General features: G+C 39.8%; 2 protein-coding genes across 5 annotated transcripts in view; both read right to left on the reverse strand.

The window, feature by feature from the left end:
- Positions 1-7,043: 7,043 nt before the first annotated feature.
- EFNB2 (ephrin B2) lies at positions 7,044-53,084 on the reverse strand. Of its 3 annotated transcripts, XM_077807061.1 has the most exons (5): positions 52,957-53,084; positions 28,577-28,860; positions 9,816-9,908; positions 8,959-9,072; positions 7,044-7,426 (listed from the first exon to the last, which is right to left on the reverse strand). In XM_077807061.1, the coding sequence occupies exons 1-5, from the start codon at positions 53,082-53,084 to the stop codon at positions 7,044-7,046; spliced, it is 1,002 nt and encodes a 333-aa protein (XP_077663187.1). The 3 variants fall into 3 exon arrangements, with proteins under 3 accessions (XP_077663187.1, XP_077663188.1, XP_077663189.1); XM_077807062.1 differs by lacking the exon at positions 9,816-9,908; XM_077807063.1 differs by lacking the exon at positions 8,959-9,072.
- An 8,434-nt stretch (positions 53,085-61,518) lies between these two features.
- ARGLU1 (arginine and glutamate rich 1) overlaps positions 61,519-72,089 on the reverse strand; it is an 11,289-nt gene continuing 718 nt past the window's right edge. The window contains exons 2-4 of one of the 2 annotated variants that reach the window (XM_077813252.1): positions 67,229-67,454; positions 64,838-64,921; positions 61,519-63,495 (exon numbers count right to left, since the gene is read on the reverse strand). In XM_077813252.1, coding sequence (XP_077669378.1) covers positions 63,331-63,495; positions 64,838-64,921; positions 67,229-67,454 — 475 coding nt within the window. In that variant the 3' untranslated portion in view covers positions 61,519-63,330. Of the gene's footprint in view, positions 63,496-64,837; positions 64,922-65,345; positions 67,455-72,089 lie in introns of both variants that reach the window. The other variant, XR_013345665.1, reaches the window with a different exon arrangement.

Here is a 72,089-nt window from a genome sequence, read left to right on the forward strand (position 1 = left end):
TAGTGTCAACCCCACAAATTCAAAATTCGTGAATCAGGCTCCCCAAAATCCCTAGATTGGCTTCAGAATCGCAAGATTTTATAAAATACTAAATTTGGAGTTCCTTTTATTTGCCTCCTGGCTTTTCAGGCTTCAACATTTGTGTTCTCTTGTGTTTCTTCATTGTCAGGAAAGCTACAAACTTATATTTAAAAAAAAAAAATAACCAAGAGTTGAGATTCTCATGTGACCACATGACTCCAGAAGGAAAGGCTTTAAAACAATACCAGGTGTCATGAGACTCATAATAAAATTGCAATAGCTGGCAACCCTGCGAGCTCAGGATGTGTGAGTGAACAGATATTGTAAAATTAACTAAGGGGGCACAGACCATTTGGGTTAGTGCATTGGCTGCAGGGAGCAGAGGGGACAGACTATTTGGTGGTGGATAGTGTGCCCTGTGCAGAGTGGGGCATAATAATTGAGTTTAAATATTCTATTGAGAGGATGAAAAGAGACATTTGAATTAAAACTATTTTATTATACATTTGCTAGTAATCCAGCCTACAATAGCTATTTTTAATAAAAGTAAGTAGCAAACTACTGTCTGTGTCCAATGAAATACAAATTACAATTATTATGGAAATTAAACACATTGTTATTAATACAGTTCTCAGTCCACTAATTGTAGTGCTAAGTATAGTGACACTTCTGTAAAGCATTCTCTCCCCATTTATGGGCTTGGGGTGCCATAAGACAATCAAATCCACATCAGCATTGTAGATGAGTGTAGAATTCAGGACTGTGCGAATATTGAACCAGATGCTAAACCGAGCAACATTAATTTACACCAGCTGAGGATCTGGCCCAGAGAATATAACACAATCACTTTTCCCACGTTGATACCCAAAGACCAGAGAGATGAGGCAGGCCCTCCCTACTTATTGTTTAATTAGTTGTATTCCAGCAGCACACACATAGACACTGTCCATACATGTATGAAAACAAAGACCATGCCCCACGGGGCTCAGTATCTAAGTGGCAAGGGGGCTTGTGCTTGTGGATCTCTTGTAACTCCAGTTGAGTCCAGTTCCTAGCTACCCTCTCTCTTCCACTGCTTCCACTCTGTTCCTATCTGTGGCATATTTGGATGTTGGTTCTCACTCTCCTCTCAATTGCATGTTCCTTCTCTCCTCTCAGTATCCATTGGCAGAACTGCCTAGAGTCTGGCTTCCCCCCTGCTCACAGTACAGTCCATCACCTGGCAGTCCTGATTTCCCTTTCCAATGTCAGCACTTTTCTCCATGTCCTGTTCAGCTTTGCAACATCTTTTCCAAAATCTGTACCAAGCCATTATCATCAGCAATGACACTTCCTGTCTCTAGCTACCCCCAGAACTGGGTTTGACATCTAGGTGCAGTTTGGCTCCCCACTGCTTTCACAATTACTGATTCTTCTCTGCACCTGTCCCTGCCATTCCCAGCACTGCTCAAGCAGATTCTTCTCCCCTCAGCTCCACCCCATCCTTCTTCAGGACCTGTTCTCCATCTCCACCATGTGTGGGTAGAACCTTGCCTATGTTTGGCAAGGCTGTTAGGCTCTGTTCCCACTTTTAGCATAGGCAGAAGTTCCATGCACAAATAGGAAAATGCCATGTGAACGCCACGCCTCCTATCATTCTTCTTTCCATCATCACCATTACCTGTCTGACAACTACTAAGAGGAACATGAAGCCCTGATTAATTAAGCCTCAGAGCATGCCTGTGAGTTAAATTGCATGTAGATAATATCTCATTTTACAAACTACAGAAGAGTCAACAACCAAGGCCATGCAGTCCATCCGTGGCAAAAGAACCAAGGAGTTCTAACTCCCAGTTCCCTTCTTTTTCCAAAAAGTCATCACCCTACCTGTAATCTGATGCTTCAGATATTGAAGTAGCAACTGTGTCACTGGTGTGTTTTGTATTTTACCACACCAGGGTTTGTTCCTGCCCCACTCCCGATTTTATCTTTGGTGGCTACAAAGACCAAGATCATCCTTCAAAAGTCATTTTCCATATTTTATTGACTTTTCTCATTTCTGTTGCTAACCATTACACCAGTTTTTGAATGAGTAAATTTTCTGCAGAAAGGGAATTTACAGTGTTCATAGAATCAAAGTGTGTCACTCACTGCGTGAGCATTTGATTGATGCAACATTGCAACGTTCATAAAAAGAGAGAACACTTCAGACATAGGTAGTAACATTTTGCTACACTTACTCTGTGAGACAATATTTTATGTAATAGGTTCTTACTCTACTTTAGATGGATAACAACTGTACATTATAATTTTATTTTCCACTTAGCAGAGCCTATTGACTCAGAGAGACTCCTGCTGCGGAACCAGGCTTCATAATGAGGGCAGTAAATTTTGATTTTGTGCTTGTTTGATAATTAATAGTGCAGTGTCAGCAGCAGTGCAAAAGCGCAAGTACATTTTTTTCTCCGCATGTTCTAAAAGATGAGCTGTAAGTCAGTAGCTTGATGTTGGGTGTACTTCTATAAGGCACATACCGTTCGCTAAAGAAATGTAACAGGCTGAATGTAGTGTCTATCTGTTTATTTATATGCCTCCCACCCTATCAGCAGAGTATCTCAGCACCTCATGATGGGGAATGTATGCTCTCATGATACCCTAGTAAGATAGTGAAATATTGTTACCCCATATACAGCTAGGAAGTGGAGACAGGGAGACTAAAGTCCTGGCCCAGCAAAGCATCCCGGTAACTTTAAGCACAAATAGTCCCAAGTAAAGTCATCTACATGCCTAAGATTTTATAGGATCAGGCCCAAGTGACTGGCCTGAGAAGTCAATGGGACTGCTCACATGCTTAGTTATACATATGCTTAAGTGCTTTGCTGGAGGAGGGCCCAAGTGACTGGCTCAAGGTCATACAGGGAGTCTATAGCACAGCAAATTAAAGTCACTGACATTCTCTAGGCTTCCCTTAAGTCCAATATAAAAAAAGTGTCACTGCATTTCATGCTTCACCTATAAGTTTACTTTTCACCTGTCAACCGTTCTTTCCTTGATTATTCAGCAAAGACAAATAATTTGACAAATGGGAATTACACGACCAAAAGCTATGAATAACTAGCTGCCTTTCTCAAATGGAAACTCGTAAGACAACTTGGCATCAATTGTTAAAGTGACAAAGGCATCTTTCCCCTCCTCAGGCCTCCCCATATATTACTCTACAGATGATTGTTCAAATTATGTGCTCTCATGGCGACTGGGCTTTGTGAAAAAAATGACAGTATTTGTTAAATGTGGGTGTCAGTTGTTTAAGTGAAAATTATAGAGCAGCACACACACATATTCTGTATTAAGGCTTGTGTTAGTTTGTATGTCATAGGACCCAATCCTGGAAAATCTTATGCACTTTAACTTTATCGACGTGAATAGTCCCACTGATTTCACTAGGACTACTCACAGATAGTAAAGTTAAACATGTACGTAAGTATTGGGAGCACTGGGACCCTGAGAAATCCCACTGACTTCAAGTTAAGTGTCTGCAGGTCAGACACCAGACTCCGTGTTCTGCAAGCTGATCCATGTTAGTAGGCCCCTATGTCTTAATGGCACCCACTGACTTCAGTGGGGCTCCATGTGGGCATAATGATCAGCCTATACGAATCAGGTTGCAGGATCAGGGCCCTAATTTGAAACGAAAATAGACTTAAGTTCACCCTATAGATCACTAGTAGCTGTGGAGAGTTTTTAAAAAGAAAAAGAAAAAGAAAACTAAGGAAAAAGGAAAAAAATAAATAATCAAAAACTAAAGAAAATACTTAGAAGGCAAGATTTCCATAGGAAAAAAATATTTTATTTTTTTAAGAACAAATTCAGTTTGAAACAGACGTGGAATGTGATTTTCATAATTTTCATTTTCTGGGGGCTAATTGCAACGTGGAACTAAAGCAGATTTCAAACCTATGACAGGCTAGTTAAAAAAAAGAAAAGAAAGAAAGAAAGAAATTATTTATAACTCAAGCGTAATACTGTGTTACTTACAAACTGGACAAAGAAATCCTTAAATAAATATTCATGGTACACACTTACAGCACAAATATGCAGCAATTTGGCAACCTTTTATACCATTTTTTCCTCAATACAGTGCAAAGGGGAATGACACTGCCTTTAAACAAGCTGTAGCTAAATACATTGCAAAAATCAAATTTTATACAAAACATCTTGTTTAGACTTTATAAAAAACCAACGTTGCTCTATATACACAATCTGGTTAAGAAAAGCCATTTCTATCTTGTTTTCATGTGTATTTTTTTATTTAAAAAGGTGAATAAGGCTACTGTAACACCCCAAATCCATATACAGTAAATCTGAACCTATTTACAGCATCTTCACTTCGACATGATGGTGCAAATTCCAAGTCGGGAGACTAGGGATGATAATACAAGCAAGGCATTTACAGTAACTTTTCAAAGCTGAACCAACGTCAAATAAAGGAACAGTTGGTAGATTGTCATAATGCTGCACCAAACACAAAACAGAAGCACGGTACATTGTTTTCAATTGGTTGCAGGTTGCTCTTCATCCATTCATCTGATTTTTTTTTTCCCCCACAGTTTAGTACATAACCAGAATGTAGCCAACTGATGAAACATACACTTGATTTAATTAAAATCAGACTCACGATGCCTATCTTTCCCCTTTCTCCCCCTCCTGCAAAATAAAATCTTAATGACTTACAAGAAAATCTTGTATGGATGGATTCACAGAAAGGAGGGGTTGTTGGAAAGAATTACATATGTACTGTAGTTAGTCACCATGGTAACCTTCCACAGAACCATGCATTTTTCTTTTCTCTTTTTTCCTCCTTTTTGACCAACATCATTTTCAGGTTCAGGAAATAGAGAGAGTAATCGTTTCTATGACAGTTCATTTTTTTTTTTTTTTTGCAGGTGCTCGCTGGAGGTTTGAGAACCTTAAAATGCTGTTGCTACGTTTTCTTTCCCGTTCGGAAAGCCAAGTGTTACCATAGTAACATGACTATGTTAAAGATGTCTATTTTGCATAGCACATAAAAAGTAGGATTCTTTTTTTTTTGTTCAGCGTGGGGGGTAGAGGGGGAAAAAACATGCTAAAGCAGACAAACTTTAACCTGAAACTCCCCTTCTCTGTGACCTGCTGAAATCTACAGAACGCTTCAGTCCATAAGGCAAGGGAAAACACAACACAGAAAATAAATGCCAGAACATCTTGTCATTGTTAAATATATGATTCGGTGACATTGATTTCCTGGATTTCTGGGCTTGTGTTTCCTCGTCTACTGTTATGTGAGATGCCTTAATAGGGCTTTGTTATTTTTGTATTTGCTCTCATTATTGTTATTTTTGGAATGAAGTTGTTTTTTCCCACAAGCAGTCATCCAAATTTTATTTTTTAATGCTGAGAAATTAAGATCATTTAATTGCCACAAATTAATTTCACATCTTCTGGTGTAGATTCTGTGCAATCTCAAAATATATATTAGAAAAACAATCTTTCACTTTATATTCCTTGTGTTCTATACACCTATTATAAATAAGTCATATCGTCCTTCTCCCTCTCAGTGTCATAATTTATTTTATCCTTATGGTAAGAGGTTTTCCATATGTGCTTTAACTTTGAAACAGAGCACCAATGAACTGCTGTGTCAGTCACCGTACCTACACTGCACTGTGCAGGGACAGCCCTACCATAAACCAAAGAGTCAAAAGGCTCAATCAGAAACAAAATCCTGATCTATTTGGAGAGATGCGAATGTATTTAATAACTCCATTGGTGATGAAATTACTGCTCTTTTGAACCTTTGGCTTATAATCATCTAGGTCAGATTTGGCTCTCCGCTATTTTCTTAAATGCTTTCCCTGTGTTTAGTAAAATGTGATAAGTATAGCAGCTGAGTCTGCTTAAAAAGTCATCCAAAGCAGACTACGATTTTGCAACAGCGTCCAAGCTGTATATCTTATTGCCAGTACCACAACAGTTCTGCCCTAATACATCATCAGGGACCTGCTATTGTCTTGTCCTCTAGGCTTGTTCATTCATTTACTAACAATACCCCTTTGTCCTACTGTATTGAAGGTACTATTTTTTTTCTGCACATTGCTATTTGATAACTGTGAACTCCTTCAAATGCGGCCCTAATCCACTGCGCGTGTTGTGTCTCCTACTTGCCTCTTAAAACTTAGCACACCAAAGTGCTGTGCTACCTATATTATGTTTCTTTCCAGCTTCTAGTTCAGAGGCAGCAGCATTCAACTGCAATTGCAGTCAGCCCTTCCTTGCCACCGTCCAATCCTGGTCTTGACTTCATTGACAGCCTAACTTTTGGCTGGAAGGCTCCTTATTAGCAAACACAGTTTCTATAAATGTATTACCCATTCGAGAGAGGCTGCTGTAGCAGATGGATGGAGCATGGCACTCCAAATGTTAATGTTCCATTAGTGATGCAGGAGGTGGAGTGAAAGGAAATCTTATGTGAAGGATGGCAGAACCCTGGACTACAGAAATAAATGTAACAGTGATGGACTAAAAGCAAGAGAATTTAAAAGTCTTACTTAGATGCCGAGGTCTGTGTGACAAATCCAGTCTGCACTGAGAGAGAGACACAAAAAGTCGTAAGATTGCATTTCAAGCCTGATATCCTAAAGGACCTTCCCAGAATGCCTAGAACTATTAAACGTCCACAAATCACTCCATCTTCCCTTGGCTTTTGTACATGCCTGGATGCCTGCAGCACATGGCTTCGAGGATGATGAATGTAACAAGAATACAGCAATCAGAGAATGGGTATCTTCTACGGAAAGTCTTCCAGCTTTTAGTGAATGTTTGTTCACTGAGACAGGAATTCTACAGACTAGATAAGCTGTCCAGCTCAAGAAGGCTCTCTGAGAAAAGGGTGTTGCCTTTCCCCCCTGTGCCTGAGTCAATACTAGCACACAGAGGGTCATCACAAACCCCAACAGAAAGCATCTGACCAGTAAGTTTCCTCTATAACTCAAAGGTACCACAGTTTGTCAGACTTTGTAATAAATGTTTGCTGGACTCTGAGGAGGCATCTCTTGAACTATATACACTGGATGTCCATAGTCTCCGCTAACCTTTTCATAGTGAGGGCAAAAAACACTGTCTGCAGTCCTTAGAGGAATGATAATGTCACTGGGCTCAGAACCATTGTTGTTGCCACTACGTTTTGGGGTGGCTAACGTACTAAGTGACAGGGTTGTAGTGTGCTGGGGTGAATGCTTCCTGTGTCTTCTCCGGTACTTCAATAAAAGAACCACCAAAGTGATTATGATGACGATGAAAATGATGCACCCTGATGCAATCCCTGCAAATAAGGCCACCTCTGAACCAAGTATACTGGAATGTCCAGCCTTGCTGCCATCTGTGCTGGATCCTAGAAAGAGAGGAAAACACAAAGAAAAGTTATCGCTGGCCTGTGACCATTTTACGGTGCTTAAAAATGTGAAGACTCAGCAGGACTGGAAGAATTAACTGGCAGCTAAACTTTGACAAACCAATTACCCTGTTAGGTAGCTAAATGCAAACAGCTGAAGTCAGCAATCAATATTAAACAAGACTTTGTGTCTGTTGGTCTTACTTTTATGCTGCTCCCAAACCGCATTGTTTTCTTTTCATATATCATCATCCATCAGCAGCAAGGCCTGGGACTGACAAGGCAGCCTTTGATACATTCTGCATCTTTTAACAGATGCTGGCCAGCTCAAGGCAGCAAACAGGGAAAAACAGGGAAATGACAAGTCTCAGGACAGCTGACACTTTGGTATCATAATCTTGCTACTTTCTCTTTCAGACACTAGTTTAAATTAAACCACTGACTGCGTCTACGTATTTTGCTTACTAATGAAACAAGGAAGCTTGAGGCAGCAGGGGAGATAGGTAAAATGTTTATCATGCAACTAGCTTTTATTATTTAAATTACATTTATTTAAAAAAAATACATTTGGAAGGCAGAAAAAAGCTCTCACTCTGAACAGCCTGCTGAGTGCGTGGCATCATCGCATTTTGTCACAAGAATTCAATGAATTCTTACTTAGAAAGTTGGAAATAACTTCCCTCTCTTCATGCTCAGTTCCAGATGGAAAAATGCTGTGGATGCTAAATTCACATAACTATCAACTCTGGCTACAATAACCTTAGCACAGAATTGCTGACGCCCGCTCAACAACTGCCACCTCAAAGATTCATTAGCAGGGTAGCAAATAATGTAGCCAGTGAGGACAGACTTCAAGCCATTGGTGAGAACCCAGAGTCGACTGATAACCAGTTTGGCTTTGTAATATTCTAAATTTGCTATCTTTCACAGTGACCTTGTTTATTTTTTTTGTTCACTTAAAGCGTGAAAAGCAGTTTGAAGATATTGGTCTGAAAACTATGAGATCCTCATGTTAAAAAGATACATTTTTTAAAAACCTTTAAATTTAGTGAAGGATCAATCAGTCATTTGTAGACTTTATAAGATCAGATAAGAGATTAGAGCATTAATTATACATGCATTAAAATAAACCTTACAAATGGCTGTTGACAACCTCTTAATAATGTATCGGATGGGAAGAGAAAGATAGAAATATTCTCTCATCTGCCAGGGTACTAAACATGAAGCGGCACTTACCACTGTAAAGCTATTCAGAGAAACTACTACCCAAAAACTTTCCTGGAAATGAATGATTTTCTTAGAAGATGTAATTTACTCCAACTGCAAAATGAGATGGGGCAATATGTGCTGTGCACTGGCCAAAATGCACAGCTTCTAGCTACCATCCACTGGTGCATCAGAACACATTTTTGTTTGACCTCACTATGCAAATATTTGCTTTTAACAAATTCCAGTGCTAAAATAATGATGTAAGGAATGGAAAAAATCGCTTAAAATGGCACTTCCCAAGACCAAAAAATCCCGATGTGTACCTGAATTATCCTTTACAAATGGACTTGTTGTGGAGCTTTTTCCGTTGGTACCAGCTTCTTGTTCGGGACGTTTAGTTGGATCAGTATTACGGGGTGATCCAGCAGAATTGGGATCTGTAAGAAAGAAAAATGATTGATTTCAATTTAGACAACTGAAGAGATTAAGCTTTATAAGGCTGCTATATACCATGAGATAGGACTAGCTTTGAATAGAAGACTCTTTATGAAAAGGGCTATGAGATAGAAGAATATAATTTTCCTTTTAAAGCAAAATTGATTTTTTTCAGAGGTTTAGATTGTGAGGCCATCTGCAGAAACTATAGGGATTCCTGTAATTGGCAAGAAAAGCTTTGCAGATGACATTTCAGTTTAACTGAGCAAGTTGAGTGAGTCCTAAACCAACTTCTAATTAGAAGAATAATTCTTTCTTTCTGCACAATAGGTTATCTATATATAAAAAGGGACAATGAACAAAAACCTCTTCTGTAGTTAGAATTCATAATAAGAAAACTACAGAAACATTAGCTTTTCTCCTTTCATTTATTCCAAATAATTATGAACTGTGAAGTTGTGGTTTTGTTTTTAAAATAAAAATGACTGAAACGCATTATTACTGGCTGTCCTTCCCTTCTAGAGAGCTCTACAATAAAGAGATCTTATTACACTAGCGCTCCTCTTGTAGAAATCTGTCAGTAGCTTAGGTACAGAAAATAGGCTTTGCTCTCAAAATCTAAGGGAAGAATGACCAAACTAGACTCAGTTGGCACTCTGTTCTATGCTATTAAAAGAAGCCTGCACACTAAGTGGGGTACTGAGACTGATCAAAGTGATTTCATGAAACAGCAGATGGTCTTTACCTTGTCCAACTTTCATGAGGATCTTCATGGCTTTTGTCTGGCACACCCCTCCCTCCTGGTTATCCAGGCCCTCTAAAGACCCATTTGATGTTGCTGATCAAAGAAAAACAAAAACAAACAAAAAGAGATTTCAGGAAATCAGTAGGCAAAGTGATGTGAATATGAGTGCCTGAAAACAGGGATTCCTTTAATCTACTGGAATCTGTTCTTGTTGCTCAGGTTGACCTATGAAAAGCTGTGAAATGTTGAAAGCCAAAAGAATGAATACATTGGTAAGTCATACATTATATACAAACGCTGGAATGACTTATCAGGTTTCAAATTTACTCAGCCACTTTTTCTTCTATGCACAATTGAGTGACTTTCTATTATGCCCCTGGATAAAATGGCATCACCTTCCAAATAAAGGTAATGGGGTCAGCTGAAAAAGAAGCCCTGCCAGGCTCAAAGGAGCAAAGTACTTAATTCACTCTTCTTCTTTTTTTAAAGCAACATCATAATAATCACCACAGTACACCTGCTTCCTCTGTAACAGATCTCCTGTTTAAGGAAATGCGCACATACAAAAGACAAAGTGAAATCCGAGATTCCACACTGGTTGGAAAACAGTATTTTATTTTTTTTAAATACAATCTTATTTTTCTTAGGGCTTTAAAAAAATGTTCTACTTTAACAGAAACCTTTCAGCTTCTACAAACAAACGAGTGTCTCCCCCATGTTTAAATTGTTTTCTTATCAGTATGCTTGCTTAAACTCCACATACCCACTTGCAGCCCACTGCTAGCTGGTATTGCAATCTGATTTGTGTATGAAGTACAACTCACTTTGGGAACTCATACATATCAAGTCAGAGTCTACATGATTGTACTCCATCACCAAATATTCTGGGGGGAGAGGGGAGCATCAGTTTTCTTTCATGCTACACTAATACTTTACTGTATTGTATTCTTAGGACTACAACGTATTGCATCCCTTACTAGCTCCTGACAGACAACGCTGCAGATTAACCAGATACATTAACAATAATGCAGTATTAAATAGTGGGGGATGATTCTAAATCTACTTCATTTCATGATTTGTATGAGTGTTTTGTCCATTTCCCTTCATTTCCCAAAACACACACACACACACACACACACACACACACACACAGATCCCGACCACCTAGTGCAAAAAAATAAATAATAGATACCAATTGTATTACTTGTTGGGATTCCCATGGACTGCTTAAATTAAACAGCACTTTCCTTTCTCTAGACTCAGTCTTTTCATCTGAGGACCTAATTCAGCAAGGGCCTCACACTGTCCAGCTCTTTGTTTTCAGTTCTCCTTCCCTCTCCTTTCAACTTCCTCTGGGATTTGCTTTTAATATAGCTTATTTGTATTTCCTACTTGCTTCACAGTGTCTTCCCAGCCCCATGTTAATATTTTTTCTGCTTTCATCTTCTCCTTAGCTGTATACCCTTTACACTGAACCTACCTTCCTATCCTGTGATCCACTTCTTGTTTTTCTTCCACTTCTGCCTCTTTTGTGTGTAACCTGTTTTCCCCCCATCATATAAAATTTCCAACTCGTTACTCCTTCTTCTATACTTTCCTTTCCTTATATTTGGGCCACCCTGGGTTTTCCCCCCCTGTACAACTAATCTTGTTTTCCCCTTCCTCACTGCACAATCATCACAAAGAAAGTTACTAAAACTTCAGTTTGTTTTTATTTCTAATCTTTTCTTTAAAAAAGTTTTCAAAATGAAAAAAATAAAACCCAGCAACCCACACCACAATAAGTAATTTAAGATAAAAGCAGATCTGAAATGTGCCATTGCATTGCCAGACTCAGAAAATAATGGAGACATATAGTTTGGGGTTTTTTTGTTTTGTTTTCCAGAGAGAAAAAAAATCAATACTAAGAACTAGTTCTGGACATAAATCAAATGTGTCTTCGCTGAAAGTGTTTTTTATGACCTATTTGCCAATGTAGAGACACAAGGACGGGGAAAAAGTAGTAAATAGAAATATCAAAACTGAGCATCAGCTGAGAGTACAGCTAATAAACACTGACTTTATTTTGGTTTTTTTTTTGTTCGTGAGTTTTCATTTTTGTTTTTTATATCTAGGTTACAGGGATTCACAATCACTTTAAACTCCACTTTCTCAGATTTTAATTGAATAGAGTACAGCCCCTTCTCATATCAGCACCCTTTAAAAATTTGTCTGATTTAACCTACACTGTCAGAGACCACAATAAAATTAGAAGACCCACAGTCTAACCTCAGTCTAATACAAGGAAAGTAAGGAATGCAAAACTATTACAATGCCCAGCCTCCATCAAGATAACCCAATATTACAGTGAAGCTGGTGTGTGCTTTTCAGAGTTCAAACTGCCTTGCTTCCTTACTAAAAGAATGCTTTCATAGCTTTGATGCTGGATGAATGAATTTACAGGAGTATTCACTTTTTCCACAGTCCTTCAAGGGGTTTTCTGAAAGCTGATGTTACAGTTTAGGGGAGATAACACCATATCCTGTGGAAGGAGGAGTATTCAGTGAAGTATATTCCAGTGGCAAAGTAACTTCTCCCCTTAATTAAACTAACAATTAGCCAAGACTGCTGGAGGAAATTATTTGAAAAATTTCATTATGGATTTCAAGATATCACCTCACATATCCCAGTATGTGGGGAGGAAGAAGGGGCAGTTTTAAACAGTTTTAAGATTCAAGAAGATGAAGGATTTTCACTGAGAGAGAAAAATAACATGGGATATCAGAGAAAACACTGTTTCCTGTCAAAAGCTCAGTATGCAGAAGTCAAACAAGGGAACAAGTGCAAAATATTCCTAAAACACTTGCAGCTGTCTTTATATTTGATCTCTGAGTGAAAATTACACCTCCGGTGATCTAAACCTCCTCCATTACACACACACACACACACACTTCAGGTGGGTAACCCTGTCCCTGGAGTTCTAATTACATTAATGTTGCATCCTGATTCCTAAGAATTTTTTAAAATAATTAATAAATTTGCAATGAATGTTTAATTTATTAGGCTCGAGTTAAATGTTGACCATGATGCTGTATGCTTGAAGATGACCATTTGTATCGTTGTTCCTACCACTGCTATACAATTGCAACAAATCTTGTACAAAGTGTATCATGTAAGGTGTCAATGGAAAAGTTACAAACTGTCAAGTATGATTACCCTGGTTAAATCCATGTATCATCACTGTATCTGAAGTGATGAATATTTGCTATGTATTTGTATCTCAGATGTTTGTTCTTGGGGTGACACCCACAAGGTAGGCTATGTCTTCACTAGCACTTTTGTCAGTAAAACTTAAGTCGCTCAGAGGTATGAAAAAATGCAACCCTTGACCAACATAAGTTACACTCACAGAAATGCCACTGTGGACAGCGCTATGTCGGCGGGATTTTCTGCAGTGTGGGGGAGTTTCTTGCAGTCTGTCCTGAGTGTGGCATTCTCAGTGTGGTCTATCCCAGGCAACCAGACACATTCATCATCAGAAAAACTATATAATCCTGCAAACATTTACATACTTAAACAAAGTTGCTCACAGGTGTGTTTCCGGGATTGGGCTCTAAGTTTGTTATATCATATGGCCAGCATCTTCCAGTAAACTGAAAATAAGCACAACAGTGCTAACTGGATAAAATAAGATTCATTACTCCTCTCTTCCTCCCCTCTGCCCCCCACCCTTGGATGACACAGGTGCATCTGAGTTTCTGAAGTCCAGTTGAGCTCCACTGAAGTCAACGGCAAAAGTTCTGTTGACTACAGTCAGAAGCAGAGTGAAGCAGTTGGTCAGCAAGAGCCTGTACACAACCTTTAAACAAACAAACAAACAAATGCCTTAAATCTCTATGAATCCCAACTGTTCCTGTCCAAAGTTTAAGACTAACACATTTTCAACAATAAACTGAAATTGATGTTTGATCACTATACTAGTGACCTGAGCCAAAATTACTTGAAGTTCATAGGAATTGTCAGAGTGCAAGGAATACAGGGTTGGGCTCAAAGTGCTGTTGATTTGTGGATGATTTGTGTCACTGGATTTTTAAGAAATGGCAGTTAAAGAGACCTGACTAATTCTTGCTTTTGGGACGTGAACTGTGTCTATTCAGTAATTGTAAAATAGATTCTCAATATATCCCCTGATTTGACATGGGAGGTGATGAAATTATTCAGACCAAAGCATCCAGTTCTAGTTCTGCCTTCTGTGGTTTAAAATATATAAAAAGCCACTGGAAGTCATAAATCAATGTTTGATCTTTCATATTTATTTGCTTTTAAAACTTCACAATCCCTGTTTATTGTGTGAAATGCATTAGCCATAAATGCAGAGGCAGAGAATCAGAGACTGAAACCGAGTCAGCAGACAGGAGTAGTTCCTGGCTATGATTTTTATACAGTCCCCATGGAGAGGAAGTAATATTACATTTTAATATGTCTTCATTTGATTATTATTACTCGGCCTCCCAGGAGGCTAAGCTGCTCCATGGAACTTTGGTTGTTTTCAACCAATCAGGTTGGTGACTTTGCTCTAATCAGATGGAGAATTAAGCTTCTGGATTTGTGCCTCTGTATAGCTAGCTTTTCATTCACAAAGAGATTAGAAATGAAGGCAAAGTCACAAAAATCAAGGCTCATTCACTTTTAAAGATATACAGTACAAAATTAAAAACTCCATCACCATTACTTCTAGGAAAATGCTATTACAACAAAGTCTTAGGCCTTTGTATCTGTCACAATTACCTTTCTATCTGTCACAGTTACAAATACTTCCATGCTTTTAAAGCTACAAAATAGGCCACATTAGTGACATATCCCTTGGTCTAAAAAAGTTTGTAACCAATTTAATTCAGGGCTGGATTGTGACATGGACTACACTCACCCACCGACGGAAGTAAAATCACACCCATTCCCAACATGCCAGTGCCGCTTTCTCAGGCCTTGTGTCTGGGCACGCAGAGATGAGCAAGCGCTTGCCGCAGAGTGCCTGCTTCCTCCCTTTGAGAAGATGGGTGGGGGAATGGGTGGAGCCTGGGCTCTGCAGCCACCTAGTGTGAAGAACAGCACAAGGGAACCATTGTAGATGCAGAGGTTGTTGTAACTTGCTACTGGTGTAGGCCAGAGGAAGAGCAAAGCAGGAAAGGAATTGTGACTTAGAAAGGTCTATTTGAGGTACAAGCCTCCCAGGGATACTCCTGGGGTAGTGAGTTCTGTGTGCCACCTCTTGCTCAGAACTGTACCTTAAGTCACTCTCTAGGCCTTTGAAATTTGGGTTTTTACAATTAGAGTTAAATAATATCAAAACCCCATAAATCTCTTATCCAATGCTATTTTTGAAGATCGAAAAAGGAACACAAAAACCCAAGAGCAGCAATAAGAAAATATCCAACTGTAGATCCAACAGTAATAAGAAGTTATTCTTAGTGCAACGGTATACTTGATCTAATATATGCTCACAGGATCACTAAGTACATAGTTTTTTTTAATGAAAGAAAATTCCTTTGCCACATCATCCTGTATGTGCGCTCTAGCTGCTTTCATTCACTTTTGTCTTTTTAAAGACTTTCTCAGCAAAGCACCAAATAAGTAATTCTTTCCCATAAATTATCTACATTTACGAGACAAGTTTAAGAACACCAAGAACCACAAAACAAAATAAGCACAAATCAAGAAAGTTGTTTCTAGAACAGCCAGGATGATGGACAAGGCAGCTGACGAGATATAAAGAGTGTTTTAATTAAAAGAATTATATTTGCCTTTTTTGCCCAGCAGCAATGCCAGATCTTCATGAGTCTGGAACAACTAAAGAAACTCGTTTAGATCTGTTAACCACAGAACCGGTAAGTCAGCGGGCACCCTGCTTGATGGGCCGCAAGAAATTTTACAGTGGGGATGAAATCTGTTTATTTTAATTACCTACAGATTGCTGATCGTTTACTTTTGCGTGTAGTTACAATCATCATCAGATTAATATTAACATACGTTTAAAAAAATCTACTGAATCTAAGCTTTGTTTAAACAAGGAATCAGCTTTCAAACTGTATTCATAAAAGGTACCAAAGTTAGGTTCTGACACTGGAAATACTGACACCCACTCAGAATTTTAAGCATATGAGTAGCCCCACTGAGTCAAGTTAGCACGTATGTATATCCCTGCAGATTGGGGAATAAATTACATGCCAATTTTGCAACCCTTATTCACATTCCCTGCTGCCTTAGTCAGTGAATAATTACACTTATTCCAATGGTATACACTATTACACAACTTGAGTAACAGTGGCAGACTTGGGCCCTTTATTATTAATTATTATTACTATTAAACTTAAGTCTTTCCTTTTAAGGGAAGTGGCATTCAATGAGGCTGAGCCCGATGCCGCTTGTGAGCTCTAAATTTATTTGCGTCAATCTTGAAGAGAAAGGCAGTATCACTTTCATCTCCAGATTAGTGGATACCATGGGTGAAGTGCCGTAACCATGTGAAAGGCCAAGAGATCCAGAACTACATCTTGATCTAATGAGCAGGCATTTCAGGGACCACACTTGTCTTTGTAAAACACAGGCCCTGCCTGTTATTGTCCACAGCAATGCAACAGAGAATGACAAAACTACAAGTACCTACCCATGCTCAACCCAAAATATCTGCTCTTTCTTATGAAGTTCACTTAGTGATGTCAGTAATGCATGATCTTGGTCACATTTAAGTTAATGGCAAAACCCCCTTTGACTACAATTGACGCAAGATCAGGTCTAAATTGCTTCCCTTCCTATTTACAGATATTGGACAAATGTATGAGGTGATATGGAGTAATTTGCTTGGGTCCTTCTACTCACTACCTCCTCCTCCCCACCAAAAATTTTTATTGTTTCAATTGTCTTAAAATGAGTTGTAAAGGTTCAGAGCCAAATAAAGAGAATGACCCTCAAGACTTTATTGCTAAAAATTATTATTTATACTTCTAAGATCTTTCATTAGAGTTAAATTTTTTCCAACATTATTTCCGTTAAATGGTTCTCATGAAGAACAGTCTCGGAAATGTTCTCTTTTTGCCATAGTGATCCAGCTATGCATGTCTACCACATAAACACACATAGTTTCCTACAGTTTACACAAACAAATTATGTGTATGTGAGTGGTGAACTAAACTGTATAGCAGATGAAAACCTGCTAATTAAAATGTATTCACTTTATAATTTTTTCTAAAGCACATTACTGGATAGTTAACTTCACCAGACAGGAAGAGATATTTTGCACAGTTTGCCCCTCTTACAAGCCTGCTGCTGGGCAAAAACCCACATGGATAGAAAGAAATGCCTCCCTACTGCCACAATCAGCTTTGCTTAACAGTTCAGCTGAACAGAACTAATAGAATTAGTTAGTATTCAGGTTACATTGATTGTCCCTAATGACAAACAGGCTGGCTAGAAACAAGACCATGAGCTTTAATATTATACAGAAAATATTTTCTATAGCACGCAAACTCAACAGCTTCCTTTACGAATCTGCATCTGCCGTTAAAATCTCTCTGGTTTATGACTGAAGCCCTTGGATGAGAAAAGGTTATAGTAAAATGTTTATATTAAACAAACAAAAAACAAAATAAAAAGCCCACTCTTGCTCATTCTACTGTCACTAATTGCATGCAATGATATTAATGACCCAGTAATTGCTATACAAGTGGCAGTGAAGTGGAAAACATCATTTTGAGCCAGAGTTCATCTCTAGGTGGTAGGACTTCACCAGTGACTGAGTTAATGCCTAGTGACAGTTTAGAATATAACACTACAGATTAGAAAATGTGCCACTCTCATGCTTATAATAGTTTAGATGGACATGACATTATTTGCTTTGACCGTGTGGAGTCTAGCAGTAACCCCAATAAAGTGACATAGTTAGAGTTTGCCCTACAGATGAACCTCATTCCTTTCAGGGGAGATGCTCTATACTATAACAATCTAGAGCAATTTTCCACATGTTTGCTTCAATAAAAGAATACCTTCATCTCCTGCTTTTACATCAAGCACAACAAAAGCGTGCTTTATTGCAAAACACAAAAAGCTATTTACATCATCTAACTATCCTTCAGAAACACACAGTTTGGCACTTTAGTACTTAGATCAGTTATGATACTATTCAATGGCTTTGCACTTGGCAAAGCTAATCAGAAGTTAAATACTGTTGTGATTGTTGTATGTATGTGTCTGTGTCTAGAACAATAAACCATCATCGTACAGATCAGGGCCCAAGTTTTCAAACTTCGGTGCACCACTTAAATCAAAGTGGCCTGACCTTCAAAGGTACTGAGTGCCCGTTATTCTCATGAACTTCAGCAGGAACTGTGGGTTCTCAGCCCTTCTGGAGCTCAGACCACTTTTACTTAGGCTACATCTACACTATGGACCTTACAGCGGCACGGCTATACCACTAAAGCTGTGCTGCTGTAAGGTCTCCCGTGTAGCCGCTCTATGCCAGTGAGAGAGAGCTCTCCCGCCAGCATAATTAAACTACCCCCAATGAGCGGTGGTAGCTATGTCAGTGGGGGAGCGTCTCCCACCAATATAGTGCTGTCCACACCAGTGCTTTTGTCGGTGAAACTTATGTCAGCCGGGGGGTGAGGGGGAGTTTTTTTCACACCCTGACCAACAAAATTTTTATCGACATAAGTTCTAATGTAGACAAACCCTTAGGAGTCAAACTATGGATTTAAGTATCAACTGCCTAATTCTGAACACCCAAGTCTGAAAATTTTGACACATACCTATGACTGGATAGGAGGACAGATATTTTAAATAAAAACGATATTAGTCAAATTTTAAAGCAACAGTTATTCCTAAAAAATAATTTTCAATTCATCTTTGAACTTCATTTGTTCTAAGGTCACAAATCAGTAAGAGTCTGGCCCTGATTCTGCAATCAGAGCTACTAGGGCAGATCCCAGTACCCATGTAGATCTCCACTCAAGTCAATGGGGTTTCAGTGAGCTCCACTGCACCAATGGGTCTGATTGCTGGATTGTGGCCTACAAATGCATTTGCATGCTAACACAAAATATTTGAAAATCAATTCCTTTTCAACTTACCTTCCAGGACCTGAGTTCAGAGCTCTTTAGTTTCTCTGCAGCAGTTAAAACATCACAAGCATATAAAGATGAGTATTTTCCCGCATTTTAGCTGCTTATGATGTCATCAACTAGTGCATCAGAAACATATAATCCTATTAGCAATTAAAGCTCTAACCAAGTTTTTAAAACAGTTTTTGCAAAAAGGATTCTAGTATAATTTCTGTGAACACTGTGAGAAGGAACCACTGAACCACTCCAAAGAACCACTGTTACAGACTACCTAAGGCAAATCCCGCTCATCTTACTCAGATTAGTATTTGTATTGATTTCTTTTGGACTGAAAACAGAAACTAGGTGTGACCCTAGTTTATAGCAGAGCTGGTCAGAAATCAAAACATTGATCATTTTTTCATCAAAATTTCCAATGTTGACTAAAACCAGAGATGGAATTTCGCAAACAATTTCACTCAAATTTCACCCTGTTTTTCAGCCATTTCTATTTTATAATATACTTAGTGCAATTCTCAGACAAAAAATTCTACACTAGCCAAGGAAAGTATATTCTGGAAAAATGCATTTCTGACCCCAGGCTGGGCAGGGTATAAGTAAGTAGGGAAATGACTTTTGAATGTTATATTAATATATTGTTTATTTATTTTTTAGATTCATAAAAATTTCTGTAGATGCCTTTGCAATTCTCTGGGGTCCCATTCCATTAATTAGAAATACATAATATGCAATAAAAATAATGTAATACAAACAACAACACAATATAAAAGACTGCTCATCCCACTTGACAGATAAATATGCATCAACAGAAATATAGAATAAATTAATGTAAGTGTGTTTCTGGTACATAAGTTTGTTTCTTGTTTTAGGTTAATAAATATACTGGAACTTAATTAAGGGACCTATTCTTTCACCTTGCGATACAAGTTAAGTCCCATTGATTTTAGTGAGAGTTACTCAGATCCGGCAGTACGAGAATACGCCCTAAGGCCCTGATCCTGCAAAGACTTACGCAAATGCTTAATTTTACACGTGAGTAATCCTACCTAAATCAATGGTACTGCTCATGCACCTAAAGCTAAGCATGTACATAAGTCTTGGAAGGATCTGATCTTAAGTTGTTTTTTTTTAAAGCATTTCAATTCTCTCTTAATGCTAATCTGCATGATGAATAAATAAAGGCTCCTTAGCAAGGAAATTGTTTTCCTTTGTGCATATACTACATCTCGAGTATTGTTAAATCATTTATAAAGCTAAGTGAACTACAAAAAATTGCTATAAATAAATAGTGGCTGAAAATACTAAACTGTATCCTATGAAATATTAAAAGCAGTTTCATTTTGAGCAATTCTTAAATAATTCTTTCTTCCCTTCTAAGCAGTCATTCTTCATTTCCTGTCTGCTTACATACCCACTTTGCATAAATTTTTTTTTTCTCACCAGCTCCCATCCTACTAACAATCAGAGCAATCTTGTTCTTTCATTTACTGCCCTTGGGAACAGAGAAGTGGTACTTACATATTTCCTGCTGTAGTACCTCTGTCTAGCTTTAAATGAGATAAACTGTCAGTATTGCCTAGGTAATGGCACTGAATATGAACAAAGACCATCAATCTAAAATAATCTTATTCTCTTACAAACCCTGTGTGGTCTGGGACAAAAATCCCAATGGACCGTGACTACATTAGTTCTTCAGGTCTTAGACTCTGTCAGGAATTTGAAGTTGGACAGACACCGATTTTTTTCACTCTCTCCAAAAATATTATTTATATGAATTGTATTTATATTTAGTTTAACGAAAGTTAAGTGGTGTTGCTGATATAACCCTTAGAAAACTCACAACAAACTCAAAGACTGACCTTTGGATATCATTTTATAGAGTTGGAGGTAATTCATTTAATTGTCTGAGGAACAGGAGAAGTAGGACGAGGAAGAAAGAGAGAATGTACTTCATGTATAGCCAGAGTCAAGGTGGCTTTTAATACATGGGCTTTCCCTCCTGGAAAAAGTACAAATTACATTAAATTGCTACAAATGTATGATCTGCAATAACATTATGAATGACTTTGTATAATGGGAGAAGGAATGAAAGTCTATAGGTTTTGTGCAGCTTTGTGCCATTTAAACCAAAAACATTTAATAACGGCACCTGTGCTAGTCTCTTTTGGGTATGTGAAAGTGCTCTTGTGAGCTCTTTGGCAGGTTCCAAGTATTACAGACTGAGAACACTGTGTAAGAGGCATTATAATCTTTAGCCACTCTGACTAGCTGAAGATTAAAAATCATTTTGTCAGAATACACAAATAAAATCAAATGTTCATATAAATCTGCTTGATCACACAAAAAGATTTCCTCCTCCTAACCAGGCCATATTTCAGGGCACAATCTGTACAGCCTTTTTATGTGTTTTTTTCTTGGACAGTTATTGTCTTTTAATTGTAACAGAATGACAAACTGATAGCATAAAAGCCTTATAGTTTTATTAAAAATCCACTTAATGATAAAGATTCAGAATGAATGTTTAGAACTCAAAAGCCACCTTGCTATTAAAAGACTTCTCTGAGCACTAGTACTGCTAGCCAGTCCAATCTTTTAGATCAGTGAGGGATTCAAGATTTTTTAATAATTTAAGCCAGAGGCCAATTACATAAATGGGTCACTTGAAAAAGTTGACAAAAACATTTAAGGAAAGCCGCATATTCCATTTTGCTAGTGTCAAAGCAAATGATCATCTAATAGTAAACTGAGCTAATGAGGTTGGAGGCAGACCTGGAGGTTCAGAGGAACTTTTCCTAGGGGCATTCTGTAGTCACCCCTTGGGTTTCAAGCATTCTCTATTGAGGAATAAAATTTATTTTTCAAATGTCTAAAATGCAGTGATTACACTGAATAGGGCTATTTAGTGCTTCATATTCAGTTTCTTGAAGACTTTGGACCATATCATTCCCTTTGCTTTATGCACAGAACGGAGGAGATTAACAGAAAACGTGCTCCCTTCGCTTCAATTCTACCATGTGGGTGGTGGTGATTTGAACAAAAATGACACTGTCTCTTCCTCCAACTCCATGGAAGCCCCTCTAAGCTAAATCAGTACATTTGGGGCTCTGCGGTTTCTGGGGCTGAAGACATGGCTGGCTGGAAAAGGGACAGAGCCAGAGAAAAGTCACTATATAAAATCATAATCCTCCTGAAATCAATGGGAGTTTTGTCATTGACTTCAGCAGAGCCTAGTGGTTTTGGCATCAATTCCTTTAAATTCATAATAACTTCCCTAACTAAGATGATTTTGCATTTTATTTTATGTAATCTTGCTCCACCTTACAAAATCTCCCCTTCCACCTAGGGAAGGTTGAGCCCGCTAGAGGTACTGGGCTTCTGCATGAAGACCCAGCCTTTTGTGGATATCCTACTAACACAGAGCTTTCCTGTGCATATTGGTATATACAAGGGGTAGAGGGTCAAACTTCCTGCCTACAAAGAGTGGCAAACACATGATGAGATGGTTTAGTGGAAACTCCACAGCTTCAAATCTACGGTTTTCTGCCTATCTTTGTCCTTCCCATGGATATTTACACTGAAGGGCACAGTTTAGCTCCATGCATTTAATTACAGATTTCCTTAGGGAATTATGGTATGCCAGTTAAATAGCTATATATTTTAGGTTTCAGAGTAACAGCCATGTTAGTCTGTATTCGCAAAAAGAAAAGGAATACTTGCGGCACCTTAGCGACTAACCAATTTATTTGAGCATAAGCTTTCGTGAGCTACAGCTCACTTCATCGGATGCATTGACTTAATACAGCTTTGAAACTTTACTATGCAGAAGAAAAATGCTGCTTTCCCTTTTTTTTAGTAGTTTATGTTTAATATAGTCCTGTACTGTATTTGCTTCCCGCCCTCCCTCCCACCCCCGGTCTCTGATGCTGTCGCATTGCATACTTCTGGTTTCAAATGAGGTGTGTTGACTGGTCAGTTTGTAACTCTGGTGTTCATAACTCTGAGGTTCTACTGTAATTTACAACGAACCAAAAATTGATGATAGCAAAGGAAAAGAAAGGACATTATTCTATCGCAGTTTGTTTATTTTCACAATAGCATGCCACATCATCTTTCCAGTACTGCCATGAGCAGCATTAACTCTTCAGACCAGATTCTGATGCTCTTACTTACACTGACTTGTACCTCACTCTATCAGTAGTCCGCTGAAATGCACTGGATTAATTGCAGATTAATGTACAACTAATGTGAGAATGGCTAGCTTCCAATGCCCTTTCTTTTCTAATGCATTTTAAAGAATCCTTTTGTTTGTGAGGTCATTTTTTTTACATATAATTATTTAATGGAGAAAAACTACTTCCCTACCTTTATATAGGGCTTGTCTACATGGTACTTTAGTCCAAACTAGAGGGTGTAAATGCTAGTGTGCACTAGCGTGTTGCAAACTAACTGACCCTGGTGGCACGCACTAGCAGTTTCCTAGTGCGCATTAATGTAGTCCAGTTTCAAACAGCACTACATTAATGCATATTAGGGAACTTTTTGTGTACACTAGCGGGGTCCACACAGGCCCTGACATGCCAGTGTGCACTAGAATTTGTACCCCTCTGGTGCAGACTAAAGCACTGTGTGGACAAGCCCATAGTCAGACTTTTGGGGGGAATTGTGGGTATGAAGATCTCTCTCTGTATTTCCATCACCAAAATGTCTAAGTGCCATGGGAAAGCATGGATTTAACCTCACCTTTCCCTTATGGCATGTGGTACAATGGTTTCTCTACCCACTTCACTATTAGCAGTGCCATCACCATCATGGCCAGGATTCTATTCTATGGATCAAGCCACTGTCAATTCTCAAGAGAGGTTGTTCTCCATAAACCTCCCTCCCAAGATCATGATTCCCATGATTCATCTGGTCACGCTTAGTCTAGAGCAGGGGTCGGCAACCTTTCAGAAGTGGTGTGCCGAGTCTTATTTATTCACTTTAATTTAAGGTTTCGCGTGCCAGTAATACATTTTAACATTTTTTTAGAAGGTCTCTCTCTATAAGTCTATATATTATATAACTAAACTATCGTCATATGTAAAGTAAACAAGGTTTTCAAAATGTTTAGGAAGCTTCATTTAAAATTAAATTAAAATGCTGATCTTATGCTGCCGGCCCGCTCAGCCCGCTGCCAGCCTGGGGTTCCGTTCACCTAGACCGGCAGCGGGCTGAGCGGGGCCTGCGGCCAGGACCCTGGCTGGCAAGGGGCTGGCAGCCAGAACCCCAGACCGGAAGCGGCCGGGACCCCAGATCGGCAGTGGGCTGAGGGGCCCTGCCCACATAGAGTGGGTACCTACCTTCTCCCTGGTTCTAGCCCATTCTTTTCCTCTCTCTCTGCACTGAGCTGAGGGTGGGAGTGCACTGAGCACAGGGCTGGGGGTGAAGGAGTAGGCTGGGGGTTGGGGTGTTGGGCCTGGTCAAGAGCTAGAATGAGGGGGGGGGCTCAGGGTTGGGGCAGGAGGTTTTGGTGCAGAGTGCTTACCTGGGCAGCTCCCATTTGGTGCAAGGGGTGCAGGTGGGAATGTGGGGGGGAGGGTGTGCAGGAGCTCCCATTTGGTGCTCAGGGTGGGGGTAGGAATGTGGGGGGTGCAAGAGTCAGGGCATGGGGTGTGGCAGGTGCAGGAGTCAGGGCAGAGGGCTGGGGGCATGTGAGGGAGGTGCAGGAGTCAGGGCATGCGGTATGGGGGGGCTGTTATGTGTGGGGAGGGCTGGAGTCAGGGCTGGGGTTGTGGGGGGCCGCAGGGGTCAGGGCAGAGGCCTGGAAGTGTGTGAGGGGGATGCAGGGGTCAGGGCAGAGGGCTGGGGGTGCGGGCTAGGGTCATGGGGATGCTCCCAGCCCCTGCCCAGAGCGGCTCACAGCAGGGGGCTGGACGGGATATGCCCTGATTCCACACCCCTTCCCCAAAGCCCCGTCCCCACCTCTTCTCCGCCTCCTCCCTGGAGCATAGAACAACGCGCTGCGGCTCCGCTTCTCCCCATCCCTCACAAGGCCCATCAGCTGATCAGCGGCAGGGAGGGAGAGGAGGAGGGGCATGAACCCAGCACGCTGGGGGAAGAGGCGGGCGAGGGAGGAGCTTGCCTGCCCTGCAGCAGTAGCCGGCAGGACCAAGCTTCTTCACCCTGCCCCCGCGGCGGGGGGAGCGGAGGAGAAAAGCAGGCCAGAGCGGGCAGGATTTTTAATGGCCTGCTGCTGCTTGCCGGGGTCCCAGCCTGGGTTCGGCAGCTGGCTGAGCGGGGCCGGCAGCTGGGGCCAGGCAGGCTGCAGCATGCCATTAAAAATCAGCTCGCGTGCCATGTTTGGCACACGTGCCATAGGTTGCCGACCCCTGGTCTAGAGAATGCAGGATCTTACAGTGCTTCCAAACCAGACTATGTCAGATGGGAACATACTGTCAAAAATGCAATGCAAAAAACACACACCGAAGGGGAAATGTTACAACAACATATTTGTGTCTCTCATACAATAGATAACTTAATCCATTTTTTTCAGGGGAACTGAGCACTTGTTAAACTGAAGATTCAGGAATCTGGATTTTATGCAAATGATTTGTATTTTAATTTGCATAGATAATAAATATGTATTATGTTATTTACATAATTGGCAGAAAATATCCTGATTACCAGTACTTACTTCTGACAGGGCTATATCAGGGAATAAGCTTTATGGACTTGGGAATTGCTGGGCTCTTAGCTGGCTCTGGCATATCTCTGGACTGGTGTTTAAGTAACTGGCTTCTCTTTGAGGTACTTTCTATGACTGCTCCTTGTCCTAGCCCAGGAAGGGGCTGTGGTTGGGTTGCTTGCCCTGATCTGGCTACTTCTTACCATCAGATGGTAATTCTCTGCCTTGCCGGCTACCACTAGTTGGATACCCCTTATCTTTTGTGCACTAACTGGGATGGTGAGTGGCCTCTGCCTGCTATTCCCTAGTTACGGTCCAGCATTGCTCTAGCCATAGATCTAGGTCTCTGGCCATGGGTGGGTTGGAGAACTATGCTCTCTGTGGTGAGAGTCTTCCAAGCTGGCTCTCTATGTTTAGAGGCCTGGAATATTCTAACTTTTGAGATCCCACCTGGAGCAGCCCTGACTATAACAGCCTAGAGCATTTCCTCAGCTCTCCTCAAGTTTCTGGCCAGGGGGAACCTCTTGGACAGAGTAGCCTGACTAGGGCAGGCTAAGGGTGGGGTAAGGCATGGGACAGAAAGGCCAAGTCCTTCCTCCTGCCCAGCTGGGGATGACCATGCCCTTTCCAATCTCTGCCTTTGCCCTGAGCAGTGAGGCTAGCTTGGTGCAGCAGTGCCAACTCGCACCATATGTGGTATTTTGCTCAGCTCCCATGGGCATGTTAGAATATGTGAGAATTTCAGGTTTCATAAAAGAAGCCCTCATGATTGAGGGAAAAAGCTTGAAAACATGACCCCCGAAGCCTCAAAAAATAGAAGTCCAAGAAAAAATGCATTTATTATTTTCAAAATCTGATGATTTAAGTAATTTTGGGGTCTGACTTGTGATTTCTGAACAATTGGGATTGGCAGTACTGTTCAGGGCAACATTGTCATTGATTCCCCCATTCTTAGCTAGGTATCACCTCCTCTCCAAGGAATGCAGAAGCTGTGGAGCAGAAGTTAACACTGCTCCAAGTAGCATTAATGAAAACAGCATTTTACAGCCAAATTGCAAAGGATTTTCCTAGCTCTGCTCTCCTCGGTTCACTCATCTGCTGAATATTCAACCTGATTCTGGTTTTGCTTAACTGGTGTAAATCAAATTCAGTGGAGTTAACCTGGTGTGAAACTGGCATAACTAAGATCTGACTCAGGCCCATTGCCTACCTCTGAACCACAGAAAAGAAGGGAGTTTCAGCTCCACGATACCTGATTTTCAGAGCTACTGAGTGCTCACAGGCCCACTGCTTCACCTGCGGGCACTTCTGAAAATCAGACCCACGGGTCCAGATCCTCAAAGATATTTAATTGCCTAACTAGTTAGGTGACTATATATCTTTGAGAATCTGGGCCGTGGTGCTAAAGGGCACTGCCAGCATAATATCAGGTAGGCCTTTTATTGATACCACAATAATCAGGAAGTGTGGCAGGCCATGTTGTTAGGCAGTAAGGTATTATTGAAAATCTAGTATGATTTCTGAGGAACAAGGCTGTAGGCCAAGCGACTTATACCAACCAAAGAATCCTCCAGGAAAACAATATCTATTATGTCTTATTGCTATAATGAAATAATTATAGAAAAATAAAGAAAATGAATCTTACTCATGGATTTACCCAGAGAATTGTTGACACACAAATGACAGACCTGACAGCCTATAAGAAGGTTTCATTTGTGCCCATAATTCTCAAGATATAATTATAACGGTGACATTTATTCCATTATATCTGGTTTACTGTGGGTGTTTCCCTAAACTAGCATTAAATAACTGATATATTTCATCCTTAAAGCCAGCTATTTGCATATAAATGGACATGTTTATGTTCCACATTTTCATTAGGATTACATGCAACTGTCACAGCATCTGATCCTGCTGTTCTTACACAGGCAAAGTTCAATGGGCACTTCGCCTGAGTTAAAGACTACAGCATCAGGCTCTTTTGCACCTACTTTAGTAGACTGATGGGGGGGGGGGGGGGAGGTTGGTTGGTTAGCAGAGCCTGACACCATCAACAAACTGCATTTTAAAACTCCCACATTTGTCATTTAATCAATTCTGTGATTATTTCACATTTTAATTACACTGACTGGTTTCCCTGTGATTTATTACATATTTTTACGTATAATGAAATTACCAGAAACGGTCCATATGAATATGTATGTAATAGAGGAGTACGTATCCACTTTATTTTTATTATTTGTTTCCCTTTAACACTCAATTTCCTTGTTTTTGTGTATGTTTTTTAAATGATCTATGTTTATTACAAATGAAAAAATATCAAGAGCAGTTTTCAAAGATAAACACACAAAGAAAAAGATGGGAAGAACCAAGGTCCACCAATGCCCAACCTACCTGTAATTGCAGGAAATGGACTTTCCGGAGTATGCCCAACTCCTACTAGCAGATGATCTCTGCTCAGTTCTCCAGAAAAGATGGAATGCCTCCAAGGCTTTGAATGAGATACTTTGACCTTAATGTTAGAGGGCCAAATTCTTGGCTAGTGTAAATTGGCATAGTGTCTCTGAAGTCGAGGGAGCTGTGTCATTTTACATTTGCTGAGAGTCTAGGTCATAATCTTTAATAAGATTTGGCTGAGGCCAGGTTTGGATACCTAAACTCACAATTGGTAGAATATTACCTAGCAAGGAGCCCCACTGACTTCAGTGGGATTCCTCATGTTGTAAGGTACTATGTGAACAAGGATATAGCCATCTGGCACTTAATAAGTACCCAAAGCTATTGTGAGAAGCCCTTATAGGCATAATCTATAGGGACTGTATACAAGCCTGAAAAAGAGACAGAGGCCCTACAGATGCAGCAGGGAATGTTAGCTTGTTGAAAACAAGCTGCCAAGAAAATATTTTAAAAGAAAGAACAGTACAAACCCAGGCAACTTCTTTACTTGCAGACAATGTACATACATAAAAAAGAAAAAGAATAAACAAATGCCAATTTGTACTTACATATAATGTAATAATCTTTTTTCCTCTGAAATTCCAGGCCCCAGAGGTTAGGGCTGAACTCTTGAAACTTGATGGTAAATTTAACATCTTGATCTGGTTTAGCACAGTTGAGTAGAGGTGTGTTGTCCTTTTTAATAGTACAGCTATCTGCTTGGTCTTTATCAACCATGTAGACCTTATAATACTCATACTGGCCAACAGTTTTAGAGTCCACCTTTGGGCATATAATATCCAGTTTGTCTCCTATTTGTGGGTATAGTACCAGTCCTTGTCCAGGAAGGAATCTATAAGAACCAGGAGAAAAGGGGAAATGTGAGACATCTGATAAAGACTGATTCAAACAAATGGCATGTGAAACGAGCAGACAGGAATACAACGTTTCCAAACCATACATGATACAGATGAACGAAGCAGCCATTGATAGTTTGTGCCTGACAATTTAAAATCAACAAGGTACGAATTTAGTTCTTGAAAATTAGAGCCAGAGTATGTCTTATAAGCACTGTCCCACTTTTGGGGAGTTGAAAAGGCTTTGTGTCCCAGACAAGCACAATGATTACCAAAGCTTCCTTCTAGAGCTAACCAACTCCACAAGCCAGTGCAGGAAGGGCAGGGTCATGACACATTTTCTCCTTCCTGTTTTAGGTGGCTAGCATCTCTAGCCTCACACTGCCTTGCATTTATTTTGTTCGATACCTGCACGGGAGACCAAGGGGTGAGAGATTACTTGCACCTCCTGTTCCAGGGCACGGCAAAATCTAGCCCTTAGGATTTACTAACATATCAGTTACTATTATGTGTATCGCACAGCACCTAGGAGCCTCAGTTACCGACTAGGACTCCATTGTGCAAGGTGCTGTACAAACACAGAACATAAAGGCATTCTCTGCTCCAAAGAGCTTACATTCTACTGCCAACGTACAGTAATGTGACCAGCTTTAATGATCTCCTCTTCGCCCTTTCGCTGCCCAGTCCCATCGAGACCATGGTTGTGGTCTTTGTAACTTCAGAAAGGCTTTATTTCTTGTACTGCAATCCAAACCTCCACTATTTCTCTAGCAGTCCCTTTGGAAACTCTCAGACACAGATTTCAAAATTCTTAGGGAATCACAAGTGTGCAAGCATTTTGTTTCCATCCTGCTATGATATATTTGCTGTTGAAGTTCATTAACAGGCAAGCTTCATCAAGAACATGTTGAGTTACTTATCATAATTAGTCACTCATCGATCAAACAACAGGACTTATTTTAAATTGTGCCTTAAAAGAAATGTTTTACAAACCCATAAAGGAAAACTAAAAATAATTAATTGCAGTATTGATTCAGCCACAAAACGAAGAGCCCTATTCTCGCAAGGACAAAAGCCATTGCACTTTTCTGCTAATCTTTTTTCTGAAGATGTATTTGGTCCAATTAATGCCTCGAAGCAAGTCTTTAGAGCTGGAACTACTGATACAATATCCACTAATGCCTACAGCTAAAAGCCTCTCTCTTCCCTTTTTCTCCTACCTCCCAGCCATATTGCTGCAAAGATCTTCCTTAATGAAGAATTGCTCAGAAAAACTGAAACAATGGCTTCCTAATGAACATTCTTTGTTTAGTGTTAGCATGAACATGCTAACACTAAACAACACACTTGGAAAACCCACCTCATTCATAGGCAGTCATCCTGCAGGCTCATTAAAACATTAGAGACAGAGAACAAAGCTGTAAGCCTAAAGTATCCCCATCCTTTAGGTAGCTAAAGGAGCCCACCAGCTATAGCATAATTAATAGATCAGAAGCCGCTAACTCAAAACCAGCAATGAGGCCCCCCAAGTTTCTGGTCTGTAAATTGCGATTACTTGGTCCTGCACAACATGAGTTTAGGATTTATGATTTGTACTAATGAATGGGATTATTTCACTCACAAAGCCTTTGGAAGAATTATATTTGTTGTGAAGCAGTATGTAGCAGGAGAAAGGCAATCGTAATTACAAATGCATTAAAAAAAACAAGACAGTGTTATGGCAAGAAAAGTACATGTTGCTGTAATTCACTCGTGCTATTTAATTTCTGTGTTACAAATATTGGGCTCAGCCTTGCCTACCAGGCACAGGCCTACACTGGGGCCAGCATGAAGCTGCATGCCTCCCAGAGCTCATCGGCATGCAAGAAGAATGCATCTAGTGCTGCATCCCTAAAGGGAGCTGCATATGCTCTCTCCATGGCAGAGGTGGCCAGAATGGAGAAGCCTCACCCCTTGCTTTCTTCTCCCTGTCGCCTTTGGAGAGGCCAGCACCTTCGGGGGCACAAGCAGAGTAGCAGGGAGTGGCCAACCCTGCACAGGGAGCGTAAAGAGAAGGGGCAGGAGAAGAAGTTACGGTACTTCTCTCCCATATACTAGCACAGGGACTGGCCACAATCTTGGGGCAGAGTAAAGATTACTTGTGCTCCTCCCCACGTTGTGCCAGGATAAAGGCCAGCTGCTGTTTGGTCCCAGGCCTGCAAACATTTACTCGTGTATTTCCATTGCAGATGATGGAAATACTTAATGCAATTTGCAGAAGTGCTTGCAGAATCGGGCCCTTTGTTTTCAATAAACCAGCTTACATTTGCATGTAACATGGACATAATTATTGCATTAATTGGGTTAGAATTTGTACCTGCTTACCATAAATCTTGCCGATATAATTTAGAAGCCTTTCTGAAAAATAACAAAAAGGACCTTTAAAGCTGATCCTAAATTTTGGGAGCAACAGGTCAATAGGGATGACTGAAGTGAATGGAAGTTTGGAGTGCAAAAGGAATGCAGGCCAGGGCCCAAAGTCAGTATGGGAGAACAGTTTTCAATTCGAAACAGACACATAGTGGGAAACATGCTTTTGGTTGTTGTTCTTGTTTGGGTTTTTTTTAAGGAAATAAATAAATGCAAAAGAATAGAAAAACGGACAGGGAAATAAAAGGTTAAAGAGCTTTAAAAGCCACTTAAAAGCCAGGAATCGGAATATAAAGGGTAAAGGACAGAACAGTCCCATTATACTGCTTAAACACATTTTACAAGAGCTTTAACTGATGCACTGGTTGAGACATTACAGCAGATGGAATATTCTGGCTATGTGTCTGAACTCAGCATATTCTGAAAACTGAACCTGACAAAGCTTCTTCCACTCCAATTTTCAGACTTCTAGCATTTAACACTGATGAGGTAAAGGGAGGGAAAAAAGGAGGCCTGAAAATGAAAGGTGGTGCTAGGAGCCTGATTGAGTTGAAACCTTCTCCACAGTTTGTGGCTTTGGCTGTGACCTTTTCATTGAGCAGAGTTCATGCAGTTTACTTTCCTTGTGATAGTAACTTATAAATATGGGTGGAGACTGTAAAGATCAAGAGCTTCACCTGATTCATTTATGTGGCATTCAGAAATGTAGTGACCCATAACTGGGAACAGTTATTATACAATAGCATACGAGTAAGGCTGAGATTTGCAAAAATATGAGACTAAAATTAGGCTCTCAAACTTCATTGCACCCCCTTCTGACAACAAAATTACTACATACCTCTGGGGGGCAGGGCCCAAGTCCTGCCGCCCTGGGTGGGGAAGAGAGACGACCTAAGTCCAAGCCCTGCCACCAAAGGTGGGGTGAAGCTCGGGCTTCAGCCCTAGGTCCCAGCAAGTCTAATGCTGGTTCTGGCAACCCCATTAAAATGGAGTCACAACCCACTTCGGGGTTCCAATTCATAGTTTGAGAACCACTGCAAAGACTCCCTAAGGCTGTGAGTCTCAGATCCCGGGTCAACTGGCTTGGGCTCCCAGGGCTCATGCTTTTGGGATAAAATATTAGTGTAAATGTTCCCGCTCGGGCTGCCACCTGGATTCTGAGTGAGACCCTCTCACCTCATCGAGTTTCAGAGGCCAGGCTCCAGCCTGAGTAGGAATGTCTACACTGCTATTTTTAGCCCCACATCATGAACCCCACAAGCCCGAATCAGTTGACCCAGGGTCTGAGACTCGCTGCTGTGCGGGGAGAAGGGGAAGAGTTACAATGTAGATGTCCCCCTATATTTTTTCATTTAGGTTCCTAAATAAATAAACTGATTTTCAAAAGTGCTGAGTAAGGCCACTTACCTAGGTGCCTACATATGGAATTAGGAGCAGAAATCTAGGACCGCATTTTTGAAAAAATCTTGGACTAAACCTTTACATCTGCAAATGGAGGACTATGTTCAGCCTTGGTGTAAGTTAACAAAACTTCATCAGGGCTGAAAATAGCTTGTAATATTTATATCATTGCATCTACTGTTTACAAGTTTTAAGCGTAGTGAGCCAAACACCTCTCTGTTGAAATGGTTGAAGGGCTGCATAATAAAGTCAATAAATTGCTCCCATCCTACAGTCCTAACAAAAAAGTCAGTGTTTGAAGCCAACTAAGGTAGCAGCAGGCTGACTGCAGTGTTAAGACATTCACACATCCAAAATCCATCCAAGTACGCTGGAAGTGATTTGAAAGGTGTTCATGAGAAGGTGCCTTCAACTAATTAAAAGCTTATGTCAAATAGAAGTGTAACTAATACGGAGGATCAAAAAGTCTTCTGAATCCCACGAACGATGCCAAAGCAGCGGTGCCAGTGTCATGTGTTACACTAAAGATCACACTCTGGATTGAGTCTCACAGCAAGGATACATTAATTATTTCTGAAACAGTCGGGGCAAATTCTGCAGCAAAGATACCCACTATGAGGCTTAAAGGCTACATGCAGACCCCATAGTCTAAAATGCTACCCTCCAACTGCCTGCTTGCAGTGCAGATTTCCATTGCTGGAGAATTCAAACAGGCTATTTCTGTTAATCTATCAAGGAGGTATAAAAGAACAAACAAATACTAATGGGTAAATAGACACACACACACACATGCAAAGTAAGGAACAGATCCTGCTTCCATTGAAATCAATGGACATGCAGCATATTTTCCAAGAATGGGAGTTTTAGGCCAGGAGTGCAAGACTGGAGGAGACTGAGGGACAAAGGTGACTTTAATCTACCTTCATCCCTCCCCAATGCCAGGAATTGGATGGCAGCCACAGCGATGTTCTAATTTGCACTTGGTAGCTGTCTCAGGTCCCAAAGGATCATTCCAACAGCCAGAGTTTGCCTGGCCATAGGGACACTCCTTTTTGCCCATGAACATCCCTTATGCTGGCAGCCCCACACCAACAATGAAGTTTCACATTCCAACGCAATCCTCGGGGGAAGGATCTACTGGTTTATGGCTCCTTTATGCAGAGAGGCAAAAGGAGCCTGCTGTGTGATCAAATATCCAGCCCACAGAAATTTGTCATTGCAATGATTACTCTGGGAAAGTGTGCAGAAAATATTTTAGGTATAATGAACGCTGTGCATTGAAATTAATGTACTTTCTCTGTAGGCATGTTCATACCAACAGTGCACTTTCACTGAGGGTCCAATATTTGTTGACACTGTTCAAAATCCCATGAACACAAGTCCCATCCATTATTTAAACTATTCACTCATCTTGGCCTAACAAACAGTAACATGCCAAGTATCACATTCAATTTTCCCAGAAAACATTACAAAAGACATTTTCTTTAAAAATTGTAGATCAAATATTCATATGCTTCAAAACAAAAAAAGTTGGGGGGCTGGACAGGGAAGAGAACTGGAACAAACAAAGTCTGACCCTCCACTCCCATTAATATTACTGTAATTTTCTACACTACACTTTGTGCTTCTACCGTAAGCCCCAACCATTTCCTGGCATTAATATACTATCCTGGTCAAAGTACTATAGAATTTAAATTTAAGAATCCTATAGAAAGGATCTCATTCTCTATTAAATTTGATAAGAGTTTTAAGACCAATTTCTTAAGAATGTAATTAAATTTTATAAAAACCTATTACATTCACCCCTATTAAATTATATAGGACTTTTCCATAGGAGTAACCTGTCAAACCTGCCCTACTTCCTGATATTAGACTCTACCAAAATTAGGAGTACATCTGTAAGTGGAACTTTTCATTGAGAATATGTGCTATCCTTACTACATAGCTACTTCTGAAAACTGTAAAATAGTCAAGAGAGACAAATTCTTAGACTACATTAATTAATCCTGATGCCAAAAATCTGCACTGCTGTGCTTTTCCCAATCTGGGAACCTGTAGATACTCTCAGCTTTGGAAATGAAGTTTGAACCTAGACATTTCCCAATAATGTTTAAATGAATGCAGTTATAAGAAGTATGTTAGTACCTATTAACCTCGAGTATGTAACTAGGGAAAGAGTGCCAAATTTGCATGCTCTAATATCTTATCTGAAATAATTGGTATCAACATTTAGTCTTAAATTAACATGACAAAAATAACCCTAAAAATTAAAACAATCAAGTTGCTTCTTAAAAATGAAAAATGAAACCTTCTGTTAAGGAACCCCAGCTACTTACCTCTATGAAGTTTAACTACCAATCTGACTATAAAGTTACTCATTGAAAAGTTTCATTAAGGAAATGTCATGAATACTAATAGCCTAATATGTTAGATGTGGCCATGTTGCTTGTAAAAGTACAAATTGCAGCAGACTAAAGAATATTGTGCCAAGTATATCTCCCTATTTAAAAAAAAAAACTAAAGAAAACAATGGCCATTAAATAATACATATATTCATGATCTTGCTTTTAAAACAATGACAAAATTAGTATTTTGCATATCAAACCCCATATCTGCAAACCCCATTTTGCATATCAAACCCCAAATGACTGGAAACCAGTTGTAAGTGAATGAGTTCTCTGTTCGATACAGAAATACAACTTTTATATCAATCACTTTCTTATTCTATTTCAAGTTACGACAATAATTTGGAGGTACTGCATACCTTATTAGAAATTATATCTATGCATTTTCAGAAGCAGTAACTTTATGGACCTGATCCCACTGAAGAGTAAATTGCCACTGAGCTCAATGGGAGCAGGGCATGTACTTAGCTCCCCAGTAGCTGAGGTAGTAGAAATATCAAAATGAGCTGCATCAAAAAAGATGAAGGTGAATCTCATCTTTCAAAAATCTTATAGATATTTTTTTTAAAGCCATTAGTCTTGCACATGTCCCCTAAGAGAAAAATTACCTCTGACTGTGGGATTGACACCAAAAATATAATGTGATGATTGAATCAATTTAACACACAAATTAGAAGAGTAAACTTTGAAAATTTAAATGAATTTCATTCCATTTCATTCTGTTTCATTTCAATTGACTTAAACATGGTTTGGAATCTATTTTCCTTGCCAGTGTTATATGATTAGGCTATCAGAAGCATGTAACAAGGTGTGACACCAAATTTTAAATGATGCACTTGTTTAAAAAAAGTCAACCTCTCATCTAGCATCTAATCCACCAAACTCTTACTCAACCAGCAGTCTTTGATCATGCAAGAACTCTCTCTTACTTTAATGGGACTACTCATATGAGGAAAGATTATTTGCATTAATAAAGGATGATAGGATCAGGCCCAAAAAGAGATTTAATAACAAAAAAAAAATCACAGTTATAACTTAAGATCATTGAAAGTCAAATTAACAAACTATAAAATATCACAATGCAATTTTCTAAAACTGGGGCTCTTTTACACTCCCTTTCGTGAAGGAAAAAATAATGGAAAAAGCCACCTCAATAAAGGTACTTTTTTGGCTTGGAAACATTCTACTTATTCCCTTTGGCAAGCCATTTGAATACAAAAGCTTCAAAATAGTATCCATTGAAATAGTCACTATTCTCCATACTTTATTATTGGATTGTGCAGGGCCTGCTCACCCCTTCCTATATCCAACGTACTCCACCCTGCTTCTGCCTAGATAGGAGGAAGTACAGGCAGTGTATTGGAAAAGGGGTGTGTCAGGGGTTCAATTCACTTAGAGCTTGTCTACATAAACATTTAGTTTGCAGCAAGCTGGGATGTAAATCTATTCCACTTTGAAACAAGAGTAGATCCAAGTGCACTGAGGAACTGTTAGTACAAGTCCACACAGACACTTGGCATGCAGCAGGCTAGTGCTGGGCAGATATACCCACCCAGCTAGCAGTGAACTAAATGTTCATGTAGACAAGTCCTCAGTCGCCATTATGGACACAAAATAGCAGCATTGCCACCAGTTAGTGTGACAGAAGTCTTCACAGCCCCAGCTACTCAGCCCTGAGCGACATTGGGAGGCGTAGCATCCCCTGTAGCTCTTGGGGAGCAAAGCCACTAAAGCTACCCTTTAGAAAGGTCCAGCATGCTCTTGCTTACGTGGCCAGCCAGCTCGAGAGGCCATTGCCAGGGAGGAGGATGGGGGGTGAAAGCATGGTCACATTTCTTCTGAACCCTTTACAGAAGCACCTCTAGGGGGTCACAAATCAGGTACAGTCTTGCACTTGAAGGAGCACAAAGCCTCCAGTTGTGACCAGCTCCTGGGTGGGGAAAGTCACACACACCATCTTTTGTGTACGTGCAAGGGGCCAGCCACAATCCTGCACTGAATCTGCTTTCCTGGAGATACCATTAAATTAGATACCTTATCTTCTCATGAAAAGATCTGATTTTCAAAGGCTATGACTTCAGCTTAAAAATTAGCTCTCATTCAATGGAAACAATGCATGGTGCAATGTAGTGCAGCCCAGACCTTCTAGAGCTGCCACCTCAAGCCCTGAGCTGAAATAGTGGCCATTGATCCACTGCACCTCCAACCCACGAAGCCCAGCAACTGGAGCCATGTAACTGAGTAGTCAGCAGCTTCTTCCCCAGCATTTCCCTCTGTACTGGCCTATTCAGAATTAGCCTCTCCAGGACATGGAGTGCAGAAGTCCTGATGAATGGCTGCTCTGCCTTCAACTGCCTCATGCAGGGCTACCACAAGATTTTTGGAATACATCACGTCTTCCATGCGTGCTCAACCATGGGGGTGAATTTCAACCACACTGCATAAAGGCAAGATTTTACTTTGCTGGGGAACCTCCTTTTCCCTCACTGTTCGACTGTTGACTAGGAAAAACACTAACACACCCACCAACCTCATTAAAATTGAGACAGGCTCGTGCTTTACACCCCTCACTACCAGACATAAATCTGGGCTGAGCGATTGGTGAAAAATATGACCGCACAGATGGGGAAAACTGCATTTCCTCCTGCCTGAAAAGAAAATGCCTATCTGGCTTTTTTTTACATCAGTATGGGGAGTAAAGTCTGGCTTTTTTCACACCAGAATGCAAACCAGGTAGTAAGGCCTGAGATTATGAAAATGTGTAGGATCTAGCCCTTTTAACTGGACTGATATTAGACTTCTGTTCAAAACTACAGCTTTTATATTCAGCTTTCTTACGTGACGTCCACATAAAGTACTATTAATAGCAATTAGCTTTTTTGTATTATTGTGTAGAAAGCAGTTACTGCAGTGGCATAAGAATATAAAGCACTAGAGAATTCAGATCCATTTACTAAATCAATTCTGGTTACCACAAAAGAGAAGCTAATGTGCTGTAGGCTTGGTCTCCAAACTGAAGACTGTTATTATGAATATTACCAATATTCTATTTTTAAAACTGTGTTTGATTATATTACCAATATTTTATTTTAAAATGGTATTAGATTATCAGTTTGGTAACACTTACACACACACAAACACACACACTTCAGTAGAAGAGGTTCAAAAAAAAAAAAAAAAAAACGCAAGTGGCTGCAGTGGAGAGTGGAAGCCGGTCTGTATAAATGGGTTATTCTGTGGAATTTCTGAAGAGAAAACACTCAGTAGGTGCATTGTAATTAGTTGCTCTTTCTAGTTACCTCTTGATAAATGATGCATGCAGCTCTGGATGAGAGCCCAACTCTTGACCCATGACACCACTACACACGTTAGTACTTCAACCAGGAATCCCAAGCCTCAGAGCTCTTTTTGTTTTGTTTTTTACACAGATGTACTTCTGGTAACACACAAAATGAGCCCTAGATGTTAGACTTCTTTCAGAAGTGCTTTATGTAGTTATGTTCTAAATACACTTGAGGAAGGATTTCTGACTCAATCGTTCCAAATGGGCAGCATGTTTCATGCTGGGGTTAAAGGACAGAGTACAGAAAGACACACATCTCACATTTACGGCCACAATGCTTAATGTTAAATGTCCTCCACTATTTTTTAAGTCTCTACATGCAGAAATTATTCATAAATACTGGTTATTTCAAAAACAGAAGATCAGAAGCCTAGAGAGAAATGCAACCTCTATCATGAAAAAATACCCTTAAAAAAATCAACATTTTTTGGATAGCACTTTACTGCCCCCTTTTGCACTTTAACATTAGAACAGGTTTCAGCATGAACTTACTTATGTGAAATCCTGTGTGATAATGGGGTACAACAATAGGGCACTAGGTTTACATAGGATTATGTTATCACACACTGCTTTTGGAGCATCTTGCAATTACCTAAAATGTAAACAAGTGAGGTGTTGATCCTCCATGGCGTTCAGTCTGCAGGGAACCAATCAGTAATTGGAGGCTTGAATGGACATTTTCTACTTTAATCTGCTTGCATGTGTGTGCTTGGGGTGATTGTTTGTTATCGCAGGTGGCCCTTCTTTCATACTTTTCTAAAGCAAAGATCATCTGCAACTTGAACCTGGTTTATTCATTGGAAAGAAAAGAGTGACAAAGGGTCATCCAGTTTGGGAGCCATTAAGGTGTTAGCAATCCTTGTGCTAAAAGTATAGGTGTGTGTTTCAAACCAGAACTTCACAAACTGGCAGGCAAAATATTTTCATGAAAGGTAAAGACAAGAAGCCTCTAGACATTCAAATGCCCTGCCAGCCCAAGGGCCACAAACCTGTTCTGCAACTCTGCACTGCAGTTACGGTAGTTACAGCATTCTTGTGTGTGTCTATGTCTGTGTATACCTATAGTACGAAAAGTAATAAATCTATAGTCTAGTGGCTAGTTATTTACAAAATACTAATTCATGATGATAGAGCCAGAGGGGGCTCTCCCTGCCCCAATAACGTTGGCTTTCATTTGACAAAGTCCATGTGCTGTTGTGTACACTTATATTTAAACTTAATCCATTTCTCTCTGTCATCCTACAATTACTATACAAGTCACAGTAATATTAAATTTCACTGCCTACAGCACACACAACTGAACCTCTACTGTAATGAAAACCTATTGCCTTTGATATTAATGCTGGTGTTCTTTTCTCCATTCGCTAGTCACAAAATACAGGAAGAGCCTGATGTTGACTTAATTAAAGAGTTTGTGTTTAAAATATGATGTTGGAAACATTAAACTAGTCTTTGCTCTCCCTGCAAAGATAATCAAGTTATTTATTTATTTATTTGTTTCTTTAAAATCCGGGCCATGAATTCAGTGTAACACAAACCTGCTGCTCCCGCTCGAAGTGCTCAAAAATACTCTGAACCGAAAATGAGAAGCATTTCCTTGAAAAGATGCAGAGCTGTGTGTAGTGCGTATGGAGAAGAAAATCAAATCAAACCATGTGTATTTCTGACAGAAATCACTAAAGTCTCTGCTTTTAGTGAGCTAACAGAGACCAGCTGGCATCTGCCAAAGAACTGTTTTCTAAAGGACACTGTAGATCACAAATTTCAGAGTAGCAGCAGTGTTAGTCTGTATCCACAAAAAGAAAAGGAGTACTTGTGGCACCTTAGAGACTAACAAATTTATTTGAGCATAAGCTTTCGTGAGCTAGTCTGTGCTCTACTCTGTTACTGTTACAGAACCAAATCCGGTGTCAGCCACATGCAAGGAGGTGAAATAAAGTTTTCAGTCTCCTTTCTCTTAAGTATAATTTGTTTGTACCTGTACAGTCTTGTTCCAAGCAATGCTCTCAGCAGCAGTCTATAAAAAAGGGTGGGGACTGCCTTGTTATTTGGTGAGACATTCATAATCACTGACTATCACTTATTAAATACATTCAGATAGTATTTTCAGCTGGTTCACAGTTGTTCTAAAATAAATTATTCCATACTATTTGTCTACATAAGGAAACTGTAGAGTTGGAACAAGTTCCTATCTCATGCCAGTTCAGTCTGGGATATGCCATTCTAGTGGTTTGTCACATTAAAGGACGGAATGAACAAACAACTCTTTGATAATACACTGGCATGTTACAATCTAGAATTTATACGTGAATATTTTCAGAAAACCCATCCACAAATTTCATTTCACTTTTTTGGTTCATCCTACATGCTCTTCCTTTCACATGCAAAAAAAGAAGAAAAAAAAAAAGCTTCAAGAACAGAAGTAATACAAGGAAGTTTCATTTAAAGCAGAGATAGGCCCAAAGCAAAACTCACGATACAAACTCGGGGTCTAAATCAGAACTACATTCTCTTTGTAAACCACAGATTCAATCACTCCTGAACTTGGAGATCTGAAATCCAGATTTAAACCAAAACTTTCCTAAAAAATTCAGATCCACCTTTCAGACTCAGCCCATTTTAGAGCTAGGCTCGAGGTGTGAGCAAGAATCCCAGCCTGGATTCTGTCTCAGATCTAAGATCTTGACTTTGCTCTGGAATAGCCTGGATTCAGCACTGGTGGCCAGCAATCAGGGTAAAGACACTGGCCTTACTCCTAGCAGCAGGAAATAACATGCAAAGATTTGCGTCAGCTGAGCTATTCATGTAGGGCTAGAGCTTGATTAGCAAAATTGATGTACTCCTAGGGTGACAAGATAGAACATGAAAAATCAGAACACATTTTTTTTCGAGGGGTGGGGGAAGGTGTACAGTTGCATGTATAAGACAAAGCCCCTAATATTGAGAAGGTCACAATAATATTGGGATGTCTAGTCATTCTATGTACCCCCCTCGACTTGTCCTTACCTATATTAGGGATCTGCACCGGTAGCCAAACTTTTTCCATCATGCCTCCTCCCTTACCCATAATGGAACCTGTCTGCATCCTCCCCGCCCACGAACCACGGTCGGGAGCCGCAGCCAGGAGTGGGGCTGGAGTGGAGCTGCGGCCAGGAGCAGAGCCAGGGCCGGTGCCCGCAGTTGATACCGAGGCCAAGAGCTGTGGACAAAAGCAGAGGCTAGGGGCCGGGAGCCGAGGCAGGGGACACAGCCGGGAACAGATCTGCGGCCAGCAGCCGATCTGCAGCTGAGGCTGGGCCAGAGTGAAGCTGGGGCAGAGCAGGGATGGGTGGCACTCCCACCCCGCCCTCCTTGGGGGCTGGCATGGGTCCCGCTGTGCCCCTCCCTGCCCCCAAATGTTCCTCCATGCACCCCACAGTTTGGGGACCACTGAGCTACATCAATTACTTGCCACCAATAGGTGAATTGGGGCTATTCCACAGTGCATAGAAGGCCTTGGGGTTTGATTCAGGACCATTGCTAACATAAAGGATTTTACAACACTAAAATCTAATAAGAAATTTATATTTTTTATTATCAAAAGCCTTCTCACTCTAGTTTGAATTCAGGAAAGCACATAAATACATGCCTAAATCCCTCCCTCGTTAGCACAGCAGTTAAACACATGGTTAAGATTTCTGTTGAAGAGGGATGCTTTCCTGAATCAGGGTCTCTCAGAACATACATACTTAGGGACAAATCCTGCTTGTCTACCCTTGCACACAGACCCACTGAATTCAATGGACTATGCATGTGAGTAAGTTGTGCAGGATTTAGCCTTTATCTTTCATGAAAAATCACTGGAATCAGATTGATTTCTGTAAATTCACAGAGATACAGACTCCACAAAAAATTCATGTCTTTACAAACATGCCTAGCAATCTTGGCTGCCAACATGATTTTCCCTGCTCAACTAACCTATACAGTCTGGAATTACCTTGAAAAAACCCCAAAGGTTAAACATTGCACAGTGATTAAAGCAGGCTGCTCCTGAACTAAACTGAAATTAATTAAACATAAAGAAAGCAACTGAAGTGTGGACAGTGAATGCAATGTGACTGTCGAGCACCAAAAGGAATCACGATGTTCCTAACTCCAAATTTGCACTTTTATCCAGTCAGGTATAGAAACCAACTGCTGTTCAGGCAATAAGAAAACAGATGGCAACCACCAGTGAAAATGGAAATGCAAAATGACGCACCACTCGGGAGTCAAAACTGCAGCTATGTATGGATTCACCAGTATTCCCTGCATAGGTTCCTTAAGCAACCTGCTTCAAACTTGCAGAACATCAAAAGCCAAATGGGTCTTACTGAATGACCCACAGGCAAGAAGCCAGGATTCCAGTCTGCTGTAGAAATAGGCTTGTACTTGATTTGAGTCTTAGCTCTGACAGGCTGGAATCTGGCAGAATTCCCAAATCCAAAATAATATGGCATTCGATTGTGACTTGACTTTTATTTTCTTTTATTTTTTTTTAAGTCATACTTTCTCATTAGCTTTAACACATACTTTCCCTTAATCCAGCCCACTACCCATTGCCAATCTTGCCCCCCTGCTCTTTTCAAAGGGTATCTAATAATATAGTAAACAGAAATCTTCTAACAAAGACACAATAAAACATTAAGAAATAATTTGTAAAGTGATAGCTTACAAGGCTAAAAGGGGTCATTGTGAGCCTAGCCTCCTGCATAGCACAGGCCATCACTTTATTTTGCAATATGTATATTTTGGTTATCCTTTAATATGTGCAAAGGTCTGGTCCTGGTGAACAAAATCTGGGAAATGTAAATTTAGTCTTTAGACATGCACCATTTTGAAATTTCTATAGATTAAAAAATTCTACAATGATATGTATATGTCATGCACCAGGAATGATTTACCTAGCAATACAATCTCCTATCAGTCTCCGTAAATCATTCTTGGCTGGGGAACTGTGTTTAAAACCAGAAGAAAGCCTAGACTATTACATCAAAGTTTAAATCAGCTGCATTATAATTATCATGCTGATACTGCAATGAAACACTGGGTGTTGGCTCCTCAGGGTTGCCAAAAAAAGAAAGACAGAGGTCCTTCGCTTCTCACTTATATCTAAAATACATATAATGACAACATCAACACAGAGTCCTACGAATAACGCAACTGATAGAAAAAAAAGAGAATGTTCTCTTATGCCAAATAAAACTACATACTTTCAACACTGCTAGAAAATAAAAACCTGTACTGTGATTCAGATAAACTGAAAGAAAACAACCTTGAAATCCTAAAATATAAAAAAAGGTGCTATATAGCAGAAGGTTGCTCCCTTAAAACCCCATCTATCTCCCATTGAAGTAACTGGGAGTCTTTCCATTTAACTTTATTCGGAGCTGGACTGGGGCCTTAAACATGTCTGTCTTCTTGAAAACGAAGTAATAAAATAGACAAGGTCAAGATTTGCCTAAATGAATACCTAAATTTGAAAATAACATCATGTATCTAAAAAGAAAAGGAGTACTTGTGGCACCTTAGAGACTAACCAGTTTATTTGAGCATGAGCTTTCGTGAGCTACAGCTCACTTCATCAGATACATACCGTGGAAACCGTCAGCATTGAAGTATTTGGGGGCCTGATCCTGAATGACTGGAATCAAAGGGTATTTTGCCATTGACTTCAGTGGGAGATGGAGCAGGCTCTTCTTGAGACAGAATTAATATGCAAAGGCTGTGGTACTGGAATACAGTTCCATGCATTCTAAATGGTGCTGGTAGTCCTCTATCCATTCACAGAATTTGTACACATACCTTACACTCTCCATTTTGAAAATCTACCTAGTCATGTCCTGGAGAATGGAGATAACAAACCAAACAGTGCTCTTATACTGCCAATTTGTTTTCATAGTTTGTTTAGAGAAATAGGATGAGGGCAATGGGGCTTGTTTTCTTTCTTAGGAGTTTCTCCTACTATTTATTTTCTTTTGGAATCAGAGAACACAATCACCAACTGCAAGGTCCTCTTTGCAGGACTACTTGCAGATGTCTGTAAGAACATCTTTAAATTAATGTATACAAGTGAAGAGTATTTTAAGAGAATAGGGCCTGCTGATTATTCTCAACAGGAACAACATAAATAGGCATACCTGACTTTTGCTGCATGGGAAACATTACATAAATGATCACCTACTCTTTCCTATGCCTCGCCAAATGTACACAGCATTATCTACTACATTTCTGAAATGTGACATGACAGGTAGGTTCGAAAGCTAAATGTTGGATAATGGTTAGCAAACAAAGGACATCGGTTTTTGCATTATTTCTTTAATCACTTTAACCCTTGTTCTAACAGAAAGCATAAGGCCAGGGTAATTCAGCTTCCTCTTTTGTCATTTGCCTGCCATAAATATGCACCAGTCTGCATTTCAAAAGCTGAAGGAGGCCGCAAGCTTGCTGGACATTTATCATGCTCTGTTCCCTGTTAACAAGCAAATACTTTAGTTGAATGGCCCATTAGCAATCATTGTCAAATGCAGAATGCAAGGTGCTTGGATGTGACCAGCCTGTAAATTAGAGGAGGGTGCCCCCCGTACTTTGCAGAATTTCAGCAAATGAAATGGATCTTTTTATAGAGATTTCTTAAGATTAAACTGGAACCGAAGAAATGTTTTGAGTGCTTCAGATTCCATATATTACACAAATCTACTCAGTCCCCCTCTATGTGGTGGTGTATGTGCATATAAATATAAATACTTGTTAAACCACGTTAGCTTCAGCAGCATGTCGATTTTGGTTTTGGACTCTGGTTTTCTGTCGAAAATTTGTTACGCCTATCAGCTAGGACACAAACTGCAAATTTGAAAATGCAATTTTCAGAATTCCCCGTATCACAGAAAGTGCAGAAACCTAGAAAGTGACAAAGCCACTGTCAGCAAACAGAACTGAGTTCCATTTTCTCAAACTCACACAAGGCCCACTTAATCAAAAGAGACAATAGTTATGGTATCAGAGGTTTTTTTCTGTGTCTAGACTCCTGCTTTTTTCCCCTTGCACACAAATGAACAGGCAATAAAGCAAATATTCCTTTCTGGACTGCACCTGTAGTTTGCAGCACAACAAATAACCTAACAGGCCGGTCTATGGCCTTTTTCTGTTTTTCAGATGTTTATAATGGTAAACACAATGCAAAAACAAAAGTCTTACGCTATTTACAAGGCTGTTTGGGACAAGAGGCAATGAAGGATCAGTGTAGCAGCAACAAGCAAAATCTTTTCTTACTTTTACAGCTAAATAGCACTTAAAATAAATGACAACACAAAGAGCCAAATTCTTTGCTGTCCTACCTCCACTGCAGTCAATAGAGTTAGGCCAACAGAGAATTTAAACCAATGATTTTAAATTGCAGGGGGCTTATCTCATTCAACTGTGGATTTCAGATTGCCTTTCAGGAGTAAATACCACCTGGACTAAGCCATATCAACTTGGCTATCAGCAGCTTTATTAGCTAATTTGAATTAAAGTTGGATTTTTTTCTCTTATATGTTTGCAGGGTGGGAAACACAAAAATTGTACAAGAATCATCTCACTAAGGGAAAAGGACAATGTGGAATGTTTACCTTTGCTTCTCCCATGCAGTGTGAGATTGAGACCACAGTCTGAAAGATGGCTGAAATCAAAAGGTCTCTGTTTTCTTTTCAGATAACCCCAGTCTTACCTATACCCTCTGCTCTCTATTCCTTGCCAGCAGGTCGCTGCCTGAAGCCCAAATAGATTAAGGAAACAAACTCAAAGTGCTGCTAATCCTACAGAATGGCTGCGGCTGCTAGACCAGGAGTTAAAAAGGAAAATCTTCCACATCCTAACAACTGCAGTGATCTGAAGTTTTAATCAGTCCAAATCTTAATAAAAAGCAGTAAATGAAATCTACCTTTACCATATTATACACTACCAATGAGCAAGAACTGAGCAGCTTTTCTTTACTGCTTTAACCATCCCAAGCCACAAGTAGGCCTTTCATACTTTCTAATCCTGGCCTCCAAGTTTTGTGCAGTTCTCACATAATACCTTACAGCCCGGAGCAAGTCCCTTAGTTTCTAACACCCCTTTCAGAGACGTGTCATTTCTAACATCAAGCTAATCTATATGTTGCCATGGCATCACCCTTTATCTGCTTTTACATCTTATGAACTGCATGGATTTACCACATTATTTTTATCTGAAAGACAGAAAATGGTGGTTTTATTGCCATACAATCAGATTACTGCTGCTAGTTTCTCTATGCCTTTTTACCATACTTCAATCAAAAGGGATCAGTTTCTTTATACTCTGCCCTTGATTTACATTACATCTGTAAAGACCTAGTCTGAGTTGTAATCCCCTTATTAACTATGACCAGGGTTGATTTGCCTAAAAATAAAAGCAAATTGTGTCAGACCTTTTCACTTTGTTTTTGATTCGGAACTACAAAATGGATTACTAAAGAAATCTTCAGAGTTCACACGGCTGGTATAGTACTGAATTTAAAATGAGAATTAAACAAGTTAAACATGGGAGCCGTGTCAACGGTTTACATTTTCCATCATGGGAGAAGGGCTGAATTGCGTATGTCTTTGTATTCTCTGGCTTTAAAGAGACAATGAAGCCACAGGAGTTTTTCCAAGCTGTTCTAACACTGTCCATTTGCCATCCTCCCTTCCTTTGCTTTTCATATACCAAAATAATTTTTACATTTTTTAAAATCACCCAAAGACTTAAGTCTTGGCTAGAAGTTTATAGTTCTGTGGACCTGCGTATTTTAATGAAAATATTTTAGACAGTGGAACACTCCTACTTAAGGCTCCACAATATCGCACAAAGGGTGATCTCATAAGCAAATATATGTAGATGTATGATAAATGACCTGAAAAACAGGTTTCTTTATGTCAGGAGCCAGAGAAGGCAGAGATTAGATACACATGAATAACATTTTAATCACTATTTTTCTCAGAAAGATTGCTTCTCATTTGCAATAAGCAATTTTGAGTAGTAAGGTTGCATGATACATTAAGACTAGATCCCTAAAAAAAGTTGATTATGGCTGCTATGCAGGTACCCGAATGGCCTATTTTTGCCAATACTCCCTGTAGTCACCTTGGTATTTCAAGCAATTTCCCATTACAGGAATGTTTTGTGAGCATGAGATATACCCTAAGTGCCATACTAAAGTAATGTGAGCTCATTACAATAAAATATGGGAGAAAAAAGGGTGAAAAAAATGTAATGATTTCAGTTTGACTTTCAGTCACTGCCTATCTAAAGACAATTACTGTACTAACCAAAGTGCTTTGCCTTAGTAAGGTTTACAGATAAGAGGCTTTAAGATAATTATTATAAATAATATAATAATTTATATACTGATCCTGTATACAAAGGGCTGCCAAAAATCACTGAGTCAAAAATTCAGTCTTCGGGTTGTTCGAGGTTTATGTTGCTAATTCACCTGAGCTAAGAGTTGGCCCTAGGTGTCCGAAATATCTAATGGGACAGAGGACACTGTTCAGAGTTCTCTGCACTAGCATGCCAAGTGACAACAGCTATGTTTTGGGTAAGATTTAGAAGCATGTGTTTAAATCATTTTAACCTTCAGCTCCTGTTTCTTCAGCTTGAAGCTGTAATTGTTAAGGTTAAAGAGCGCAGTCCCATGGCACAGGATTCCCAAATAAATTCTTGTCTAGAAAGAGGAGACCAAACATGTTGTGAGATCGTTTTAGCAAGCTCTTTGTGCTTCGGTTGGCTCAGTTGTCCTGTGAAACAAGGACTGTCCATTACCTACAGTTTATCATCCTGACAAAATGTGAGGAATGTGGATGTGAAAGCACTAACAATTCCACCCCTGGTGCTTTGTCCTTTTTTCTCTCTATATTAAAACCGACAAGATTAACCCAAATGCAAACTGCAGACCATAGTTCAAGGGGCTATTCAATCAGTAGTGAATGTGCATTTGTTTACCTACAAAAATAAGAATTTCAGATACAATGAGAGGCAGACTGGTTTATATGCTCTTGACTAGACTGTTTAAACAGGATCATCAATTGTAGTTTATTTTATCAATCTCTGACACATTGGTATTTATTCAAACGCTAATTGTGGCAGATTCCACATATATCAGGTTATCACAGATATTATTTAGCTATCATTTGTTTTCCTTAAGACAATCAGTATCAAAAATACAGCTTTTTACGGAGAGGTTTCATTGTGTTATAAAAGAAAAATGCTTTGTTAACAGGCCTACCGCATACAGCAGTAGCCTCAGACACCAGAAACACTGTTCTTGATAAATGGATCTCTCTAATGTTTGACTAAAATCCAAAAAACTACATTCTGCGATGTAGTCCAAAGGCAGTGTTGTGCACTGTGAGATAAAACTGAAGTAATACACGCAATCTATGTATCTCATTTCTCTAGGTGGAAACATGGTATATGGGGAAGATATCTCTAGGTACATGGGAATATTCCCTGATTGAAAAGTGTCAAATAACAGGAGTTATGTTTTCATAATCATTTGTCCTTATATTCTAAAGATCATGGCTTAACGTCTGAGAGTCTACAAATGTCACTTCGATGACACCTAGTTGAAGCATTTCCCCCAAAAATGTAATGTCATAGACAATAGATTATTCCTTCCCTTTTACTATGTTTTTTTTAATTACATTTGAAGATTTAGTCAAGGCAATGAAAGTGGATCTCTAAAGAGAGAACTGTAATGGGGGAGGAGGCCTTGATCTTATGTTCAAAGGACTACCATGAGATCTCTGTCCCAATCACCTGCTAAAAATTATATCCTCTAAAACTAAACACAAAACAAATTTAGTGTATGCTCCCCTCAGCCTACATTTATTATTCCATCCTCTATATTAAACTGACTAATATATTCCCACTGTATTTAATTGCTGCCCTGTACAGAAGATTTATGTACTGAAACTTTCAACAGAAATATACATGCAACTTCCATAAATAAATTAGCTGTAACACCAAAGCTGGTAATTATTTATTACAGACATAGAAAGCATCTTCAATATTGCACCGTCCTCAGATCCTCCCGGCAGCAGCAGAAGGAAATTTTCTAATTTCTCAACATAGTGTTGAGCTTGGATCCTGTGAAAGAACGACCTTTTCTATGGAGAAATTATTCAGTACCCTTCAGGCAAACCATTGTGACAAGAATTAGAAAGAAATCCTGCTCCTGAAAAGTGGAGCAATCACACCAACAGCAATATCGCTAATGCATTTGTAAGCTTCCTCAAACTACAGGCCTCCAAGTGCCCTATAAATCACTAGGCCCAGCCACTGAAAAAGACTAATTTTAATAGTGTACTTCTTCACTGTGGTGATTAAACTTCAATGAATCACTCAAGAAAACTCAATTACATCAACGGGCAGAACCTATTTTTTTTAAGTGTAAATTTAAGTTGAAAAAGTAATTAGGTAGCATCATTAGAACTGCCATTAATAATGTTCAAACCTTTTTGAAATCAAATACCTTTTAGAATTAGCAAAATTGAAACTTTATTTGTATTTGCTATGATAGGCATTGAACCTTGTACTATAGCAGGGATTAAATTTGGTTATTTAGGCATCAATGAAATGAAAATATCTAATGCAAGCTCTCAGTGTAAGCAAAAAAGTGAAGGTAGGCCAGGACAGGAAGAATGGCAGGGAGGAAGGTCCGGTGCACAGACTGTTCTGTTTTGGAAGAGTGACCTCTACAGGAACAAACTGATCACTGGACTGTGAACAGGGAGAGGGGGGTAGGGTGGGGGGTGCTCTGGTTCCGCTGCCATTGTACTAAATCTCTCTCCACAGTCACTGCAGGCCTGCTAATGCAATGCAACCTGGTCTTGCCACCAGTCTGTTATTTCAGGAATTCTGATGGCATTTTAAAAGTGTCTTGTTTGTCTTATTCACAGATTTGGTGTTTAATCTTTTCTAGGTCAGAGAAAGGATTTAACTAGATAGAATCATATAAATGCAGGTCCATAGATCTAGTTTAAACTGTGGCTCTGTTAACTGGCTTTTCATCTCATATAGTATATGTGATCATTTGTCATGTAAAACTAGAAAAAAACAGCATTTGAAATGTTTCAGTTCATGATAATCATTTTCCACATTTTAATGAAAAACTACGTTGTCCTTTTAAATTTTCCTGTAAAAACTTTACAAAGGACCTTAACACACTCATAAATCTTTCCATTCTTGAAAAAAGTCAGGAGACATCTACAGTATAATAAATTATCTTCTAAAAGCAGTGGAAGATAAATGCTGAAGTTAGGATGTGATTTCTTAATAAATATTTTCAGCTGCCAGATCTAATCCAAACTTGTGTCATTTGAGTCAGACTCTGGGTTTTGCTACCAATACACAGTTAGTTCCCTGATTCAGGAAATACTCCCCTCTTCTTCTCTGTGCACTTTCCAATATGTCTTGTTCATCTAAGGGCACTTTTACAGATATTCACTAAATGGAGTAAATGGGAAATCCTGAATTCAGTTAATACACAAAGTGAGTATGCTGAAATTTACATTAGTGATCTTCTATGTGTCTGGTTTGTTTTTAAAACACATTTAATTAAAATTATACATTAAATAATATTTTTGGCATAAAACTTTCTAAACTCATTATCAAACTATCCTTCCTGATAATACTGTGAGAGGGGAGTTCAAACTGTGTTAAAGAAAATCTTTCCATATCACAAAACTTTTGACAGGTTTCAAAGTTTATCAAAGCCAACTTCAGATAAATGCATCAGTGCCATAAATAAAACAGGTTGGAACAATACACGTTTTAAAGCAAGAAAGGCTCTCTTTGCATCATTGCCTAGCTTTCTCTTCACCAGGATTTCTTATGCAAATAACATCCCTATTTCCAAAAGTAACAATCTCTATACACCTAAGCAAGAGACTTTCAAAGAACAGGACTATATTTTAAGAATATGCCTTAATAATTAAATCTTGGAACACATATACTTTCTGCCTGCTCTGACTAGGGACATGAAAATGCTCTCTGATGGACAATACTCAGTACATTACTCACAAGCATGTGCCTTGCTATCACCAAGTCCACTGGCCAAATTTAGCCCTGCTGTCAGCCAGTGCAACTTCACTGAAGGCAATGGGCTGAATCTGGCCCTGCATCTCCACATGGAGAAAGAAAAGGAGTACTTGTGGCACCTTAGAGACTAACCAATTTATTTGAGCATAAGCTTTCGTGTGCTACAGCTCACTTCATCGGATGGCTGCATCCGATGAAGTGAGCTGTAGCACACGAAAGCTTATGCTCAAATAAATGTGTTAGTCTCTAAGGTGCCACAAGTCCTCCTTTTCTTTTTGCGAATACAGACTAACACGGCTGTTACTCTGAAACCTGTCACATGGAGAAGTTGAGCAGTAGTTCCCAGAGTGCATAAAGTAGCGCTGCTCAAGGGGAAGTGGGACGAATCTGCACTCCCTGCTTTGCTGGAGGTGAGGAGCTACAAGAGTTGGCAACGAGCCCCGCTGGATCTGGCCCTGCTGGGGATCAGTATGATAAGGCTCATCTGCCCAGAGGCTCTGTACTCAGTCGTGCCCTCTCCCACTGCTGGGAGAATAGCGCCCAGCAGGAATCCAATCATTCTTACAATTCCTGTAGCCCTCAGGGGGCCCAGTCAGATTTGGCGTTAGGCGCTGTGCAACTGCAAACTCATCTGAAGCCATGGCCCCTGTCCCCATCGAGTATGCAGTCTAAAGGGGAAGTCTGCTGGCCCCATTAAAGTCAACGGCAAAACTCCCAGGAACAGCAATAGCCTTCATTCTAGGGATCCGCCCTAACTCTTCTGTCACCCATATCTCCCCCTGCCCCAGAGCCCTGGCAGGATCCTTCTTGCTCAGGCAAAACGCCCACTGACTTCCAAGTCATAAAGCATTGCCTCTCCCTGGGAGCGGCCCCCCGTCCAGGCACTGCGGGAGCTGGCCCAATGGCAGTGTCTATATTTGTCCTGCAGAGAAACAGAAGCCAGGCAAGGTCTACCGTGATACCTTCCCCGGTGAGACAGACTTGCTGCACAAATCCAACCCACCACCACCCCGCGGTGTCTTCGGGGTATTGAATGGGCGGCAAGATCCTGAAGTGCACTGGGGCCTCGGAGAGTTTCTAACCTGGAGAGCGCCCTGAGCGCAGGGAGGGAGCAAGGCGCGGGATCGCCTCGGCGCCCAGGGAGCCACGGAAGGTGGGTAAGGAGGAGTGCAAGGATCCCGCTGCCCGTGCCCTGCCCGGACTGTGCTCCGCATGTGGTGCCCGGTTAATCACAGCCAGTACCCCAGGGGCAGCAGCAGGCCCGGGGGGTGAGAGCAGGCGCCGCCGGGAGCTCAGCCCCCTGAGAGCTGGGAGCGCAGCGCTCTCCACGGACCCACGTCGGCCTCGCTGGCTGGCTGTGCCATTAAAACTAAATCAGATCCCGAGGGAGGGGGAGGGGTGGCGGGGAGGGATGAAGCAGAATGAGGCAAACTTACTTGGGGTTGGAGGAATTCCAATATATCGGGTCTAAAACTATCGATCTGGCCATTGCAGTTCTGCATAAAACCATCAAAACTCCCCAGCAGTACTTCCAAAGGGAGGAGTCGCCCCTCCGCACAGCCATGGTCGACAGCGGCTCCAAGTCCCTTGCCAAAACCTCGCCAACTCCTCCGTGCGACTCCCCGTACCTGGTCAGCGGGGGCGGGTGGACGCTCGCTACCCCCCCAACAAGACAGATTGACCAGAAACAAACCAACACCAAGACGAGCGACGAAGCACTTGGTGAGAACTGCAAGCAGCGTTACTGAGTCATTTGTGCCCCAGGCATGTCGGAAATTCTCCTGCGAGATAAGAATCCAGCCACCTCCGAAGTAACAACGCCACCACCAATGCAAACGCCTCAGTCCTCCCTGCTCTTCGGGGGCTCCCGGCTGCCTTGCAAGACGCCACTCAAACTGCCAACTCCGCTTTGGATCCAGTGCGCCATCCACGGCCACGGCGCCTGGGGATCGCGTAAAATAAAAACCGAGCAGACCTGGAGATGGGGGCGATTAAAGGGGAGAAGGGACCCGGCCTCCGCCAGGAGGATCCCCCTGGGTCTCTGCTTGCGCTCCCTGGTCCCCGCCGCGTGCAATCCGTGCGGCCACCGGCCCGGGCTGTGCGGGGACGGCGAAGGGAAGCTTCGCTCTATAAATCCACTTCGAGTAGCAGCTCCCGGGGCCCCTGGAAGGCGCATCCGCGGGGTTCCATGGCCACTCCCGGCGTGGAGGTGCTGTCCCCGCTGTGTGCAGAGATGCGCGGGGGGGACGACGACGACTCGGACTCCTAGCGTCAAAATCTCCCCTCTTCTTGCTTCTTCCACTCGAGAGCTGCAGTGCGTGCCCAGCGCTGGGTGGCGAGCGGGCAGACCCAGAGAGAGAGAGAGAGGCAGGAGCCCCTTGGCTTGGAGTGCCCAGGTTGCTGCTGCTGAGTAGGTGGCTTGTGCGTGTGTGAGACAGAGAGAGGCAGGGAGAGAAAGAGCCGGACGAGCTGCAGCCTTTCCCTCCCCTGCTCCTTCAGGCTCCAAGTCGCCGCTGCGGCCGCCGCTTGGAGTCTTCACTGAACCGCTCCTAGCGTGCTGCCATAGCAATATAAACTCAGCCCATCCTCCCCTTCAGCCCGCGCTCATAGGGCTGCTGGAGGAGCGGAGGCTCTGGTTGGATGTCGCGTGTGTCACTTACACACCTCAGCCCTCGACATTCTGTCTTCGGGTGGGCCTTGTGTGTGACAGGTGATCTCTTAAAACACTATAATATAATCTTACTGTTAATAACATGAACAATAATTTTAAAAAACACCATCGCTATATTCATGATCAGAATAATACAATGCAGGATGAGACTCCAACCACTGTTTAACACTTTTCCATCCGATTACAGTATTAACTAGAACAATTCAAAAAAAAACTTTTACACGTCTTGTCATAAAGGCTCAAGCAATGTTTATGGCTGCGAGGTACTGGCAACGTTATGCATGGGATAAAAAGGATCAGAGTGAAATTTATCCCTCTCTGCATCCAACCTTATTATTTGCGAAGTAATTATATTTCCCCATTTGCAGGTCGTGCTTCCTGACTTTAATTACGTTTCACTGGGAGAATCGCTATTATGTAACTTCACGTCAAGTTTATCATATGAAGCCACATATACTGTATAATTTAATAATAGAAATAATGAGATATAGCTCTCCGTCCTGCCGGGCCCTTACCCCCACATGTTTGTATTTTCAGTCAGTATTTTTCTCTCCATCCTGTCACGTTGATCCTGGCTGTCAGCATTTCCCACGGGGTCTCTTAATTACAGTTTTCAAAGTTTATTTTGTTACAAAACAATTAGCCACGGACAGTCCTAAATAAACAGGATTTGGAAATGCAAAGCCACTTCAAAGAGATGTGGAGCCTGAATTTGCAACAGATAATTAGAGACTCTCAACTCGGGTGTGAATTTTCTCGCCCTTCCCTGTCTGTCACTCAGTGCCACTTTCTTCACGTCTACATATTTGTTATGATGAGGGTTGTTCGGTCAATACTCCTCTCCAGATCCTGAGAATCTCAACAGCACCGGGCAACTTTTTGCAACGAGGCAAGAAATGCCAAATTAGAGTCAACACTAGCTGTCTCCTTGGGGTCAGACTCTCCCAAAGGTTCTTTTACACAGGGCTCAAAAAGAACAAATCCGATCGAAAGTGGAAAGAGGCACAAAAAGTAAAAACTGAGTAGGTGGCTGGGGAAGCCTTCAAGAACGAGCGTTTGCACTCTGATCATTCCTCGCGGCCCTGGAGAGAGATCCGAACGTGTAGGTCTCAGACGCCCTTGTACATTTCCACAGAGCCACAGCGCCCACTAGCGGCCATTTGGTCGCGGCATCACTATGAAGCAAAAGGAGTCCACACGGGTCTAATCCCCTTCCTGTGACTCCTTTCCTTTTCTCCCTAAAATCTACATCTGTTTCTCTCCCGAATATAACAATACTTATGCGGCGCATCTGTTAGGAATGATTTTTGGAGTGGAGGTTTGGCGGAGGACTAGCAGTTCAGAATGATGGTGATCCCAAGACTAAATAATAATTATAAGTAAGTCATACACCGTTTTTTAAAATTATGTTGGTTGCTAAATCTCTTGAAATAGGAGTTGTATCCCCCAAAATTGACAAAGTAAATAAAAGTCAGATCCCCTGTGAACTACACTGTTCTTTTCCTCTCTTGAAACATAAACATTTCCCCCACCGTTGAATTAAATGACATACAGAAAATAGGTGAACAAGCCAATTCTGACTAATTTTATTCCACAAGAAAATATTTTTTAAAAATCAGAAGAGTTCATTCTGTTTGTACTGAAATAGGAAAAAGATCTTATCAGGAAAACCAGCTGCCATTTTAATTTGATTCCTTTATTCCTTTTGGACAAAGTGGCTACAATTCCACTTTTTACCAAATTTGTGATTTAGGCTTCACAAACATGTCTGGCACAGATCACTTAAGCTGTTAACAACGCAAGGAGAAGGAGAAGGAGGTTAAAGGCGCTTTTGAAGCCTCGTGGGTTGTGTGAATTGCATATGGTAGTTCTCTAATGAAATCGACAACTCAAGGAAGAGGGAAAATCAGTTTGTCTTTCACACAAAACATCCAATATATCTTAAGTACGCTATTAATTAAATTTAACCTGCAATGTTGTCAGAATTGCAGATTCGGCGCAGCAATTAGGTAGAAAAGGATCCAAGTCCCAGGATGGGAACCGATTCCTAACACACAAGTGGGAGACAGAGTTTGTGTATTACTCAGATCGAGGGGCATCAACCAAAGAGCAACCGTTGTCAGTCGGGGTATGTGTCGGGGGGCTGGGGGGGAGTGTTTAATTTATTTTTTTTTTAAGAAATTGTGTGATTTGTATCCCTTCGTGAGCCAATATAAACAGTGAGTTTGATCAATGCTTCTAGCAACAGAGAAGTGTAAAGTAGATCAAACTCTCTATTTTGTTACGTTTCTACTTTTGTTTGGTTTGAAACAAAAGGTTAGGGAGTGGTGGTCTGTAAAAGCTGTGAGTAAACGGTGACCTCTAACTCTCTGTATCCTTGTTTTAAGTAAACCGGAGGAAATGAAGAGCTCGGCATTGTCTGAAAATATCCCTCAGCAGCTAAAAATACAACTTGCAACACATTATATTTGGGGTCCCCAGAGGTTAATCATGTTTCTACGCAATAAATAAAATTGTTTTATGTAGTCTTCAAAACAACAACAAAACATTTCTTATTAAAAAAAAAAAAGACAGACAAACCCGCCTTTGTATAACTAAGCATGGCATGATGCTCACTTACAATATTTTTATGAAACAACGTGTACAGCAATAATTTGACGTACAAAAAAGTAATGCGCTGGATGATGTCTTTATTCATTCGTCATTTTTAAAAGTATCACCAATAACTTTGTTGATTTCTTCTCTACTGGCGATTTAAAATGGTTTGACAATAGCGTTATTTTCCTTTCAGCAGCGAGGCGTAATTTTCCAAGTCTGAGAGGCTACATTGCCCAGAAGGGAAATTCAGGGCGAGCGGGTGACAAAGCCGGGTGGGACCAAAGTTACAGTGGCCGCAGTGTGTTTTGTAACAGGGCAGGAAACCTTCCGAGCTGTCCCACAGCCTGTTCCCCCAGCTCCAATCCCCTAGTTGCTCAACGCTGTTTACTCCCGTGGAACTCAATACTTGCGGGATCGGGCCCTACCTTTTCTGGTTTGCCTCCCTACAAACCAGAAATCGCAAAGCAAACGTGAGATTTTGTGAAGGCTGCAAAACTTGGGCTATCAATCGCTTTCTTAGGCACAGGAATCGCTACTTTAACGAAGCTTTTTCTAACAAATCAAAAGATCAGGAAGTTTGTGACCGAGATAAATATCCAGGGCTTCGTATGTCATCGAAAACATAGTTTCCCCACTCTCTAAATTCTGGAGACCAAGGCTCGATCTCCCGCGGATACTTGTGATATGGTTTGGGGGCACGATCCTGAGTGTCCAGCATAGACCTAGTCCCCGTTTTCGGTGTGGGTGGGGGAGGTTTGCGTGAGCAAAGGAGGAGAGGATCGGCTCCATTAGTTGGTGCAGAAAATGATACAATGAAGAGAAACTGCTACATGTGTCTAGCTTGTGTAAAAATCAAACAAAAATAGAACGATGGGATTTGCGCTCTGGAAATCTTTATTTCCCGCTTTCATTCCAACCCCAGAGCAGAAACCAGAGATTTGTCTCGGAATAATTCGGTTGGTTTTTTTTTCCAGATCCTGGTTATTACACAAATATTGGCTCTCATTCTATCCTCACTGCAACTTTTAACAAAACTCATTTAGGGAAATAGAAGCAGGATCGGCCCCCAATTCATTAATCCCTTTGAAACATCAAGTTAAGAGGGGGGGGAATCAAAATATTTTTAAGTGCAAACCCCCACCCTCATTGATCATTATCTGAAAATTAGCCAAAGATAGAACTCAATAGCCACAATGAATACTACATTTAATAGTGATAGACAAATGATGGACAATTGATGCTTACTGCTTTTAAACAGATTATTTATTGTTTGTGTAGGGCCAGCTGAGTTGGGCACTTGAAGGAGATCCTAAAATTCTGACCACTACCATCACTCAAAATTTAACAAGATGTATTTTCCATGTCTCTGACACAGTGAATATAGACTTGAACTATTAAATTAATCTGCCCTTTCCCTGCCTCTGTTTTGTAACTGAGAGCAATTTTGGTTCTCTATGCTTTTTCAGAAAAGCTCCTCTCCTCCTAAATGCCACCACTGACAGAATGCACGCTGTAAAACATGGCAGTGTGCAGTTTGGCCCATGCTTTTTGGCTCTGTGTTTGAATTATTTTTATACCGACTCTTCTTAGCTCAGGTACTGACCCCCAAAGGAAATTAAAAACAAACAAACCCCAAACATAAATAATTCTTCTCTGAAGTCTCCAGGTGGGGGCAGGGGAAAGAACCAGGGAGCAAAGATAATCTGTTTCAGTGGCCTTTTAAAAGGGTGTATGTCTACTCACACAGAACCGATCACTGAGCCAGTATAACCTTTGGTCGTTCCAGGCAGATAGGAGTCATTTGGATATCCATTATGGCGATATTAAAGAGAGGTTCTGCTCTCTTCTCTCCGCTACCATGAAAACTAAGCCCTCAATTACCACCACACAAACATATGAAGAAAAAACAAACCCAACAGACTGTCTTTGGTTGGGTGATACAAACATGAAAATATACACACACACAGGCCTGGAAAGTTGTGAGAAAAGCAACTCCAGTTTCTGTAGCTGCAGACTCTCAGGGCCGGGCACTTTCCCCTCTTCCTTGCCCTCCCTGTCATGGATAAATGCAGCCTCCACTGTTATTTCTAAAAGAATTGCCAGAGCATACAAATTGGAGTGTATGTTTCCTATTTGGTTTGAACTTCTCCACTGCGCTGGAAGGGCCCCATCCTGTTCCCATTAAAGAGAGTGGCCAAACTCCCAGGGAGTCCCAATAGTGCAAGATTAGGCCCTCACCAGAGACAGGCAATTGTTTTCCTGCTCCAAAGGGACAAAGGACAGTGCATGGCATAGCGACCGTGCTACAGTCCACACCTCCCTCAGTGCTTTTAAATGGTTAAAAGATCATTTGTGTAAGGGGGGACCAAAAGCAGCAGCCCCCATGAGGTAAGTTAAAGGATAGTTTATCGTAAGTGCGAAAGAAATCTCACTGATTTTGAAAAAGTTGTTGGAATCCATGGCTAGGGTAGCAGTGCTAGTTTATTCCACCCTCTCTCTTTATGCCTGTTTTTAAAAAAAAACAACAAAACAAAACCAAAAAAACCCCTAAGATCCAACAGTCATTTCCTGAAAAGCAGGAGTAGCCAGGCAGGCACAGAGAGATTGTTGGAGAGCGCATAGCCTCTATTAGTGAGAAACAACTGCTTCCACATTCTTGGTGAAGATAGTAGTAGAGCATATGAAATAGCATGGGGAAAAAAGCAGGTGGTAATATTTAGGGCAAGTGCATATGTGAGGGGGAAGAAATGGGAGATGGGTGGGGGTGGTTTTCCCCTTTTTTTCAGGAAGAAAGCATTACTGGATTTGATTCCAGTATTAAATGCCTTGAGGTGTAGTGACACTCCCTTTGTTATGCGGGTGCGTAGGGCTTTGGTCTGTTGCTTAGATAGCTCACAGGCCAAATTGTCTCTGCAGGCTTCAGGGGCAGCAGCTCTTCAGTCCACTTCATAGCAGGTCACTTTTCATCAGACTAATGAATGTGGTATGATTAAAGGGTGGTTTATTGTCCCTGCAAAAGAGCCTCTCTTCTGATTTTGAAAAAGTTGTTTGCGTCTAGGGCTAGGGTAGCAGCTCTAGTTTATTCCACCCTATTTATTCCTTAAAAAAAATCCAACAGACACTTCCTGAAAAGCAGGGGCACCGGAGACAAAGGCCATCTTTATCATTAGATGAAAAATGTATGGTGCACACTGCCTTTGTGCAGGTGGACACAAGGATGTCCCACTCCTATCAAATATTCAGTAAGCAAACATGTTCAAAGCAAAGGTTGAAGTGGCTTAAAAACCAGGGAAAAATCAGCACCCCTTCTCCGCTATATGAGAAATAACCCCCCAAAATAAAGTAATAAAGTCAACGGGAGCTGTAGCTCATAATTGTGACTTCAACATGGTTCAGTGTAACAAATGCAATAGTTCCCTGAACTTTTTACTAAGCATACCCACCAACTCCATGGTCTTCTTTTGCAAGGCACCCAGAGTTCAAATTAAGGACGGGTGGGGGAAGCAGAGCGGGAGGGAAGGGACAAAACCATAAGCAATTGTCCTCTTTCACCAGCGCTGCTGTCTTTTACTTGCCCTGCTGAGATGGTACTGACCACCTATAGCAGCACCCTCACCCGTGTCACCCTAATCCCAACCCAGTGCTAGGAGACCTTGGGAAGTAAAGAGTAAGCCTGCCCCTCTCATCCTGCACTAACAGCTCCAGTTCATTGCAACCTGGAGTGTGGGGTTACAGCACTGCTCAGGTTTGGCCTCGCCACCCATCCCTCATGCCAGAGTGGGCCAAACCTGAGTGATGCTGCAACCCCACATGCCCGGGTGCAATGCAGAGTGGGGAAACAAGGACAGAAACTATCGCTAGGAGGGTTATGGGGCTGGTTCACTCTCCAGCCCCTTCCCGGCCTCCGTTCTGAACCATGCTGGCAACCTATCTACAACCTTCCCATGACCCATCCTTTGGGGGAAAACTGACAGACTATCTATCTGATCAGTTTAATCGTTGCCTGAAGCGTTAAGGAATTTGTATATGTAACAAATACTTGTAACTGTCGACAGGTACAAATATCAGGGAGTGGGGTGGAGTCTTCGGTCATTTCTTGTGACAGGATGTCAAACATCAAATAGCAGTGAAAGAACTTTGAGTCTTCACTATTGCCCTCAGGGTTGCAATTCTTTTAGTGGCAAGAGAAAAATATATATATATAATATAAAAAGATTATTCCCACTCTCCCCTTCACAACTTCAAGTCATCACAAACAACTGACAGAAGTTTTTTTGGGAGGCAGGGGGAATTAAGCACACATGAATCTCTCCCTATACAAAACTTATAAAATGCTAGCTGGTAAGTAGAAATATTTGAAGTTAATGGAGTTATGACAATTACACACCAGCTGAGGATCTGCTTCTAGGAAGAATACAAATACACAAGTGTAACATATAGTAGGATGTGAAACCTTTTTTCTTTTTTTTTTTGGACTGGAATAACTGTCGGAGGAAGGATGACTTAAAAATTACGATCTGAGAAAGACACTTATACTGCACACCTAAGACAACCAAGATTTGATGTATTGTATTGGTGCCATTATTTAACAAAATAAAATAATTAATGAAGTGTGAAATGACTCACAGTTGCTATCATTTCTAGACAAAAAATATTACAACTGAAAATCTGCATTAGGGCAGATTTAGTTTCTTGCATTCAGAACAGGACAGGAAACAAAATACATAGGTCTGTTTAAGTATTGATTTTTTAATAGCTTGTTTCTCATATAGGGAACAAGGGGAAGTTTTATATTTTAGAAATACAGGTATCAGTTGAGTTTTTAAATAAAGCCTGATGCTTGCTACAGGTCATGTACATTGTTTGGCTTCAGTTTGTGTGTTTACTCATTAAGCAACACTTTCTGTAACAATTTATAAAGACAAATTTAAGTACAAGTACTGTTGTAGGTATTTTATATCTTCATGCTTATTGTAACACTCAGGACAAAGCAGAAAGTGTCAATCTGCGCCCAACTCCAAGTTCCAGACAAAGACTGCTGCATACTGTTACAGTGACACATTCAACCTGCTACATTTTATTTATCAAACCCACAGAAACAGATCTGGTGAAGTATCAGGAATTCTTTCCCTCTTATTCTGGAAAATCTTCAAATGTTTTGTCAACAATTACGATCTTTCATTTTAAAGTATTCACTATAGATGTTGTCATACCAATAGGAAAATGAAATTTTAGAACTGGACACTACAGTAGCTGAAGTTTCAGCAGAAGAGTTACATACAAAAGGGGATTTTATATATAGTTTTCAATCTGTGTTTTCATTTGTCAGAATAAAACCCGTATATAAATGGATAACATTCAGGACGCTGCACATGAACAACAGTCGCTTTGTGCCTAAAACAATGTATTTAAACAGAACTTCACTTTTTGCTTTCCATTACCTCGCAAGTGTGCTTGCCCTTCAATTTAAAAATAAATATATATAGGGTTTATTTTCCCCTTCCTAAATCTATCAGATCCAATATATATGGTGATGACTCTAAATTATACAACATACTATATAATGAGGCAAACTCAAGGGGATTAGCTACTGAAGTACTTTTCTGGGTTCAGTAAGCTAAACAAGCCAAAATAAGTCTCTGTCAGAATAAAACCAACATTTCATGAGAATAGCAATAGCCATTAAAAAGAAATATTAAAAACTGTGGGTTTTTTAACTGTCTGTGTAATCCTTGCATTAGAGGTAGGAAAACCAATAATTTTTTTGAAGTGAACTTAAAAAATACCACTGTATTTTTGAATTTAGGAAAGTGAACTGTCACTCTTACTGTAGTTATACAAGTGTACTAAAAAAATTTACTTAAACATATGAATTTAAGACTTTACTTTATTCAGCAAATTGGTTTATTTACACAATGGGGAATGCTGGTTGAATTTTGTCAATGTAATAAAAACAATCTAAGAGACAATACTGAACTCTCAATCTTTCTATATATTCATAGCAGAATTGACCGTTTCCTTACCTGTATCGGGAACATCAAGTGCAACAGTGGGACAGTATCATAGGACACTGATTTAACAATAAACCACAGAGGTCCAGTACTACTTTGGGAATTTACTGATGCATGTACTAACTTTTTTTGTTATTAAAAGTCAGCAAAACCAGCATGAAATTTGGTCTAATATCAGAGTATAACTCTGAGATCAGCGGGTCAGTAAAAACCTTATCAGATCATACAGAATTTATAAAGTGACCTGATCTGCTTCAAACCACTATTACAGAAACAAAATGGATGAGAACAGATTACTCTCTAAAAGGCAACAGTGATCTGATAAGGATTTAACTTAATGGAAGTTAAAAAAAAATATTAAGAATTGCAGAGCACAGCCCCTATTAGAACAAGCTAACTTTCCAGACTTCCCCCCCGAAAAAAAAAAAAAGAAAAAAAAAAGAGAAAAGTGAAAAAAAACACTTCAACATGAAGCTACCATACAAAGTTTTTCTGTTTCATTTTTCTTTTTAAGAGTTCAGAGTTCCAATTTAATCCTGGCTCTTTAGTGAGAAGGACAGTTTTGGCCTAGACTTTCCCTTGCCCAGGATCATTTTTTGCTCTTCCTTTTGCTGACGTTGCCTCTCTTGTTCTAGTTTCATCCTCTCCTCATGAATCTTTCTTTGTTCTTCAACAATTTTCAATTGTTCTTCAGCCTGTATACAAAACCAGTAGAATTTAGAATACATAATATTTTGCAGCCCCCATAGTAGTGATTTCTTAATCTCTATTTTACATCTATTCAGCAAACACAGGGCCCAATTCTGAAAATTCAGACACGTAACTACTCATGTTACAAGTTCCATTGGCTTCACAGAAGTAAAGTTTTGCACATGCATCAACATTTTAGGGATCAGGCTCTTAAATGCATATCAAAATCTCATACACCAATATAGTTCTTTCCATTTTCAACACACTTTACAAATACTATCTGTATATATTTATATGCATTAAAATTTTAAATATAACATTGTTCCTGTTTTCATTCTTGGGGAAATCAATTTATAAAAAGGAATATTCTCCACTACTTCTTGTTTGTGTTTGATAACTTAAAGGGGCACTATCAACATGGAGCAAAACACTGCCAAGTTTTCATCCGATTTCTCTCTCAACCTTTTACAAATTACCATTTAGGCTCAAATAGTGCAAGCACTTATGCAGTAAGCTTAATGGAATGACTCAGGCATAAAGTGACTTGTGTCTATCTGCACTATCAGGACATAATTACTAAAGAAGGAAAGATTAGTGGAAGAACTTCTGTATTTTCAAGTTTTTATTTTGTTAATTTAATAGTATTTAGCATATAGTTAGTTTAAATAATTTCTTCTGTTTGTATAGCTGTTTTTCCATAAAGTGATAGGAATAAAAATGTGGTTGTAAAACCACAAAAATTGACCGTGAGATTTTAAAGCAGGTGTAAATCCAGAAACCAATTTTAACAAAGGCCTTATCTACACAAGAAAGCTGCCTTGGTTTAAATAAACATGTGATTTTAAACAATTTACTTAAACTGGTGCAAACCCCTTTGTGACCAAGCTTATTTTACATTATTTTAAACTGATCAACCAAAATAAACCACTCAAACCAAAATAACAGCATCCAAACAGGGATGCAATGTTTTTGCACTGATTTAACTAAACTGTTTTAAAACCTATTGATTTACTTTAAACGAGTGCAACTATCATATACAGAAGTCAGAAGTGTATGTGCTGACAAAGTCTTCACCACCCACTGCACACTGGAATTTCGCTTGTGTCAAACATGTTTATACTTGTTCTGTTACACTAGGAACACTAGTCAAAGCCTGGTCAACAGTCAAAACCTGAAAGGATACACTGGGAGCTGGAAAGAGACTGTTTGCCATCAAAGTCAATGGGAGCATTCACATTGACTTCAATGGGGAGTAGGATTAGATGTTAACAAAAAAAAAATTATCTAGCTCATCAGGCAACAGGATTTGAACATGTCCACACTAATGTAAACGTCATTTCTACCTACCAGTTTAGCTTGTGCTTCTGCAATTTTTCGATTATTCTCTTCTAATATTCGCTCTAGTTCCTCACGTTTTGCACGCTCTTCCTCCTAAAGGGGAGGACAGGGTAAGATGTTAGAAAAGTAAAATACTCATTATGTGTCTTCACTAATCTTCCTCAGAATTCTTTTGTGAACTGACTTACGGGGCAGCTTTACAGCCACCTATTTTGTCTCAACAGTAAATTGTGCAGCCACTAATATTGGTCTCTAGTACTAAATTTAAATCATCCCTCCCAGTCCAAACAGCAACAAACTAAACCCTCCCTAATCATAGATTCCTGACAATTTATTACTAATATTTTAATACCACACAAATGAACAAGGACAACTACAAAAACTGGATAGTATTTACCAAATTAAAAAAGTAATATATAAAATATAAATAAAGTGAATAGTTTGTCTCACCAATTAAGTATACCTACGTATTCTTTACCTATACTCCTTTAATCAGCATTAAAAGTTGAATATTTACTGTCTTGTCCAGTGTCCTGCAGAGTGTGCTCCTCGGCTGCCATACGCGCCAGCTTCCTCTTTAAAATGATTTGTACTGTTAGCTTGGCAATACCTGCATCAGCAGCTCAACCATTTATAAAGAAACAACATACAAGGAAGGCTGAGCTGAGGAATGCAGATGTTTATGATAAGAAGGAACAAAAATATGTAAATCATTCCTAAGGCAAACAATTAATAAGAAAAATACATTTACTGTTAGTGAAAAATACAAATGGTAATCCATACTTCATGGAACTAAGGGCTTCTTTCGTGGGGAAAATGGACTTAACATTCAATATTTTGACAATTTTAAGACAGCTTAAACTGTCATCTACAGTTTGAACTGGAATTCAGGAGTCCAGGAAAGGCATGATGAGCAAATAGAGCCTTATAAATTGCTGTTTCCTTGGTGAATTTAATAAAACTTTGTTATGCAAAACATAAATATGAAGAGTGCGGGAAGGTTTTTGAGGTGCTTCAGTTCACATAATAAATATGCAAATTATTTTAATATTTGGAAGATTTTAAATCAGCCAGAGGTTTGTGTCTGTGTAAAAAAAAAGTTAATATGAAACAAAAACAAGCATATGAAGAAAAAACTTCTTACGATGACTAGTAATCAGCTACTATCTAGCACGCTTTCTCCAGGAATTGAAATATATTTTACATAGAAAAGCACTGATGAAACTACTCCGCATCAAACTTAATTTATGGTTTTTAAAAACCTTTTTGTGAATAATGCATCCATTTAGTTAACTGAAATCCACTATATACAAATTTCAGCAAACTTGTATGTATCTAAAGTCAAAATGCATTTCTCTTAAAGCTGAACTTTGAATTGCACACATGTGAAATTCTGCATAACTTAAGTCTCAACAAAAGAGCTTTTATTTCAAAGATATAATATTGGCAGACAAACAGTTGATGTTTAGCCTGAAGGGGAAAGCATCATTATTAATGGCTTTCCCGTTGTAAAATAATCAAGTTATTCATTTAGATCAACAAGTAAAAGAAGTACGGAGTGAGAGAGTTACTGGACAGTCAGTGCTATTTAGCTGAATTTTCTTTAAGGGTTTAAAAGTTTGACTTTAAATTTTTGGATCCTGGAGTGATTAGTGCAGACAAGCATCAAAGCCTTAGTAGCAAATTACTGCCTCACAGAAAGATGTTTTTCAGCTTTTCCTCCAGCTGCTGATAAAACAAGTCACATGTTTAGCTTGACTTCAGACAAGGACAACCTGCTCCTTAATAAATTCTAGAGGGAAAAAAAGGAGTTAGTAGTTATTGAAAAATGGATATAATGATTTGGACATAAGTCCTTGGTGAAGACGGTGGCTGGGCTTATGTTCAAAGTACAGGAATTAGTCCAATGTATGCTCAAAGAGAATGTTTGTTTTAAAGGGAGAACAGTAAGAAAACCTAGTTGAAGACAGGTACTGCAGCTCAGTGCTGGACCCTGCTCTTTTCCTGACTGAAGGCAAAAAGCCTCTTACAGTCTAGGTAAATAAAATGAAACAAATGAAGGATACACTTTATAAATTTTAACCCTTTCCCCCCCAAATAAGAAAGGATTGTGGATAAATCCTGCAGCCATGGCAAAAGTTTCAAACAATTCTCTAATATGTAGGTCAGTTCCATTAAAATTCAAGTATCCTTGTACAGGTTTTAGGAGAATAACTGTTTTAAGTATCAGTGAGCTCCTCTGAATAGGCTAGAAATTAAGTTTCGCAGCAATGCAAGTTTACACGAGAAGGGAATTAGATTTGCTGTATTCCATCTCTTTCTGAACCGAACAGGAGGCACAACCAGACACTGAAAGTTTTGCCATGGACTGTCTCTACTTTCCAAACGACCGAGCGTTACCTCTCTGGCTTTTTGTGCCGCAAGTTCAGCTTGTCGCTGTCGCTCGAGTTCTTCGAGCAACTGTTTTTCCATGATGCGCTTAGCCTCCTCCACCCTGCGGAGAACCTCTCGCTCAATCTCATCCTTCCGTTTCTCCAGCTCTTCCTCTACGCGCTTAGCCACAAGCTCTTCCACTCTTCGGGCTGTCTCTTCCTCTATGAGTTTCTCTTCAATTTCTTGTTGGCGTCTAGAAAAAGAGACATGAAAATAATAATTTAATTAGTTATTTCAAAAATGAAATTTAAATAAAACTTTGAATTCACGGATTGATGTAGATGATTATGGTTGGTATTATATATTTAAATGTTTTCCTTTATTCTTCGTTCACACACCACCCATAAAAAAAATTTGCTTTACATTTAGGAGAAAGTGACTACAAAAGCCATAGCAACATACCATATTTAACACACCTTAAAATGTTACATTTAACAACAAAATAGCATTTTGAGTAGGTTGTGATACAGCAAATGGACTATTTTGACTCTGAATGTTACTTAAAACACAGTAATGTTGAAACGTACCTATCAGCTAAAGTACCCATCCCCCTTTCAAAATTCAGAACATTTTAGGTTCTGTGTTACATGAGGTAATAAAACACTGCCCTAAGACCTCTACCTCAAAGGCACCAAACTGGTCTCTAACTAAAATAGAAAGCAGAGACAATAAAATTTGTAATTTGAATATTCCTAACAAAAGCTCCAGGTGTTGTCGTAATCTAGATCGCCAATAATTTACCTTATCACATATCAAATATTGCAAATCTACTTAATTTTTTTATGATGGTATTGAGTGTCAAGCATAATTGTACAAGAGCCAAGAATATCAATTCGGAGTCCAAAATAAAGCATAGCTTTTGTTTTCTGCATTTTTATAAAGGATTTTTTTTTTTTAAAGAGTGGGTTTTTTGGTTTGTTTTTTAGTAAGATGCTAATTTTTTTTTAAAGGCTAACACCAAATATGATAGGATGCAAAATGTTATATTCACTTAACTTTAACCCCCCTCACATTTTTCACTCAACAGTAAAATATTGGGTTAGATCCTATAAACGCTTAATACCTGCTGTAGTGCTTGCTACCATGAAGATGAAAAAGCTCCTCATGATAGCAAACACTATGCACACTACTGAGCATTTGCAGGATCGGGCCCATACGTGAATTAAATATTTAAATAGTAACAGGATGTTCATTTTATAAAAAATAATATCCTACAGCTATTTCTTAAATGGTATTCACTTTTCAGGATTACTGTTCTGTATTATTTTTTACATTCACACTGGACTTTTGTTTGAATTGAAATGTAAACACATTAGTGAAATACTGACTACAATATGTTTAGAAGAGATACATCTTAATTTGTCAGTTAGGACCAATAATCTATGGTTTACAATATAAGACCTAAACTAGAACAGTTTCCCGTCACTTTCTTCTTAAAGTAAGAGTTTCAGACGATGTTCACCCAATTATAAGTATATTTTTAATATGGACACATTTTCAATTATTCATACATTTTCAGAAAAATGATATAATTTGACAAATTTTGGATTTCCTAATGGGGATTTTACAAAATAGTAAGACAACACAGATCCTTAAGGGAATGAACTGACTGTCTAAATAACATATTTGAAACACCTAGGGTCTCCTTTAACCCACAGATCTAACCCCCCATAGAGTAAATTTAGTCTTTCATTCTACTGATGTAGATGTGGGCTCTTTCTAATGAAACCTTAAACCAAAGTTCTCTGCTTTAAGTGGATATAAAATATTCCATGGCCCATTTTCTCACCCCACTGTTGTGCAGTGTATTTGTCACCCACTGAACTTTCATTCCAGAAATAACTACAAGGTTCTTGTAGGCATATTTGCTAAAGTGTTTTCAAAACCTTCAGAATAAGGATAGAATCTAAAACAATATTATATTACTCAGTAGGTTGTAATTGTGCTGTAAAATTTGCTTCAAGTTAAGCCTTGGTATTTATCAGGTACCGATCTATACAAATTTGTATTTATTGTTGCCCTCTTAATCAAATATTTGAACACGAGAAGTTAAATCCATATGAAAAGAATTATTTTTGAATTAAAGCAAATATTTCAGGCAAATGAACACATGTGCACTGCTCACTTTAAAAAATAAAGTAAGTAAATTATATTGTTCTCAAATTAGCATTGCACTGTGCAGCTCTCACCTACTTCTACTCCTGGAAAAAAAATTCAGGATTCATAAAATTAGGAGCAGCACTTGCATATCTTTCCATACTTATGGACAATTATTACATTACACACACACCAAAAGTTAGTGTTCCAGGAAATGTGATCAAAAACTACACTAAAAAAGCTGTGTTAAAAAAACATGACTACACGGGAATTTATTCTCAAAAGTTTTAAGTTCTGTATTAGACCACCATCCTAACATCTACAGTTGAAAATTTAACTCTACAAGTCAATGCTGTAGATTCTCAATAAATGCAGGATCAGGCTTAAATATGGTGGTGTAGTTTCTATCTATAAGAAGGTATTTTCTGTAACACATGTATACAAGACTTCCTATACAGAGGCAAAATTAGCGTCTTCCTCTAACATGCAACATTTTCATAAACACCAGAAAGTCAAAGCATGTTTGTGTCAGATTTTTCAGGATAAGTTATGAGATGCATATAGAGTATGGTAGGAGTTTTATGAGAGCTGCAAGAAGGAAAGCGCTTATGATTCAGTGGCTTTGCTACATAAAAATTTTCGTATTAATTTATTTGTAGACCTTGAAATTAAGCATCACTGCAAAGAACAGAAAACAGGGTAAAGCACAGAGGTCTCTTACATCTCAGGACAGACGTTCTGTACAGATTCAGAAGACAGACATCTACATACATTGAAAATAGCTATCACTAGGCAATTTGGTAAGTGACATATAAGCCAGTATGAAATATGAAGTAATTGATTCAACTAGTGGAGCACAAAATTTAAATTTAATATAGTTTGCCACATTAACAAAGCCCAAATGGAATACTATACCGTCTTCCCCCCAGCAAAAACCCCTTAACTCCCTCCCCTCAAAAAACATACCCTACCAAAAACATGGAAGTTTTTACTTTTTTTATTTATTTTTTTTAAGTTCACAACACTTAAATAACCTGGACAACTAAAGACTCTTGTGCACCTCTTAAATAGTATTTTGACAAACAGCAGAATTTTGTTTGCCTAACAAACTCCTGTGAGAGAAAGACTGCACTTTACTGCACTGTTGCTACTTTGATCAAATCCCATATTGCCCACCTAGATCATAAGTCACAAGTATTCCACCATTGTTCATAATAAGCTGATTTGTGTAGTATAACAAAGTTGTTCTAGAAAAACACTAAAGGGCAGGTAAGAATGCCAAAAGATTTTTTTCTTAATGAGCTCCAGCCTACTATTCAGGTAAACAGAACTAGATTTGTTGCAAATCAAAGTTTTAATGGCAACATAATGATCAACTGCTTAGGTATTTGATATAAAGATCTTAAACCTTTCGTTTTCCTTCAGTACTAGAACAGTTTCTTCCCTCTCCTAAAGAGCCATTTCTGGTTTGATAAGAGATCAGGCCTTTGTTATAAAAAGTAGATGTCCAATTATTTTAAAATTGCCAATATTTCACAAGTCACATATACGTTCTCAAATAAAATATTTAAGTGTTTGCCTTAGAGCTCATTTAAAGTGTTACCTGTGAATGAAAATAATCTGGAACAAAAACATTAAGATTCCAAATTGAGAAGGGACTGAATGTTTAAAAATAAACAGAGCCTGAATCTCTTCTCACTCTTCACTAAAGGCTAGAGTAACTTCACTGATTTCAATAGAATTAATCCTGATTGGCCCAGGTCTAAGAGGAGAATCAGAGCTGAGTGTCTCTAAGACAAACTATTTTGAAATTTTTCAAATGAGTGTTCTGTAACCCTATAATATGTGATGATATCGCTATCAAACTGCAATTAGCATAGGTCAAAAGGAATCTCAACAGCAGAATACTTTACAATAGAAATAAAAGAAGCAATATGTAGAAATCAGAATTTCTAACATATGCATAATTTGTAATTATTCCATTCATTATTATATAACTAGAACAAAGCCAAAAGAAAATGAGTTGGTGTAAAATTAATCAGACTGGTTGTCATTGTTTGAGTCTACCTAAACATTCACTTACAAAGTGAATCAGACAGCATTTTTTTGTTTTCCCAAGTCAATATTTCTGCATCACAGGTTCATATATCAAGGTGCCAGGTTTCATATATCAAGGTGCCAGGTTTATTGGACATTCAAAAATAAGGATGGATTTACGACAATTTGTTACAAGGAGTTTTGTTGTTGTCTGTGATAAAGAAAGAAATCACAAGGGAGAATAAAAATATTTCTAATAACTTAGATAAGGCTGCAAGGTGACCTATTCGGGAACCTAATTCCAAATCCATAACAAAATGAAAGGAATGCCTCTTGGCTTCATGAAATATAACAAGAGCTACCCACACGAACATGCTAGTTTTGTTCAACGGGGCGAGTGGTTCACGATAGGACTCCTCTCTGTTTCAGCACTAATGCAGAGACCCCGAGTTAGTATACTTTTTGAGTGCATTCTTTTCACAAGGCACAACACAGCCTTCGGGCCAACTAGGAGAGCCTCAGCCTAAAGAATAAGCTACATGCTTGCAGAAAAGGGGAGGGACAAAAGTCTGGCACTGGGCGCTGCACCCACAGCCCCAGAGGCGGCGAGGCCTCGGACAGAGGAGGAGACCGTACCAAAGCATGTTAGAAGAGGAAGCGAGATGGATGGGCAAGGAGGGAAGCAGCAGCTCCG

Source organism: Eretmochelys imbricata, chromosome 1 (assembly GCF_965152235.1).
Source record: "Eretmochelys imbricata isolate rEreImb1 chromosome 1, rEreImb1.hap1, whole genome shotgun sequence".
Classification (NCBI taxonomy): domain Eukaryota; kingdom Metazoa; phylum Chordata; order Testudines; family Cheloniidae; genus Eretmochelys; species Eretmochelys imbricata.

Excerpts from the sequence above, each read along its gene's own strand:
- EFNB2 (XM_077807061.1), bottom strand. The coding sequence starts at position 53,084 with ATGGCTGTGCGGAGGGGCGACTCCTCCCTTTGGAAGTACTGCTGGGGA. Across the intron at positions 28,861-52,956 it reads TGGAATTCCTCCAACCCCAA|ATTCCTTCCTGGACAAGGAC; the intron begins GTAAGTTTGCCT and ends TGGTTCTTATAG. Across the intron at positions 7,427-8,958 it reads ATTTGTAAAGGATAATTCAG|GATCCAGCACAGATGGCAGC; the intron begins GTACACATCGGG and ends CTCTCTTTCTAG.